This window comes from Neoarius graeffei, chromosome 14, assembly GCF_027579695.1.
Source record: "Neoarius graeffei isolate fNeoGra1 chromosome 14, fNeoGra1.pri, whole genome shotgun sequence".
NCBI lineage: Eukaryota > Metazoa > Chordata > Actinopteri > Siluriformes > Ariidae > Neoarius > Neoarius graeffei.
Genome location: NC_083582.1, coordinates 40,579,211 through 40,649,915, shown reverse-complemented (window position 1 = coordinate 40,649,915; position 70,705 = coordinate 40,579,211). Strand labels below are relative to the sequence as shown.

Here is a 70,705-nt window from a genome sequence, read left to right as displayed (position 1 = left end):
TGACAGTTTGGGTTTTCTTGAAGCAAAGTGGCTTGGCAAAGTGACTAAACCTCACAACTTTGATACAATTGTTTGAACTCATCTCATCTCATTATCTCTAGCCGCTTTATCCTTCTACAGGGTCGTAGGCAAGCTGGAGCCTATCCCAGCTGACTATGGGCGAAAGGCGGGGTACACCCTGGACAAGTCGCCAGGTCATCACAGGGCTGACACATAGAGACAGACAACCATTCACACTCACATTCACACCTACGGTCAATTTAGAGTCACCAGTTAACCTAACCTGCATGTCTTTGGACTGTGGGGGAAACCGGAGCACCTGGAGGAAACCCACGCGGACACGGGGAGAACATGCAGAAAGGCCCTTGCCGGCCCCGGGGCTCGAACCCAGGACCTTCTTGCTGTGAGGTGACAGCGCTAACCACTACACCACCGTGCCGCCCCTTGTTTGAACTGATTTTGGAATTTGCAGTTGTTTAGAAATGGCTTCAAGAGACATTCTGGAGTTGTGTATATCTGCGATCCTCTTTCTCAGATCTGCACTGAGCTCCTTGGACTTTCCCATTTTACTGTGTGTTGGTCAATCCAATGAGTGTTGTAAACAAACCCTTTTTATGAAGGCACAGAGAAGCTACCAGCTGTAGTCAATCATGATCACTAACAGGAAGTTAAGAGACCTCGGCCTTGGCAAGATAAAAGACATTTTGGAAGTTTCAGCACCTCTGAATTAATAATCTAAGTGAGCGTATGTAAATTGTTGACCCTGTAGGTATAATTCTGACCCTGTGTTGATTTCAGAAAACCCAAAGAAAATTAAAACTTGTGCACCAAATTCTAGTGTTTTTTTATTAAAAGATGTATGCTGTACAATCATTCTGCCACAGAAAAAGAAGTTCAGAGAAAGCCCAAATTTTGCCATGACATTCATATCACTGTATGTAAACTTCTGACCGCAACTGTATATAGAAAGAACATGTAATTTATACCAGAGCCCTGTTGAATTTTTCAATCAATAAAATTTTTTTGAAAATTTCAGATGACTTTGCAGTCAGTACCTTTTAAATAACAGCACATTTTAATTGGTTTGCTATTAGCAAACCAATTAAAATGTGCTGTTATTTAAGAGGTACTGACTGCAAAGTCATCTGAAATTTTCAAAAAAATTTTATTGTGCATGACATTTTCCTATGTCTCGCAAGAACAATATCATGTGGACAAGATGTGATTATTTTGATGTCCTGAGGGTCACTTTTCTCCGTTTTGGGACTGAATATCCTCCCTCTTGAGGTAAACAGTACAGCTCTACGGAAACGCCAGACAGCGAGGAGCTTTGACTAATTAGCATAACTATGGAACTGGGTCAGACCAAGAAGGTGACACGCAGTAAACATCATGACTTTGCATCGACCTCGGAGAGTTTTGAGTTGCAGGGATGCAATTTGTGGTTGACATTCGTGAACAGATCCGTGAAACAAAAGACGAATATATTTTTCTCTGTTACTGCTTTTGTGTTATCGTTTCTTTCTCTGGAAGATCAAAACATTAGGTGTAGTACTCCATACTGAGATTCACCAATCCAAGACAAGTGCTGCAAATTTGTCAGATTTCGCTCCCGTTTCATCCTTCAGTCAATTCCAGCAGTCGATCTGTCCCTTCATGAAAATTCTTCTGAACAACCTTTTGATTTCAATCGCTTTTCTGGTGCGCTTTCTAGCTGATTCGCTTTCATATTTTCCTTTTCTTTTCCGCTGGCTTTTAGCTGGTGGGAGAGCCGATTCCGCCATGTTTGCCCATGCTGACTTGATTTGGTTAAAGCAGGTCAAACACACCCCATGGTGGTCACGTGATATTGTTGCTCACTTGCTTCGGCAAGCTCTAGAATTGTAAAATACGGGATGTACAGTGTTTTATCTCGACAAAACATTTACACATAGCATACACAGTGTGTGCAGCAGTGTCTCATCTCATCTCATTATCTCTAGCCGCTTTATCCTTCTACAGGGTCGCAGGCAAGCTGGAGCCTATCCCAGCTGACTACGGGCGAGAGGCGGGGTACACCCTGGACAAGTCGCCAGGTCATCACAGGGCTGACACACAGACAACCATTCACACTCACATTCACACCTACGGTCAATTTAGAGTCACCAGTTAACCTAACCTGCATGTCTTTGGACTGTGGGGGAAACCGGAGCACCCGGAGGAAACCCACGCGGACACGGGGAGAACATGCAAACTCCACACAGAAAGGCCCTCGCCGGCCACGGGGCTCGAACCCGGACCTTCTTGCTGTGAGGCGACAGCGCTAACCACTACACCACCGTGCCGCCCATGCAGTAGTGTAACTCCTCAATTTCAACTCAAATCAACTTCAAATCAATGCAAAACATCTCAAAACTCCAACAGAAATAGTTTTTGCCCAAAATCCAACTTTGTAATCAGTACCTTTAACAAACGTCAACATGGTGACATTTTCTCTAAGGAGATAATTATAAAGCATTTATGGAAGGGGTCTCCAGTGTCAGCACTTCAGAACAGTTAATAAATTTTCTACAGTGCTTTTTGATTTCAATGTAATATGAAAGCAGTTTTTTTTTCTTATTCCAGAGAGGGGGAAAACAAGGCTGGTGAGGGAAAAATATTTTCTAGTTCCTATAACATTAATGATAACAAGGACTAATGACTTCACAGACATTTCACAACATTAAATATACAGTGTCTTGCAAAAGTATTCATCCCCCTTGGTGTTTGTCCTGTTTTGCTGCATTACAAGCTGGAATTAAAATGGATTTTTTTGGGGAGGTGAGCACCATTTGATTTACACAACATGTCTACCACTTTAAAGGTGCAAATTGTTTTTTTTTTTGTGACACAAACAATAATTAAGATGAAAAAACAGAAATCTGGAGTGTGCATAGGTATTCACCTCCCAAAATCAATACTTTGTAGAGCCACCTTTTGCTGCAATTACAGCTGCAAGTCTCTCTGGGTATGTCTCTATTAGCTTAACACATTTAGCCACTGGGATTTTTGCCCATTCCTCAAGGCAAAACTGCTCCAACTCCTACAAGTTAGATGGGTCGTGTTGGTGGACAGCAATCTTCAAGTTATGCCACAGATTCTCAACTGGATTGAGGTCTGGGCTTTGACTAGGCCATTTCAAGACATTTCAATGTTTCCCTTTAAACCATTCCAGTGTAGCTTTAGCAGTATGTTTAGGGTCATTGTCCTGCTGGAACGTGAACCTTCATCCCAGTCTCAAACCTCTGGCCGACTCAAACAGGTTTTCCTCCAGAATTGCCCATTTAGTGCCATCCATCCTTCTTTCAGTCCTGACCAGTTTTCCTGTCCCTGCAAATGAAAAAATATCCCCACAGTATGATGCTGCCACCACCATGCTTCACTGTTGGGATGGTGTTCTCATGGTGATGGGTTTGTGCCACACTTGGCATTTCCCATGATCGCCATAATTTTAAATTTTAATCTCATTTGACCAGAGGATCTTCTTCCATGTGTTTGGGGAGTCTGCTACATGCTCTTGGACAAACTCAAAATGTGTCTTCTTATTTTGTCTTTAAGCAATGACTTTTTTTCTCTGGCCACTCTTCCATAAAGCCCCGCTCTGTGGAGTGTACGGCTTAAAGTGGTCCTATGGACAGATCCTCCCATCTCCGCTGTGGATCTTTGCAGCTCCTTCAGTGTTATCCTTGGTGTCTTTGTTGCATCTCTGATTAATGCCCTCCTTGCCCGGTCTGTGAGTTTTGGTGGGCGGGGCCTTCTCTTGTCAGGTTTGTAGTGGTGCCTTATTCTTTCCATTTTGCTATAATGGATTTAATGGTGCTTCATGGGATATTCAAAGTTTGGGATATTTTTATAACCCAACCCTGATCTATACTTCTTCACAACTTTGTCTCTGACCTGTTTGGAGGCTCCTTGGGTTTCATGTTACTTGCTTAGTAGTGTTGCAGAGTCAGGGTCCTTCCAGAACAGGTCGATTTATACAGACATCATGTGACAGATCACATGACACTTTGATTGCACACAGGTAGATCTTAATCAAATAATTATGTGACTTATGAAGTGAATTGGTTGGACCAGCTCTTATTTAGGGGTTTCATATGAAAGGAGGTGAATACCTATACACACTCCAGATTTTTGTTTTTTCATCTTAATTATTGTTTGTGTCACAATAAAACAACAATTTTCACATTTAAAGTGGTAGGCATGTTGTGTAAATCAAATGGTGCTAACCCTCCAAAAAATCCATTTTACTTCCAGCTTGTGATGCGACAAAACAGGACAAACACCAAGGGGGATGAATACTTTTGCAAGGCACTGTATAATATAAATATGAGATAAAATGCCCAATGAATACAAATATTATAACAAACCACTGGCTTATAAGAGAAATAAAACACTTTGGAACATGCTTTGACAACTCCAAATCAGAAAACTTTGGGACATTGTGTTGAAATTAAAATTACAACAGATTTGTAAATAATCTTAGTCCTGTATTGCACTCAAAACAATACAACAGCACATTATTCGAAGTTTTATCTCATGAATTGTATTGTTTTTCTTAAAATAAACACTTATTTCAATTTTGATTCTTGCAACACTTTTCAAAAAAGTTGGGACAGTAAAGCATTTACTACTTTATAATATCGATATTCCTTCTCACAACACTTAACAGATGTTTAGGGACTGAAGACACCAAGTGATGAAGCATTTCAGGCATTATTTTGTCCCATTCTTCCTGCAAACAGGTCTTAAGGTGTGCAACAGTACGGGGTCGTTGTTGTCATATTTTTCATTTCAAAATTCTCCACACATTCTCTATTGGGGACAGAGTGGACACGCCCTCTTCTTCCACAGCCATGCCTTTGTAATGTGTGCAGAATGTAGTTTTGTATTGTCTTGTTGAATTCTCCCTGGAAAAGATGTCACCTTGAAGGCAGCATACAGTATGTTGCTCCAAAACTTCAGTGTACTTTTCTGCATTAACACTGCCATCACAGAAGTGTAAGTTACCTTTGCCAAGGGCACTGACACAACCCCATACCATGACAGACTCTGGCTTTTGGACTTGTTGCTAGTAACAGTCCGGATGGTCCCTTTTCTCTTTGGTCAGGAGCACATGGTGTCCCTTTCTTACAAAAAAGACTTGGAATACTGATTTGTCTGACCACAATACATGTTTCCACTATGTGATGGTCCATCCAAAATGCCTCCGAGCCCAGAGAAGTCAACAGCGCTTCTGGACACAGTTAACATGAGGCTTCCTTTTTGCACAGTAAAGTTTTAACTGACATTTATGGATGTAACTCTGTATTGCAGCATTTGACAAAGGTTTTCCAAAGTAATCCCAAGCCCATGTGGTTATACGTATCAGCTATAGTCCACTTGCATGTGACGTCACAGCCGATCCAGATTGTAAACAGACGCCATCTTGTCGGTCAAACGCCATATTTCCGCCATCGCAATTTACCGATACTGACTTTCGTTGTTTTTCACCCAAATCTGCAAATATTACTGTGCCACAATGCCGGAGAGTTGTATGGCATATAAATGCCACAACAGGAGAGGTCAGAAATCGGGAAGAAAGTTTCATAGGCTGCCACGGGACCCTGATAGGCGTGCAAAATGGATTGCTGCTATCAGCCGGGCCGATCCAAACAACAACAACAAGGCATGGGTACCGACTGGAAAGAACGATCACTGGCGCTAGTGACCATTTCATCTCACGTTCGCTATGTATTTATTCCAATATATCCATGTGGTATCAGTACTAGTACTCAATACTTAAGTGACTTACCCGTCCAATGAGGATTGTTATTTTCTTGTTTACAAGATGCCACATCTGAGGGTGGCTGACAAATCCTGAATTTCTGTAAAGATAACTGTCCAGAGATTTATAAGCACGCAGTGCTTCACCACTGAACAGCGAGGGAAAGTTAATGAGGTAATTATACACATCTGGGTATTCCACCTCTGGCAGTTCAATATCCACTGACACGGTTGTGAAAACTACGTCCGGTAATCGATAAGGGTCACTAATCTGTAGGTCGTTTATTTTAGACATATATCTAGTTATCTGTTCATTAGAAAAATGAGCCGTGTAGTCCGTCGGTTGAAATTTATCCATTTTGTACACGAGTGCAGCAGTATTCAGCTGTGTTGTTGACCGACAAGATGGCGGTTGTTTACATTCCAGCCGGGATTCGGTCATGTGACTGCAAGAGGTCTATAGATGAATGACGGTTCTTGATGCAGTGCTGTCTGAATGGTCGGAGATCTTGGTGTTCAGCTTAGGCTTGTGCCCTTTCCCTTTATGCACCAAGATTCTTCCAGATTCCTTGATTTTATGCACCATTAAGGGTGAAATATCCAAATCTCTTCACATCTTTCTTCGAGAAACATTGTTTTTAAACAGTTCAATTATTTTCTCATGTCTCTGTTGACAAATTGGAGACCCTCGGCCCATCTTTGCTCCTCAAACAGTCAGCCTTTCCTGGATACTGATTTTGTATCAAATCATCATTACAATCACCTGTTTCAAATCACATCATTATTGAATTGTTTTACCTCATTACTAGCCCTAAACTGTCCGCATCTCAACTTTTCTTTGGAATGTATTACAGGCCCGAAATGCAGGAATGGATGTATATTAATAAGTGAAATGAAGTTGACGAGACAAAACATGAAATATCTTGGGTTCATACTGTCTTGCAATGAAATACAAGTCAAAGTAAATTTTAAAATCACTGCTTTCTTTTTTATTTGTATTTTCCATATCATCCATATCGGTGAGTGGTCTAGTGGTTAGCGTGTCCGCCTCTTGATCGGGAGATCATGAGTTCTGCTCACGGTTGGGTCATACCAAAGACCATCATAAAAATGGTGCCTTCTGGAAAGGCATGCTGCAATACAGATGTGAGTGGGGAGTCAAACTCTCACAGTTACCAGAGGACCAGCCCCCCACTGTAACCCTAGCTATGTAATATAGGCGAGAGGCCGAGGGCTATGAAATGGAGATCGTTGCCGCCAAATGCGCCATGTATGGTGCAGGAAGGACTTTGGCTTTTTTTTTTATATCGTCCCAACTTTTTCTGATTTGGGGTTGTATAGAAAATAGTGAATTTTGGGGTGGTAATGGTAGCTCCACTTCACGTTGAGCATTTATTAGTTTCCTGTAACAGCATTTATGTGTTTTATTCCTTACATAACATACAAAACGTAGAATAAATATTCTTCACAAGTCAAAGATGAAGACGTTTCGTGTGAGTTCTGAGTAAAAATATGATGTTGACAGGTCTTGACACTCGTTTTCATGACTCATCCTTCCATTCTCCAAATCCTGGTCAGTTCTTGAAATCTAACATCATAGCTGCAGGGAAAGTGTTAATCAAGCAAGACGTTATATTAACTTCACACATGGAAAAAACTGTCAGTGAGGATATTGAGCTCCATCACCAAGGGGGTTGAGTAACTATAGGCCTTAATTATGCTGAAGAATGGAAAACATGACTCATGTCTTCTGTCATAAAGAACCAAAAAAGACTTTGATTTGTTAGAAACTTCACAGGTGCCAGACATATGACCAAAATGATGCTCATGTCTTCAGTGATCAATCAGTAAGCTTGCAAAACATCTGGTTTGGTCTCTTACCACTTAAGGGCTCATCCATCTTCTATCCTGCTTCTGTTTTCACATGTTTGTGAGGTACCTATAAATCACAAATGACGCCGTAAATAAATTGTGTTTCATCTTTAATCCTTACATAGTGTTAAATACACAATAAGAAAAAAAGGGGTATGAAAATAAGGCAGAGACTCTGAGGTCAGAACTGATCTTAGCATTTACAGCACAGATTAGCATGATGCATTACAAAGCTTTACTGCTTACTGTTTAAGCATTTTCTTTCCAAAGGGGGTTATCAGACTTGGGATTACTTTAAGTCCACTTTTATACTTTTTTGTTTTTAATTAATTATGTACCACTAAGTGGTTTCCGTGACTGACAGGATTTTATTACCCATTTTATTTGTGATCACTGATCCACACAAATCCAACACCAAAAACAATAAATAAAGCTGGAGCTTCTGCCAAAACAGCAGTTAAGACCTGATAGGAGCTTTATTGTGCGTGGCCTTCAAGGTAGTGCAGCTCGTCAGGTAAAGACTGGCTCTCAGTGAATAGAGCTTTTGTCTGGACAACCACATTTAATGATAAGTAGCACGCATGCACTGGTGAAATTCAGGCTTTCTGCTTTACAAATACTGTACTGTACGCAGGTGAATAAAATGTACATGCAAAAAAAAAATTAGCTGTGTTATACATTTAGTTGCATTTTAAAGCAAAGTGTGCATATACAGGGTGTTTCAAAAAATTTGATCTCATTTCACAGTCTAATAACTTTGCCAATTCTCCTTCAATTGACCTCAAATTTTAACAGCATGTGTGGAAACGGGTCAAAATTTTATGTTTAATGTTTTTGTCGTTTTAGGTATAGAAATGCCATTCACTGGAAAAGAAAAGGCGTTGTGTGTGTTAGAGTACGCCCAAACACAGTCGAACAAGACTGTGCAGCGTGCATTTATGAGAGAATTCTCTAAAAATGCACTGTTACCAGAAAAAAATAAGTGTTACCAAAGACACGCTGCAGTGTGTTTGGCAGGAGCTGGACTACCTACTTGACGTGTGCCGTGTCTCAGGCAGCGCGCATATTGAAAATTTGTGAAATTGTTCATGGAATCCACATATCATTGAATTTCTCATTCAAATTTTGAGAAATAAATCTTATATTACTCAACATTAAGCCTGTTCAGTTTCATTTGCCTTGACTATGTAGTTTCTGGGATATTTACATCTCAAATAATATCAAATTCTTTGAAACACCCTGTATATATATATATATATATATATATATATATATATATATATATATATATATATATATATATATACATACACACACACATACATATATATGTATGTATGTATGTATGTGTGTATATATATATCTCTTTGTACTAAGAGAGATAAGTGAAACCGGAGTCAAATTCCTCGTGTGTTCACATACCTGGCAAATAAAGTTTATTATTATCTCATCTCATCTCATTATCTGTAGCCGCTTTATCCTTCTACAGGGTCGCAGGCAAGCTGGAGCCTATCCCAGCTGACTACGGGCGAAATGCGGGGTACACCCTGGACAAGTCGCCAGGTCATCACAGGGCTGACACATAGACACAGACAACCATTCACACTCACATTCACACCTACGGTCAATTTAGAGTCACCAGTTAACCTAACCTGCATGTCTTTGGACTGTGGGGGAAACCGGAGCACCCGGAGGAAACCCACGCGGACACGGGCAGAACATGCAAACTCCGCACAGAAAGGCCCTCGCCGGCCACGGGGCTCGAACCCAGAACCTTCTTGCTGTGAGGCGACAGTGCTAACCACTACACCACCGTGCCGCCTTTATTATTATTATTATTATTATTATTATTATTATTATATGTATGTATGTATGTGTGTGTGTATATATATATATATATATATATATATATATATATATATATATATATATATATATACACACACACATACATACATACACACATATATATATCTGTATGTGTGTATGTATACACACACACACACACACACACACACACACACACACACACACACAGTACTGTGCACAAGTCTTAGACACATGCAAAGAAATGCTGTAGAACAAAGATCCCTTCAAAAAGAAAGAAATTAAATGTTTCTACATTTAAAAAAAAATACCATATAAAGCAGTAAACAAGAATAAAGGAAACAAAAGTCTATATTTGGTGTGAGACGACCCTTTGTTTAAAAGAAAAAAGAACTCTCAGGTCCAATGAGTGCAGTTTTATAAGGAAATGAGCTGTAGGTTTTACTGAGCATCTTACAGAACCAGCCACAGTTCTTCTGGACACTGACGGTCACACTCGCTTCTTCATTTGGCACCAAAACCCAGCAGCCTTCATTATGTTTTGTTTTGTGTCTGAAAAGTATCTCTTACGTACAGTAAAATGCTGCTTTCTTTACTAACATACAAACACATTTCTGTAACATTTAAATTTTGTGCTGGAAAACAAACGCTTGGAACTCTAAAATGTTTTTGTACTGACTGGATAATGTAGAAGTCATAAAATAAAAATCTATAACAGTCTAAAATGTGTATTTTCAAAGCATGTTTTGCTCAGAAGGAATTGAGCTTTTAGAGCTCAGGGGCTTTTATTTTAACTGTAACTCCCCTTTGGCTCTTGACCCTTTGCTAAGTCAGTGCCTGGACATGTCATCTCTGTATCAGGCAAGCTGGTTTATAGCAGAAACGTTTTACCACTCAGCATTAAGAACGTACGTGGACAGATTTAAAATCAGCCAGTCTGGTTTAGCTCTCTCTTGCTTACTTTTTTAGAAGATATTAATCACCTGAAGCATAACAGTAATAATAGGTTTTTACACTTTAATTGCTAACATTTCACTCATTTCTAGTTGAGTGTAATTATAGGACTGTGTGTTCTGACTGCACTCCTATACAGAGCTCCCTTTGCTATGGGTTGTATGTCAGTGCCGGAATGGAATCTGATTAATGAAAGGTCTGTGAAGGGAAAAAAAACAAAACAAAAAAAACCCCCCAACATTTTGCTTCTAACCATTGTGACAGTGAGAACTTTGGCGTGGTGTGTACGGTATTAAGCATCGTCCTTTATGGAATCAGTTTTGTGCCAAAATGTTCATACAATACTTTTGAAATATCAAACAAAAACGACAAATCAAAATACAAAAAAAAAGTCAATTTTTTTAGACTGGCAAACAAATTATTCGTGTAATCGTGCAAAATATCAGTCTATTACTCTTTAGAAACCTTTTATTTTTGTTCCGCGTCTTTCTCAGTTTTGTTTGACGTAATTTATTTTGGTTGCGATTCCAGCTTTCTCGTTTGCGCTCCCTGACTTTTTGCTTGCAGTTTTGGCACAAACTTCACGTGTGGGTGGGCTGTCCAGGAATGCATTCCCATTGGCTAACTTGTGTTTGACTGACAGCTACGCTCAGCGATTCCCCCGGAGGCTGTTGCGGCCATTTCCTACTCGGATTCTGGCAGACTGTTTGACGAGTGACCGATCCATTGACGGTAAACAAGGATCGAGTGGACATACAACACATTTGTCCCGTACTTACACTTTGTTGAATTAATTCAATATCATAGTCGCCACTGAAGTCCACTCGATCCTTGTTTACCGTCAATGGATCGGCCACTCGTTAAACAGTCCGCCAGAATCCGAGTAGGAAATGGCCTCAACAGCCTCCGGGGAATGGCTGAGCGTAGCTGTCAGTCAAACACAAGTTAGCCAATGGGAATGCATTCCTGGACAGCCCACCCACACGTGAAGTTTGTGCCAAAACTGCAAGCAAAAAGTCAGGGAGCGCAAACGAGAAAGCTGGAATCGCAACCAAAATAAATTACGTCAAGCAAAACTGAGAAAGATCTCATCTCATCTCATCTCATTATCTCTAGCCGCTTTATCCTTCTACAGGGTCGCAGGCAAGCTGGAGCCTATCCCAGCTGACTACGGGCGAAAGGCGGGGTACACCCTGGACAAGTCGCCAGGTCATAACAGGACTGAGAAAGATGCGGAACAAAAATAAAAGGTTTCTGAAGAGTAATAGACTGATATTTTGCACGATTACACGAATAATTTGTTTGCCAGTCTAAAAAAATTGACTTTTTTTTTTGTATTTTGATTTGTCATTTTTGTTTGATATGTCAAAAGTATTGTATGAACATTTTGGCACAAAATTGATTCCATAGTCCTTCGGCACATGCGTTTCATTCCAACATACACAGAATAAAGGCAAACCTTCAGACTCGCATCAGAGAGACGGGAAAAAGTAATGCCAAGAAATTCATCATAAAACCAAACCTACCTGCACTGATGTACAGAACCTTAGAAGAGGGGTTTTCAACCTGTGGGGCGCAAACCCATGGGGGACATGAGGGGGCAAAAGTTGAAAAATTAACGTATACTGCTCAAGCATATACGTTAAAAAGATTTACTGTAGCAAACCTGTCCTTCTCATAGTCATTACAATTCATTATTCATCCACTAGTAGGGATGCAGTGATTTAACAAGTAGTCCTGAATACGCAGCAATCCCAGGAATTTGCATGAAATGCAAAAGCATTTTGGTCATTTCATCTGCTTTCTGAAAAGGTTTTCTTTTAAAAATACACGCCACAAACATAGGGTCTCATTTATCAGCCGTTTAGTCTTTATTTATCACACATGCACTCAAGCACAGACTTAAGCAGAGTGAAATTCGTCCTCTGCATTTAACCTATCTGAAGCAGTGAACACACACACACGAGCAGTGAGCACACACACATACCCAGAGCAGTGGGCAGCTACACTACAGCACCCAGGGAGCAGTTGGGGGTTAGGTACTTTGCTCAAGGGCACTTCAGCCCAACCTCAGGCCACAGCTGCCCCATGTTAACCTAACCACATGTCTTTGGACTGTGGGGGAGACTGGAGCACCAGGAGGAAACCCATGCAGACACGGGGAGAGCATGCGAACTCCACACAGAAAGCCCTCGTCAGCCACTGGGCTCGAACCCAGAACCTAAAGTTGTACGTGTTTCTGTAGGCCAAACAGAGCTAAAAATTCCCACCTGAATTCTTACTAACCAAGTAACTTACACTTAGTGATGCCTACAAAACTCTATAAAAGCCAAACAACAAAATGATAACTAAACCTACTTAGCCTTCCAAGTAGTGTTCGGGAATCAGACACAGTCTCAGCATTTAAGTCTAGGCTGAAAACCTATCTGTTTAGTCAAGCCTTGTGTTAATGGTGTTTATGAGGTAAAGGTGTAGATCTGGAGGGTCCTCAGACAGAGTGTTTTGGTAAACTGGGATGTATGGATGCTGTCAGTCCCCACTCGCTTGCTCACTCGAGTTTATTGACGGTGTAGTGGCTGCTGCTTTATGTCCCGGGGCTCCTTCATGCCTGTGTTACCTTCTGGCTCTCCCCTTTTAGTTATGCTGTCATAGTTAGTTGCCGGAGTCCCTGCTTGCACTCAGTGCAATATGTATACTGTTCCTACTTATTCAGGTGACATTGGGCATACCTAACAACCTATGTTTTCTCCCCCCCCCAAATCTGTCCCTCTGAGTTACATGTCAATCCTGAGATTGAGATGCTGACCTCTTCTTCTCCTCAGACCTGCCTGATCCATCCTGATGCCCTGTGTCTGGCTGGAGTCTCATCGCATCGCTCCTGTGGAGGACGGCCCCATGAGGACAGTTGAAAGTCACACCTGGAGGATGCTCTGGACTCTTACAGTAATGCTTTTATGGCTGAGGACTACAGTTGACTTGCTAACTTTAGGACTGCAGTTGTCATGAACAGTTTTGCACTCAAGTTTCCATCAATGAAGAGTTTATAACATCAACGAAACTGACTTTATGTTAAAACTGTTAATGTTATAGTCATGCTGTCTGTTGTTGCCCAAATGAGGATGGGTTCCCTTTTGAGTCTGGTTCCTCTCGAGGTTTCTTCATGTTGTCTGAGGGAGTTTTTCCTTGCCACCGTCGCCACAGGCTTGCTCATTGGGGATAGATTAGGGATAAAATTAGCTCATGTTTTAAGTCGTTCAAATTCTGTAAAGCTGCTTTGCAACAATGTTTATTGTTAAAAGCGCTATACAAATAAAGGCCCGGTCCCACTGCACTTATGGATGCAAAGAGGATGTAAAACGTAAAAAAATCTTTGCCATCCGTTGGAAAATGCTATGCATCCGTTGTGTACTCATTGCATACGTGCTTCATACGCTCTATCCATCGAGCATCCGTCCACTGTGATTTCATCCGCGCAAAAAGTTTTGAGCTGCACAAAACTTTTAGAACGGATGAACTTTCCGCCGTGTACGATGTAAATCCGCGACATATACGAGCAACAAACGTTCTATGTCCGTTATCATCTGTTAAACGTCTGCTGTATCCTCTCTGCATCCTCTGGGCATCCTCGCAACTCACATCCGCTGCAGCTGAAAACGGAAAGAGGGAGGAAAGATAAGGTACATGAAACGTCTATTCATCGTTAGTAGCACGGAAATAGAAAGGATGTAAGCGTATGCATCTCGTATATAAAGTATTCAAAACGGACAAAGCGTTTATATCTGGGATGTATCTCGTATATTGAGGATGTCTGGAGTATGTCTAGAGTATGTAGAAGGACACCTAGCGCAGTGAACGGTCTGCATCCGATATACATCCGCGCAACATCCCCTTTGTTTCCGTTAGGCGTACGTGATGCAGCCCCTTCACCCGCTATGCATCCGCTCTTTCTGCTATGCGTCCGCTTCTCAGTTATCACCGGTAACCCCTTCGGAGCTGTCATCCACTTCCATCCACTTCCATCCGCTTTCATCCGCTAGGCTTCCTATGAACATGCGTTTAACATCCCCGCTATATACTACCCACGTCCGTTCTTTTCCGTTCTGTTTTCGCAAATTTTGTCCATTTCTGGAGCGGATGAAAACGGATAGAGCCACCCCCGAAATTTTGCTCGTCCGCTGTGTCCTTTTTGCATACGTTTTGTGTCCATCGGCCAGTGGGACCGGGCCTTAAACTTGACTTAAACGATGAAAAAAAACCTCCCATAAATCAGCTCAGGGTGGCACAGTGGTGTAGTGGTCAGCACTGCCGCCTCACAGCAAGAAGGTCCTGGGTTCGAGCCCCGTGGCCGGCGAGGGCCTTTCTGTGTGGTGTTTGCATGTTCTCCCCGTGTCTGCATGGGTTTCCTCCGGGTGCTCCGGTTTCCCCCACAGTCCAAAGACATGCAGGTTAGGTTAACTGGTGACTCTAAATTGACCGTAGGTGTGAATGTGAGTGTGAATGGTTGTTTGTCTCTATGTGTCAGCTCTGCGATGACCTGGTGACTTGTCCAGGGTGTACCCCGCCTTTCACCCATAGTCAGCTGGGATAGGCTCCAGCTTGCCTGCGACTCTGCACAGGATAAGCACTTATGGACAACTGAATGAATAAATCAGTTCGGTCATTGGAGTGCACTGGCTGCCACAGTCCCACACTGACACGCCCTCTTGTTATAGGCTGCTTTTTATTTTGTCCTAACTGAATAGCTAGTCTTACTGGGCATAATTTATTGATTTGTTTTTGGATTCAAGTCATTTATATGAAAGAACCAAGCCTCACTAAATTTCCATTAAATCCATGTGTGGAATGGAAATAATTAACTTGACATCATGATCTGTATATTAATTTGCAGTTACTCATGCCATTTATATGATTTGAAGCCAAGGTTCACATTATAAATATATTTGCACATTGCCTGACGGTTTTTGTAGCATATGAATGTTTTTCCAAAATAATTGGATTTTCATGAGTGCCACATTTGTGCAAATGCTCCTGCAAACAATTTCTGGATTTTGTTCACATATGTTCCCAGTTTGATAAATGAGGCCAGTTATCTTGAGTCAGTGTTCATGGGACCTCCCAAAGACCGATTACAGCCACACCCCTGAATTATTCCATTTCGGTTTGGCCTGATTGCTGTGGACAGAAATGCATTTGAAATTGTTGGCCAGTAAAATACAAAGCAGTGTGATTAAAGTGTGCATTACATTTGCGTCTGATATGATGCGAGTTTTGTGCAATTTGGGAGAAGTGATGTCAGGTCTAGCAACGTACCTGTCATAGTTACTTATCTGCTTACGTCGGCTCCCGCTTTACCCAAACCATAAACACTGAAGTGACATCTTCCCTGCTCACTCGACCCTGGTCACTGAACATGAGCAAAACTGCATTTAGTTACAAATTTGAATATAGTTTCAGTGTATTAGTCTATCTTTGGTGTCTGTTAATTCTCACACTTTATTAAATCTTGAAAAAGACAAGATGTGATATGCGTGCCGTTTCTGCATGGTCTGGTGTCATGCTCTGCTGAGAACTTCGCTCTTTTTCAGCTAGCTTGAAGGGAGCTAGTTTAGCCATGGAGTTCACACAAACTGCTAACTTACCTGATTTTGCTTCATTCACTGAGCACTGTGGTGATATAAATATGCACAAGTTACACTCACATGCAAGACACCATACAAGATTCATTACTTATGCAAGAACAAAAAAGTGCAGTGCGGTGCATGCAGTGCAATTCTGTCATCCCTACACACTTTTCTTGCGCTTCACGAATCGTTTACATTTCCAGTTTGACGCAGATGTCGATCAGGATCTGATCAGGCAAAAGAAACAGTGTCTTGCAAAAGTATTCATCCCCTTTGGCGTTTGTCCTGTTTTGTTGTGTTACAAGCTGAAATTAAAATGGATTTTGAGGGTTTACACCATTTGATTTACACAACATGCCTACCACTTTAAAGGTGCAAATTGTTGTTTTATTGTGACACAAACAATAAGATGAAAAAACAGAAATCTCAAGTGTGCATAAGTATTCACCCCTAAATAAGAGCTGGCCCAACCAATTCACTTCATAAGTCACACAATTAGTTGATTAAAATCCACCTCTGTGCAATCAAAGAGTCACATGATCTGTCACATGATGTCTGTATAAATCAACCTGTTCTGGAAGGACCCTGACTCTGCAACACTACTAAGCAAGCAACATGAAAACCAAGCAGCCTCCAAACAGGTCAAAGACAAAGCTGTGGAGAAGTATAGATCAGGATTGGGTTATAAAAAATATCACAAACTTTGAATATCCCATGGAGCACCATTAAATCCATTATAGCAAAATGGAAAGAATATGGCCCCACTACAAACCTGACAAGAGAAGGCTGCCCACCAAAACTCACAGACCGGGCAAGGAGGGCATTAATCAGAGATGCAACAAAGACACCAAAGATAACACTGAAGGAGCTGCAAAGATCCACAGTGGAGATGGGAGTATCTGTCCATAGGACCACTTTAAGCCATACACTCCACAGAGCGGGGCTTTATGGAAGAGTGGCCAGAGAAAAGTAATTGCTTAAAGAAAAAAAAGAAAGAAAAAAAACACATTTGGAGTTTGCCCAACAGCATGTTGCAGGCTCGCCAAACACATGGAAGTAGATTCTCTGGTCAAATGAGACTAAACTTGATCTTTTGGGCCACCATGGCATGTGTGTGGGGCAAATACAACACTTCCCATCACCCTGAGAACACCATTCCTACAGTGAAGCATGGTGGTGGCAGCATCATGCTGTGGGGATATTTTTCATCTGCAGGGACAGGAAAGCTGGTCAGGACTGAAGGCAAGATGGATGGCACTAAATACAGGGCAATTCTGGAGAAAAACCTGTTTGAGTCAGCCAGAGGTTTCAGACTGGGACGAAGGTTCACGGTGCAGCAGGACAATGACCCTAAGCACACTGCTAAAGCTACACTTGAGTGGTTTAAAGGGAAACATTTAAATGTCTTGGAATGGCCTAATCAAAGCCCAGACCTCAATCCAATTGAGAATCTGTGGCATAATTTGAAGATTGCTATACATCAACATCTAACTTGAAGGAGTTCGAACAGTTGGAACAGTTTTGCCTTGAGGAATGGGCAAAAATTCCAGTGGCTAGAAGCTAATAGTGACAAGAGACTTGCAGCTGTAACTGCAGCAAAAGGTGGCTCTACAAAGTATTGAATTTTGGGGGGAATGAATACCTATGCACACTTGAGATTTCTGTTTTTTTCCATCTTAATTATTGTTTGTGTCATAATAAAACAATTTTCACCTTTAAAGTGGTAGGCAGGTTGTGTAAATCAAATGGTGCTAACCCTCCAAAAATCCATTTTAATTCCAGCTTGTAATACGACAAAACAGGACAACCACCAAGGGGATGAATACTTTTGCAAGACACCGTATGTACGACTTCTTGTAGTTTATAATCATATAATTCAATCATAGTTAATTGTAGAGATGTACCTTATAATATATTTTGTATCAAAGATGAATTGTGTTGCCAGAGCTTACAAATGTCTTGCACGTGTGTGTTTTGACGAAAAACAAGTCGACATAAAACTAACACAAAAATTAAAACAATTTGCTTTTCACTGTGGTATGTTACACTGGCCGGCCAAAAACAAAGTCGCCGTTTGGATTTAAATAAGGAAATACTTAAGAGCGTTTGATTGGATAATTACTGCAATGATTAATGTGTTTCAGCTGGCAACAATTCTTTTAACCCTAACTGATGTAGCTTCTCATTTCTTTAACAACCATGTTGGAAGATGTATCCTGTGGTCATGGAAAAGATGTTAGTGTTTTTCAGAAGGCTCAAATTATTGGCCTGCATCAAGCAAAGAAAACAACTCGGCAGATCGCTGAAATGACTGGAATTGGGTTAAGAACTGTCCAACGCATTAAAACCTGGAGGGATAGTGGAGAACCATCAACCTCGTGGAAGAAATGTGGTTGGAAAAAATAATCCAAACTGACTGTGACCGGAGATCACTCAAACACTTGAAGTTGAATTGTTGGAGGAGGGAAAAAAAAGAACAACTCTCAGCTATGTTTAATAGTGAAAGTAGGAGCATTTCCACACTCACAGGATTGGGACTAAACAGCTGTGTGGTCATTAAAAAAAAAAAAAAACACGCCTTGTTGGTGAGGATAATCTGAAGAAAAGGCTTCAAAGGTCATGTGGTTTGAGGAGTCCAGATTGACCCTATTCCTGAGTGATGGGTGTGTCAGGGGAAGAAGGGAAGCTCATGAAGCGATGCATTCATCATGCATAGTGTCCACTGTACAAGCCCTTGGAGGCAGTGTTATGATCTGGGGTTGCTTCAGTTGGTCAGGTCGAGACTCAGCAACGTTATGGGGCAATAAAATGAAGTCAGCTGACGACCTGAATGTACTGAATGACCAGGTTACCACACCATCAATGGATTTTTTCCTTCCCTGATGGCACAGAAATAAAATTAGGGCTCCAATCGTGAACAAGTGGTTCAGGGAGCATGAGGGATCATTTTCACGCATTAACACACTCAGGTCGCCGACCCCCCACAAGGGACTTTTAGGACTGTTAGTAAACACACATCTAAAGCTCCGCGGGTTTTTGTGCTAGAAACATTCAAGTAACACCATATATATCTCATCACATCAGTGGCGGCTGCTGGTTTTTAAAACAGGGGAAGCCCATTTTACGCATTCATCGTAAAACATATAGGCCGGATATCAAAGCATAGAAAGGTGTGCCCCATTAGCATAGTGAACTAGACAACCCTACCTAGTGGCAGAAAGTATTTTTGCCTGTACATTTCATGTTATAGTCTGGCTTGCCAGGCTAGTGCCTCATATCCTTAATCAAAAATATCAAACATCCAAAAATCACTGGCTATTCAACGAAGAGCCTTGAACATCATACCCTGATATGCAACACAGAGTCTTTAACACAACACCCAGCTGTGCAACACATCCTTGAACATCTTCTGCAACACAGTCTGGAAATTCATAACCAGGTAGGCTATGTAACACACAGAACCTTGAATATTATACCCAGGTATAACCTATAACACAGAGCCCACCATTCTCTTAACATTACTGAACAATATACACACTTCAGATTCATGAACATGAACACTATTTATACACACATTCTGCCCTCCGCTCCTTTTCCAGAAAATGGTCTGTGACCCTGTCATACCAGCTGGTTGTGCTTTCCAGAGACTTCACCAATTTCTGTTAGCAGCTAGCACTGCAGATCCCAATAAGGCTCAAGCTGGCCTACAACCAGATTGAACTACAAATGAAATAAACGAGTGAATTCACGAATGATCAAACTGATAGAATGGATGAAAGTTAACGGAGCACAACGAGTAATATTTACATTTACTTACAAAGTAATGTACAGAGACATCAATGAGAAGAACCGTTTATATGAAAAGAAATTCGGACAGCACTTTGGCACATGACTGCACTTTCTCGACATCCGCTAGGGACTGACTGATCATACTTCCGTGTTCCTCGCCGAAGTACCGCCCTCCTCATGTCTTTCAAACACTACCTCCAATAATCCTTTATCAGCCCAGCTTCTTGTCCCTCCCACTGTCTCGTTTAGTCCCAGGGAAGCCCGGCTTCCCTGGAAGTGACGATTTTGTTGATTTCAACCAATCACAACTAGCCGAAATTGGCTGTTCAGAGCCGTCTCGTAGACTGCAACGGACACCCGGCTGCCAGTCAGTGTTGCCAGATACTGCTGATGTTTTCCTTCCCAAAATATGTTCAAAACCCGCCAAAATGCACTTAAAACCGCCCAATCTGGCAACACTGCTGCCAGTCCATAGAGCCCATATAGAAATAAGAAAGGTTACAGCCTGGCAGCAAAGGTGATTCTCGTAGCGAACTGCAAGTTCGTCAGACATCACTCAAATAAGTTACAGGATAGTTATGAACATAAATACAATCTTGGGCATATATTATGTTCTGCAAGTTATTTTTTTAATGAGAATTCAATGTCGTAGACGCCGCAGTTTGGGGAGAGAATTTTAGGGGAAGCTCGGCTTCCCTTGTTGTCTCTGAGAAATCGCCCCTGCATCATATATATATTTCATCATCTCTAGCTGCTTTATCCTGTTCTACAGGGTTGCAGGCAAGCTGGAGCCTATCCCAGCTAACTATGGGCGAAAGGCGGGGTACACCCTGGACAAGTCGCCAGGTCATCACAGGGCTGACACATAGACACAGACACCCATTCACACTCACATTCACACCTACGGTCAATTTAGAGTCACCAGTTAACCTAACCTGCATGTCTTTGGACTGTGGGGGACACCGGAGCACCCGGAGGAAACCCACGCGGACACGGGGAGAACATGCAAACTCCACACAGAAAGGCCCTCACCAGCCATGAGGCTTGCACCCGGACCTTCTTGATGTGAGGCAACAGTGCTGACCACTACACCACCATGCCGCCCTATATATAAAACAAACTTTATCTTTAGCACTTTGTAAAGAGAATAAAAACAAATCTTACAAATTTCAGTACTTCAGCCAGCTGCAGCCTCTTAACGACACACCAATCAGCTATTCACGTTAAGCGCATGCAACATCAGTGTCGTCATTCGCTCATTGTGTAGCAAGGGGAGGTGAGAACACGCCCCATTTCACCGGTATAAACAAGTGCATATGTTCACTTGTTTCCATACCAACTGAGAAACTTTGAGGTCCCAAAGGCTCATCTGAAGAAAGTTGACAAGGCTCACAGGCCAGTTTGTGGGATTGAGCTGAACACAATAGAATAGGGAATAGAGCCGGTGATGGTCGCAGAGCCTGTGTGTACTGCAGGTTGCAGGGAAGGAAAACAAAAACCCTGTGGAAGTGTAAAATGTGTGATGTTTTCCTTTGCCTTCAGCCTGACAGGAACTGTTATGATGCTTGGCATCCAGATGAGGACGGCAATGAGGACTGCGATGAGGACTGACAGCAGAGAGCCACAATCCAGGGATGATCATTAGCTATTGAACGTTTTATTGAGTATCTTACAGTTGAAGAGGGCATATTTATTATAAGATTTAGAAGAAGCCAGAATATTTAATCTGTGACAGCTTTGGCTTTTAGGGCTTCTTTTCTTTGCAGTAACTTTCCAAGCAGAAAGGTGTGGGGGCAGGGAGGTACAGGGGCCAGGGCCAGGGTCTTTGACAAATGGACTATTGACAGTGACAGGGGGGATTACAGGCGAATTACACCTACCTCATCAATATTCATTTGAAAGGGCAACTGGCTTTGGAGAAAACATAGGTAGTCTGAAGTTTCTACAATTAGTATTGAAACTACAGCGGTGCTTGAAAGTTTGTAAACCCTTTAGAATTTCCTATATTTCTGCATAAATATGACCTAAAACATCATCAGATTTTCACACAAGTCCTAAAAGTAGATAAAGAAAACCCAGTTAAACAAATGAGACAAAATATTATGCTTGGTCATTTATTTATTGAGGAAAATGATCCAATATTACATATCTGTGAGTGGCAAAAGTATGTGAACCTTTGCTTTCAGTATCTGGTGTGACCCCCTTGTGCAGCAATAACTGGAGCTAAACGTTTCCGGTAACTGTTGATCAGTCCTGCACACCGTCTTGGAGGAATTTTAGCCCATTCCTCCGTACAGAACAGCTTAACTCTAGGATGTTGGTGGGTTTCCTCACATGAACTGCTCGCTTCAGGTCCTTCCACAACATTTCGATTGGATTAAGGTCAGGACTTTGACTTGGCCATTCCAAAACATTAACTTTATTCTTCTTTAACCATTCTTTGGTAGAACGACTTGTGTGCTTAGGGTCATTGTCTTGCTGCATGGCCCACCTTCTCTTGAGATTCAGTTCATGGACAGATGTCCTGACATTTTCCTTTAGAATTCGCTGGTATAATTCAGAATTCATTGTTCCATCAATGATGGCAAGCCATCCTGGCCCTGATGCAGCAAAACAGGCCCAAACCATGATACTACCACCACCATGTTTCACAGATGGGATGAGGTTTTTATGCTGGAATGCAGTGTTTTCCTTTCTCCAGACATAATGCTTCTCATTTAAACCAAAAAGTTCTATTTTGGTCTCATCCATCCACAAAACATTTTTCCAATAGCCTTCTGGCTTGTCCACGTGATCTTTAGCAAACTGCAGACAAGCAGCAATGTTCTTTTTGGAGAGCAGTGGCTTTCTCCTTGCAACCCTGCCATGCACACCATTGTTGTTCAGTGTTCTCCTGATGGTGGACTCATGAACATTAGCATTAGCCAATGTGAGAGAGGCCTTCAGTTGCTTAGAAGTTACCCTGGTGTCCTTTGTGACCTTGCCGACTATTACATACCTTGCTCTTGGAGTGATCTTTGTTGGTCAACCACTCCTGGGGAGGGTAACAATGGTCTTGAATTTCCTCCATTTGTACACAATCTGTCTGACTGTGGATTGGTGGAGTCCAAACTCTTTAGAGATGGTTTCGTAACCTTTTCCAGCCTGATGAGCATCAACAATGCTTTTTCTGAGGTCCTCAGAAATCTCCTTTGTTCGTGCCATGATACACTTCCACAAACATGTGTTGTGAAGATCAGACTTTGATAGACCCCTGTTCTTTAAATAAAACAGGGTGCCCACTCACACCTGATTGTCATCCTATTGATTGAAAACACCTGACTCGAATTTCACCTTCAAATTAACTGCTAATCCTAGAGGTTCACATACTTTTGCCACTCACAGATATGTAATATTGGATCATTTTCCTCAATAAATAAATGACCAAGTATAATATTTTTGTCTCATTTAAGTGGGTTCTCTTTATCTACTTTTAGGACTTGTGTGAAAATCTGATGATGTTTTAGGCCATATTTACGCAGAAATATAGAAAATTCTAAAGGGTTCACAAACTTTCAAGCACCACTGTACATAATATTTCTGAATGCTGTTCTTACTTTTATGTCGCCAACACCTATGTTTACAAGGTTCAGACTTCAAAAGTCTTGTGCAGATATATTTATAGTGTGTTTTTTTTTTTTTTTACAAGGTTTGAAGACTTTTTTGTAAGGTTGTTTTTGCACTTAATTTAAATAAAAACACATTTCATTACATTCACTTTACTCTCATATTATTATTGCTCAGGGTGTCCAGAATATAACCATGTGTGTCACTTTTGCACGGATGTTTTTAGTTAGATGAAATACTTAAAAATGTCAAGGTTTATCAGGCTGCCACAGAGTGTCCGACGGGCCCAGGACGAGTCCTGACCTTAACCCCACTGAGAATCTTTGGGACGTGCTGGAGAAGACTTCACGCAGTGTTTCGACTCTCCCGTCCTCAGCACAAGATCTCGCCTAAAAATTAGTGCAACTCCGGACAGAAATAAACATTATGACGTTGCATAAAGTCATTGAAACAATGGCATAGTGAATGCATGCTGTAATGTAGTCCAACAAAATATCATTGTGTGATTATTGATTGTTTTTGGCAGGGCAGTGTATACATGGTGAAATACATTTAAATAAACTGATAAATGTGTGACATGTCATGGTTAAAACAGAACAGCATGCATCAAGTTGGCCAATATTTGGTTATTTGGTTTGATCAGACAAAACTTCAAAACATACCATGTCCCAAATTGTTCAGAATACTTACAAAACACTTAAAAATGTCTGAAGTGTTGAAGTAATCTGCAGTATTAGGATTGCAAAGACCTACTATGCTTAATAATCCCTTTACATGCTTATTCTATGCTGGATGGATGGAGCTTTTGTGCAGACATATTTTATATGCAATAAATTAATCAAATCATAAAATGGGATTCAGGAAGCAAATGTTCAAGTCGTGGTTTAGTATAGGGATGTGTATGGGCAAAGTATTAAGTTTTTAAAGGGCTTTATAAATTGCTAGGTAGTAATTTTTGATTTGTAGGTTGATTTCTTCTGAAGTATGTCAGAGACATTTAGATTTACTTCCTCGCCATGGAGCCACTACACCTTCATATATCACTGAACATGTGTTATTTCTTGTCAGCATGAATGCATCAAAGCTCAAGGGCAAACCAGAGACCGTGGCATACATTAGCACTAACACATTGGAAGTGTGTTCTGTCTTCAGGGCAGAATGTGAGTGCCAACATCCATCCATCCATCCATCCATCCATCCATCCATCCACTATCTGTAGCCGCTTATCCTGTCCTACAGGGTCACAGGCAAGCTGGAGCCTATCCCAGCTGACTATGGGCGAGAGGCGGGATACACCCTGGACAAGTTGCCAGGTCATCGCAGGGAGTACCAACATAAAAAAAAAAAAAAAGGAATAAGGAATGAGCCAACAGTGACAAAGAAACATTTATTTCACTCTATAATAGGTTTAAATCTTTATTGGATTTATTCATACAGTTTCACACACATCAAGGAAGAGGGAGAACCCTGCGATTTTTATAGATTCCTTAAACAAACTGCAACTGTGCCACCTAGTGGTAATGAGAAGGACAGCATGGGGGGGAGAGAGAGAGCAACCCTTCTATTTATCTGTAATGAATTTGACAACACAAATACGAATTACTTTAAGCTAATAATGCAAATAAAAGTTTAACATTTACATTGTATTTTATACTATAACCTAGTTCCAAAGCAGACAAACTCTGGCTAATATTTGGCCAAGATGGAAAAAAAACAGACAAAGGATAACAAAGTTAAGACTGTTCATTAATTTGGGGACAAATAGAAAAAAAAAAAGTTTTTCACCTGCCATAAGCTCCATGTTTAATAGGATCAGTCTCACATGGTCAAGGGCTGAGCCAAATTCACTGTGCGCCTTACGCTAATCCTAAAGCATACAGTACTGTGTAGGCCATAGCAGGTGTTCCTCTCGCTCTAATCTAATGAAACCTAAAGTGATTTACAAGCCCTCCCTCCCTCTCTCACACACACACACGATCTGCAGTTTGCAGCCTGAAATGAACAGGCATCAGCACGCAAACTGCTCTACTCCCCTCGATATACAACAATGTTATTGTCCGTCTCGTGCACCTTGATCTCATAGAGGAGGTTCGATGGAAGAAGCTTGATCATGTTGTCCCAGATACACACTGCCAGGTTTTCAGTTGTGCTGCATAAGAAGACAGGTGGGGTGTAAGGAACACTGTACGTACACCTTCACTCTCACTCATTCATGCAATTATCCAATCAGCCAACGTGAACCCGAGGCTAGACTGGGCACAGACTAACCAAAACTGGATACAGGGCTCGAAATTAACGCAAGTCCGACTGTCTGGGACAACCGAAAGCCGCATCTTCCTGTCTGATAGGGCAAGTTGAATATTTGTTGAAAAATCACTATTTTTACCTCGCCGGGGACGGCGTCGACCAGGGGGCAAGGTATTGTTTTCGGTGGGGTTTCTTTGTGAGCAACATTACGGGAAAACAGCTGGACCAATCTTCATGAAACTTTCAGGATAGATGGGCATTGGTCTCAAATAGAACCTCCAACATTTTGAGGGTCATCCGGTCAAGGCCACCAAAAAGGTCAAAATAGTTTCTCACAATATCTTCCTTCATATTCATCATATTTACTTCAAACCAATTCCAAAATGTTCATCTTTCAATTCTGCTTCCATTGATATGCGACATGATGGGGTATCTCTCAGTTTTCTTTCAAACTTTCATTTGTTTGTTTGTGTGTCTGTCTGTTAATCTAGCATCGAGACCAGGGGTATTCAATTAAAAGTCACTGAGGTCCAGTTATTAAATTTTGTCCAAGCAGAAGATCCGAACCGAAGTCCAGCTTGTGTCTTATAGCCTTCCCCTATGTCCACATTTTCATATGGTTTCAACAATATTTATTGTTCATTTCCAATGCAAGAAATGAACTGAATGCACAACTATCTCTTTTACCATAAATAAAAGTAGTCCCAGGAAAATAAATTCAAGGCCTTTATTTCAGATTAAAGAAAACAGAAACCTCAGAATAAAATAAATTTAAAAAAAAGTGCAAACAGAGTGGAATAACTCCTTTTTCTCTTAAATTAAAGCGGTCCCAACCTGAAGAATTGAAGGCCTACAATTCAAGTAAAAAAGTCAACTCAGAAAACATTAACTAAAAAGTGCAAACAGAGCACTGACTTAACATTTTCTCTTCTTTGTTTTTAAAATAAGGAGGTCCCAGCCTAAAAAAATGAGGGCCTACTTTTCAAGAAAAAAAAAAAAAGTCCACATCTTCAGAAAACAAGTGGCTTTTTTGGGGGGGGGGGAATGCAAACAGAACATTTTTCTTTCAACTTTTTTAATTCTTCTTTTACTCTTCATAATGAGAAAAACGGGCATGTGGCTGACCTGCCAGTAATTTAAACCTTGGTTGGAATGGAGTTAGTGCCATTCTCATGCAGATATGTAGGTGTTCATTGTTGAGCCTAGAACGGTACTTGGTTTTGACAATGTTCATAGTGGAAAAAGCTGACTCACAGCTGTAAGTCGATCCAAACATAGTCAAGGTGTGCAGTGCTCCTTTGATTAGACCAGGGAACACACTCCAATGTGTTTATGTTGTCCCAAAATCCACACTACTTTTAAGGAACATTCGTTTGCACGTTGCTGGGCTGTGTGATGAGTCGGGTAGACCTGTCATACTGTGCTTGCAGTTGGGTTATTTTCCGTGCCCTCAGCTCGGACTTCAGGGGATAACTTTGCTCAAAAGAGCTGTGCTTTGTTTCGTAGTGGTGCTTCACGTTGCCGCTTTTAATTAATGCCATGTTTTCGGAGCATATGAGGCACACTGGTTTTGAACTGCTCGCCGAAAGAATGAACATATATTTCTCCGTCCATTCATCTTTAAAACAACGATTTTTCTTGTCTACTTTCTGCCGCCTTTTGGAGCAAGCCATGCTGTCTCGGTCGGTTGTCTCTGAACTTAACTCTCTTTCTCTCTGCTTGTTGCTGTGCTGTGGTGCGCTGGGTAAACTAACCATTTTATTGGCTCAACTGAGTGAAGCTATTGTCGTGTTAACTGGAGTAGCAGTGCCCGCTGTCAATAGCCACGACCGTCCAAAATAATGCTTCACGAAAATTACTTAATCTCGTGAATTTACCATTGGTCACGGGTCCGGACAGAACCATCATTGGGTCCGGATCCGAACCGAGGTCCGCCATTTGGTGATGCCTGATCTAGACTGTTACACCAATTGACTTCAAATTTTCAGGGTAGGTGGGCAATGGCCCGTAGATTACCTGATTAAGTTTTGGGGGTAAATCAGGTCAAGGTGAAGGTCACCAGAAAGGTCAACCTTTTGGTCAAAATAACATTTTCCATTATAACTCAAAAAACGGTTGCCGATAGACCAAGGTTTACGACAACCCCGAATCCAAAAAAGTTGGGACAAAGTACAAATTGTAAATAAAAACGGAATGCAATAATTTACAAATCTCAATAACTGATATTGTATTCACAATAGAACATAGACAACATATCAAATGTCGAAAGTGAGACATTTTGAAATTTCATGCCAAATATTGGCTCATTTGAAATTTCATGACAGCAACACATCTCAAAAAAGTTGGGACAGGGGCAATAAGAGGCTGGAAAAGTTAAAGGTACAAAAAAGGAACAGCTGGAGGACCAAATTGCAACTCATTAGGTCAATTGGCAATAGGTCATTAACATGACTGGGTATAAAAAGAGCATCTTGGAGTGGCAGCGGCTCTCAGAAGTAAAGATGGGAAGAGGATCACCAATCCCCCTAATTCTGCGCCAACAAATAGTGGAGCAATATCAGAAAGGAGTTCAACAGTGTAAAATTGCAAAGAGTTTGAACATATCATCATCTACAGTGCATAATATCATCAAAAGATTCAGAGAATCTGGAAGAATCTCTGTGCGTAAGGGTCAAGGCTGGAAAACCATACTGGGTGCCCGTGATCTTTGGGCCCTTAGACGGCACTGCATCACATACAGGCATGCTTCTGTATTGGAAATCACAAAATGGGCTCAGGAATATTTCCAGAGAACATTATCTGTGAACGCAATTCACCGTGCCATCCGCCGTTGCCAGCTAAAACTCTATAGTTCAAAGAAGAAGCCGTATCTAAACATGATCCAGAAGCGCAGACGTCTTCTCTGGGCCAAGGCTCATTTAAAATGGACTGTGGCAAAGTGGAAAACTGTTCTGTGGTCAGACGAATCAAAATTTGAAGTTCTTTATGGAAATCAGGGACGCCGTGTCATTCGGACTAAAGAGAAGGACGACCCAAGTTATCAGCGCTCAGTTCAGAAGCCTGCATCTCTGATGGTACGGGGTTGCATTAGTGCGTGTGGCATGGGCAGCTTACACATCTGGAAAGACACCATCAATGCTGAAAGGTATATCCAGGTTCTAGAGCAACATATGCTCCCATCCAGACGACGTCTCTTTCAGGGAAGACCTTGCGTTTTCCAACATGACAATGCCAAACCACATACTGCATCAATTACAGCATCATGGCTGCGTAGAAGAAGGGTCCGGGTACTGAACTGGCCAGCCTGCAGTCCAGATCTTTCACCCATAGAAAACATTTGGCGCATCATAAAACGGAAGATACGACAAAAAAGACCTAAGACAGTTGAGCAACTAGAATCCTACATTAGACAAGAATGGGTTAACATTCCTATCCCTAAACTTGAGCAACTTGTCTCCTCAGTCCCCAGACGTTTACAGACTGTTGTAAAGAGAAAAGGGGATGTCTCACAGTGGTAAACATGGCCTTGTCCCAACTTTTTCGAGAGGTGTTGTCATTAAATTTAAAATCACCTAATTTCTCTTTTTAAATGATACATTTTCTCAGTTTAAACATTTGATGTGTCATCTATGTTCTATTCTGAATAAAATATGGAATTTTGAAACTTGCACATCATTGCATTCCGTTTTTATTTACAATTTGTACTTTGTCCCAACTTTTTTGGAATCGGGGTTGCCTTATGAGCATATAGGGACTCCCATATGGCACCATGATCTTTGACCTTGAAAGGTCAAACTCAAGATCACGAATTTTCAGAGGGCTTTAACTTGAAAACGGTTGATGGTAGACAGATGTTTACCATTATCAACTTCTAGAAAGTGCCATATGGGCTTTCATTTGGCACCATGACCTTGAATTACTTTGAAATGTCAAACTCAAGGTCATGGATTTTCATAGGACTATAACCTGACAGCTGATGATTGAGAAATATTACCATCATCAGCATATGGGTATAAAATAAGTGCTGTTGGGAGAGGTTTGTTTTGTCTGGCAACATTTGTTATAATAATTATTCAAACTTTACATCAATAAACTTCCAACAAAACTAGTTCAATCCCCTCAGTCATCCGGCCGTGTTACTGTTTGTGAAATTCTGGGGAAGCCGAGTATAGCAGGTGCATATGTAAAAATAACCACGTCGTAATCTCTGATTACAGATTATTAGACTTTGAATTAATTGAAATTGGAGAAATGGCGATCGAATACCTAAAAAAAAAAAAGTAATAATTATATTTTTATACATCACATCATTCAGACATTCATTTTATTTTTCTTTTGTATGGTTCACATTAACCATCACAAACGTCAAAATATTTTGTGGGAATTTTACAACAGTGCCGAACTCACTTGGTTTTCATTCACAATGTGATTGTCACCCTTATGTCCAACTTGTTTTCTTTTGGTTTCATTTCTTAAGATTTGTCCTTCAGGTTTTACTCGATTAATCAAGAGTTATCGGTAACTTTATTTCCTCTCGAAACTTTGACTTTGGCTGAGTCTAACTTAAAACTGCAGATCACATAATGGGTTAGAACACCACATGCACCATAATGGGACACTGGATAGTCTTTATTGTTACAGTTAAATTGAGTTTTACTGAAATTATAAGTCATTAAAGCATAACGATCATAACTATACCTGATTTTTGATAAACTTTAACCACTTTCCTTTCACTGAAGTAGTAAATGCATAGTAATAAAAAGGTTATGGTCAGGACAAGTGAAAAATCTTGTTGCTTGTCCGACTGAAGAAGTGGATTAAAAAGTTGATGTTGAAGCCTGAGATAGTTGAAAACAAACATTCATTGGAAAAGAAGGCAATCTTCAATTGTTCCTAGTTGCGGACAGTCTGTGCCCACTGTAACCTCAGATTCCTGTTCTTGGCTGACAGGATTGGACTCTGATGTGTTCTTCTGCTGTTGTAGCTCATTTGCCTCAAGGCTGTGTGTTCGGAGCTGCTTTTCTGCTCACCATGTTGGCCATTTGGGTCTGTCTCAGAAACTGGGTACTGTGGGGGTACCCCACTAAATATACTCACAGTCAATAAACTATACGGTTTTGAATGGTGATGTTGATTTTAATTTGAAATAAAATGATGAAAGAAATAATACAGATAAAACTAAATCTTTGATGTGAATATTCAGAATTTGGCAAAAATTCCGCAAATTTGTGGAAAAATGTACCCCTTTTCCACCAAATCAGTTCCAGGGCTGGTTCGGGGCCAGTGCTGGTGCTGGTTCACAACTCGTTCAACTTGCGAGCCAGCTGAGAACCAGTTTGCTTTTCCATAGCTCGCGGTGCTAAGCGGAGCCACGTCATTACGTCGCTGTATACGTCAGTTACGTCGCTGTATACGTCAGTTACGTCGCTACGTTTACATAAACTTTGGCGCGAATATCAAAGCAAAAACAACACAGAAGAAGCAGCAGCAGCAACAACAATAATAACAATGGATGACTTTGCGTTTGTACAGCTGCTGCTTCTCGTCACTTAAAAATGGCGATCTTTCGCGGTCTTGTTATTGTTGTTGGTCTTAACAACTCCGCCCCCCTGCTGACATAAGCGGTTCTTTCCTCTGGCCCAGCAGAGAGTTGGTGCTAGCCTGGAACCGTTTTTTCTGGCCCCAGAGCCAGTTCTTTGTCAGTAGAAACAGAAAACCCGGTTCCAAACTAAGCACTGGCCCCGAACCAGCCCTGGAACTGCTTTGGTGGAAAAGGGGCAATGGCGGCTTGATCTGGGACATGATAAATGGTTGACTACATGGCATTCCCTTAAAAAGGTTGTCGTCCACTGAAAAGTCTACAGTTATCACTAATTGTATTTTAAGTTGTAACTTTATACACCTAAGGATTGGTGCGCTCACAGAATAATCATAACCGTAATAAAACATCATGCAAAATATTTGATCACCATCGTAACTCCATTTTCCGTAGACCTAAAACCAATATAATCGTGTGTTTTGATCTAAACGGAAAGCCTCAGGGTCAAGGTCACTACCTCACCAAAAGTAGTAACTTAAAATCACTACGCCATATAAACATTTAATTATAAATCTGTAATTGTTTTTTAAAACAAAAGCTGAAAGTTCGGTATAGAATATGTTTCTTACAGAATATGTTACGATGGTAGCTGGTCTTGTATGAATTTCTGAGCTATAAAATGAGTTGTGGTCTATTTTTTACCGTAGCATGTTATTTGTGTGCGGGGAAGGACACACATTAACAATCTGCACGTGTAGAATGGAATTTTCCACTCCAACAGTTAGAAGTTGATCGCGCTTCCATTTGCGGTCTCTCTGTTACGCGGGTGATCTGTTCGGACGTTATCACTGAAAAGGGGAGTTTTGACAGCTTTATTTTGTTTTAGTCTTGCAGTATAAGGCAATAGAATGTTTCTTTCTTTTTCATCTTACTTTCATATTTCGTAGTGTTTGCGTATTTTTGGCCAACATTTTGCAACCATGGTCAATTTAGATCGAACTTTTGATAGAATCTACGGCCAGTCATTTTGCCCCGCCCCCGCCTCGCGCTCCGTCCGGTGCGGTAGTGATGTCCCGTTGCTCGCGCGCCGCAGCAGAGACCCGCGCGACCTTCAGCCAGTACAGTCGCTGTTCTTTTACCAGCGCCGTTATTCTCATCTTTCCGGTGCGTTCTTGATTTTTCCATTGTGTCCTATTTCGCCATATCAAATACCCAAAATGTATCGTATTATTCATATTTAAGTGAATAATCAATTCAGTCATCATAACTTGGCATTTTTAACCCAAGCAATCAAAAAGAGGAAATTTATTCAATATTTTCACTCCTCTGTGAAGGAGGGGCTTTAATTCTTCATGATGGAGTTATTTTATATGGAAATCAATTTTACAAAAGCATTTGAATTGTAATCAAAAAATTTTCCACAGTGGAAGCCAGATAAAGCAAGATGCTATCTTTATTCTTATTAAACATGACAAAAGAAACATTGAGTGTTAGGTAAATGCAAAAAAAAAAAAAAAAAGGTAAAATTAGAAAAAAAATTTTTGACCATAATGTCCCAAATGAGAGACCAGTTTCTGAGACGGACCCATTTGAGTTACCTTGGCCATTCATGGTCAAAGTCTCTGAAATCACATTTCTACCTCATTCTGATGTTTGATATGAAGATTACCTGAAACTCTTGACCTGTATCTGCAGGATATTATGCACTGCATTGCAACCACATGATGGGATAACTGCATGAACACATGTTTCTCATACAGTAGACTGTTAGCGTTTATACAGCAGTGTATTATTCCTACCTGATGGTGTTAGCAAAGTATGGTACATCCAGATCCAGGTTTTTGTGGTCAAGTGGCTTCATGATTCCTTCCTGAAAATGGTCATCAAAATATCAGGTTTTATTCATTCATTCATGCTTCATCTTCTCATGCACCGACACATTTTTTCTTTTAACGACAGTGCTGTTGAATACTTGATTCTGATTGGTCAGAAGGTTCAGATTCCTTTCTAACACAGAAGTTCTGCCAGCACGTCTGGCTACAAGGTAAATCATAAGAACCTCTTATATTCACTGCTTCTAACAGTTCACCGTTTCTATAGTAACAACTTACACAGGGACTTGTGTGCTGGACATGTTATATAAATGGAACTGAAACACGGATAATCGTTGACGTGAGGTTTTCTGTGAGGAAACGTTTATTTAACACTGATGCAAGGCGTCTCCTGTGTAAACGCGATGTAACAATCAGGGCTAAAGTTATCCTGTTAAGGTTTTGAATACAGGAGAGTCTTCAGGATGGAGGGATTAATATTATCTTGTTGATTTTGAAAGAGATGGGGAAGGAAAAAAAATAGATTAGTATAGGAACAACTGTGGGCGGCACGGTGGTGTAGTGGTTAGCGCTGTTGCCTCACAGCAAGAAGGTCCGGGTTCGAGCCCCGTGGCCGGCGACGGCCTTTCTGTGTGGAGTTTGCATGTTCTCCTCGTGTCCGCGTGGGTTTCCTCCGGGTGCTCCGGTTTCCCCCACAGTCCAAAGACATGCAGGTTAGGTTAACTGGTGACTCTAAATTGAGCGTAGGTGTGAATGTAAGTGTGAATGGTTGTCTGTGTCTATGTGTCAGCCCTGTGATGACCTGGCGACTTGTCCAGGGTGTACCCCGCCTTTCGCCCGTAGTCAGCTGGGATAGGCTCCAGCTTGCCTGCGACCCTGTAGAAGGATAAAGCGGCTAGAGATAATGAGATGAGATGAGCATTTTGCACGCCGATTCCTCTCGATCATGTGCAGGTGAGCCTCATTAACAGCGTGTGTGCGAGAGTCCGCTCAGCGCGCACGCCCGAGAGTCCTTCAGGAGATGAACTCGAATCAATAAACATCAAAAGACCAAACAGAACATGATGTGTTCTAGGACACAGCCCATGGGAAGCTCATACCTCTATATACTGTTTAAGATCAGTGAGGTTCATCACCATCCCTGTGTTTGGGTCAATCTGCATAAAGAGAAAAATCACAAACATGCATTACTTGTATTTTTAGCAACGTTCTACTTCTACAGTGAATCATATGCATGCGCCTTCAACAATAACGCATAAGCCCCTTGTGCATGATGTCACGCATCACGTGAATTTCACCTGGGGTCAGACAAACACTGTCCTTAATGTAAGCAAGGCTTAATCTGTCTTCAATATGGTTTATTTTTGCACTGGTTTTGGTTGTTCAAATGGAGAAATAGATGAACGGTATTACCGTCCAAGGACGCGTTATCCTAATGGGCCTCATGGGCAGCTGCCCAGGGCCTCGGCCACTAGGGGGCCTCGGAGGTAGCGAGATCGGAAAATATGAAACGATATTTTCAGAAGTTTTGATCATATTGATAACATTTTTGATGCATTTCGCCACCCGTAAAGAAGCCCACCTTGTCTCATCGCATAAATCACCCGTCATTGTCAATATGATCACTGTCCACCATGTCTTCACATGCTACGCCAGCTTGAGTTCAATGATTTAATTAATGACTTCGCTTTCCAGAAAAGTAGGAAAGTGCCCTTGTAAGTTGACCCATGGCTGTCAAACTGAATGCGCAAAGCTGTGTGCCACTGCTGTTTGGGACATTACGTGTGTGAAAGGATGAAATGTTTCACATAGCCTAACATTTTGAGATTTATTTCTGAGAAGCAAGATATTTTTCTTTCTTTGTTATCGCTCTTTGTTTTCACAAGTTAAAAGTCGCCTGGATTCCAAAATGAAAACGAACGGTTCTATACCAAATGAATGTTCTTGTTCTGAATACTACAGAAACTGTTGTAGGCCTAGGTTATGTTCTTGACATGTTGTTCATGAGGGGTGTTCACACGGCAACTTTTACTCTGGTGTAGCACCGGGGCTGCCCCGGTAGAGCGTTCACACGGTACAAAGTTATACCGGTGTCGCCCCTGAAAGCTGCTTAAACCGGTGCAAATCTAACCCTGCTCGGGAGGTGGTTTAAGAAATTTACTCCGGAGTAAATGCTAGTTTGCGGGGCAGCACCGATATAAAATGGGACGTCTGAACGCTACCGGGGTATACTCGCTATGCGTGAGGAGAGTTGATTACATACGGGCATTGCATAATTTGCATCCTGGTATTTTGCGCTTCCAAAATGGCGAATATCAACAACAACAGAACTGTGTGTCTTCCAGTGTTGCCAGATTGGGCGGTTTTAAGTGCATTTTGGCGGATTTGAACATATTTTGGTCTGGAAAACGTCAGCAGTATCTGGCAACACTGGTGTCTTCATCCATGTTGTTTTCCCGGCGCTTGGTGATGCCATGACAACCGAGAAAAGGAAGTACATTTTCATGCATGCGCATATTTCATTTCCGCATTATCGTATAGCACGGTCGCAAAAACTGCCGTGTGACCGCATGTGGGGCTGCACCGGTGCTAACATGCTTCTCTCTAGTAAGCAGGTTTGTGACGTGTGAACGCTCCACAAAATTTACACCGATGTAAGATATATCGCAACAAAATACATCGGTGCAGCATCGATGCAAATATGTGCCGTGTGAACACCCCTACTGACTCACTCATTCAAAGGCTTCTTGAGGCTAAACTTTAGTTAACCAGACTTGTTAACCGTGATGTCTGATGGATTTTTTCACCATGCAATTGCCTATTTCACCATTGCTTTTTCTCGATTAAATAGGTGTTGATGGATATAAAGTTTTATCGTTCAATAGTATTTCTAATTGTGCCACTGTCATTATTTAAGTTTCTGTGTCTAGTTAGACAGGCACGTCTGAGGGGGTGAATTTGCTGAGTGCAGCTGACAACAGGCGGGGGTGGGGCCTCGGGGGTGTGTCTGCCCAGGGCCTCGGCAAGGGTTAACGCGGCCCTGTTACCGTCTCCCCGCTATCAAGAAAAATGTTAACAGGGAGAAGCAAATGCTTCAAGAACAACAAAGAAATGAGTGGTTAAAGTGCTGATGACACGAACATGACTCTATGCAACTTCTTAAATAAACTATACAACATGGCAAACATGTTAGATTTCTGTTATAATTACGTGAAAAGAAGCTGTTGTTACGCAAATATCCAACTTTTAATTGCACACAGCGCAAGAAAACTGGGTCCGTGGCTCGCGGCCATGTTGTGACGTCAGCGGAAGAACACGCTGCGGTTCACTGGCTGTTCTATTCTGGTTCTACTCAATGGAAATGGCGCATGAAAACGCCCGTGAACTCTCTAGTGCTAGCTCTTCCTCTTCTGGGAGTCTAGAATTGTGTTGATCTCTTCCGAATAGAATCTATGATAGCCTACCCTCTTTACCCTTTGCCTCTCGTTGCTAGGCGGCAGTTACATGAAAGCCGCAAGCTTTCACAAGCAAATACATGACTGATATCACGCCGACTTTATGATTACATTTATGATTATCATGTAGAATCTATAGCTCTACGTACCTTTATCTTATGTCATTTCACAACACATGTTCTGACAGGAGGACTGTCTTTGGATCCGGCATAGCTACTAGTAGACCCTCTCCGGAATACTGGCAGTGTTGCCAGATTGGGAGGTTTCCCGCCCAGTTGGGCGGTTTCAAGTGCATTTTGGTGGGTTTTGAACATATTTTGGGCTGGAAAACGTCAGCAGTATCTGTTGCCAGATACTGCTGACGTTTTCCAGCCCAAAATATGTTCAAAACCCACCAAAATGCACTTGAAACCGCCCAACTGGGCGGGAAACCTCCCAATCTGGCAACACTGTGTAGGCACTGCTGATGGTAGTAACACACGTTTGTGCTGAACTGCACACCCGAGATTCTTTTAAGCTGGGAAGGGTGTCAAAACAATCCAAATCGAAGTGTTCAGAGCACAGGACGGATGTTGGTGAGGGCTCCCACTTGTCACGAGTGCGCCTGACTTGCTTCACCCACTTCGCATGCAGCTCAGGATCTCTGGGAAACTTGAATAAAAACTTACCCCATCCTTGTGGGTTTTGGAGCAAAAGCCGGCAACACAACGCGAAGGCATAATAACTATATATATATATATATATATATATATCTCATCTCATTATCTCTAGCCGCTTTATCCTTCTACAGGGTCGCAGGCAAGCTGGAGCCTATCCCAGCTGACTACGGGCGAAAGGCGGGGTACACCCTGGACAAGTCGCCAGGTCATCACAGGGCTGACACATAGACACAGACAACCATTCACACTCACATTCACACCTACGGTCAATTTAGAGTCACCAGTTAACCTAACCTGCATGTCTTTGGACTGTGGGGGAAACCGGAGCACCCGGAGGAAACCCACGCGGACACGGGGAGAACATGCAAACTCCGCACAGAAAAGCCCTCGCCGGCCCCGGGGCTCAAACCCAGGACCTTCTTGCTGTGAGGCGACAGCGCTAACCACTACACCACCGTGCCGCCCAACTATATATATATAATAATGTATAATAATGTCTAATAAAAATACTAATAATGATAAACTGAACAGCCCTGTGATGACCTGGAGACTTGTCCAGGGTGTACCCCGCCTTTCGCCCGTAGTCAGCTGGGATAGGCTCCAGCTTGCCTGCGACCCTGTAGAAGGATAAAGCGGCTACAGATAATGAGATGAGATGAGATAAACTGAACACCTGTCGCATCAACAACAAACTGGTAAGTTAGGAGGAAGGTTCTTTCGCTGACGTCATATAGCTCCTCCTCCTCCTTCATCTCCTGGGTGCTGCAGCCCCGTCAAATTTGCCCAAATAGCCGCGTTTATCATCATAACTTGTAAAATAGGCGCCTTCGTGAATTAATATATGGATCATCGGGAATTACTTTTTATGTTATAAAACATCGCCAAAGATGTCAAAAACGTGTCATCAGCACTTTAAAGAGAATAGGACAAGAGGAGCTAAGCCTGAAAACTCCAGAGAAATTCGATTGTATTTAAAATAATAATAATAATAATAATAATAATAAAATTCATGCATTTATCAGTTCGAGACTGGACTATTGTAATGCCCTGTATGTTGGCCTCAGCCAGTCTTCAATTTTACGTCTTCAACTTGTACAGAACACTGCGGCCCGATTTTTAACAAGCACGTCTAGACGTGAGCACATTACTTCTGTGTTGTCGTCACTCCACTGGCTTCCAGTCCGTTTTAGAATTGATTTTAAACTTCTGTTGTTTGTTTTTAATGCCATCAATGGCCTGGCTCCCTCTTACTTGTCTGAGATTTTAACTATTCGTGATCATGGTAGGGCCCTGCGTTCTTCGGGTCAGCTTCTGTTAGAAGTCCCAAGGTCGAGATATAAACAGTGGGGTGTTCGTTCTTTTGCTGTCGCTGCTCCCAGACTGTGGAACAATCTGCCCCCCGACATTCGCACCACTATTGATCCCAGCCTTTTTAAATCAAAGTTGAAGACCTACTTTTTTAGATTGGCATACAATCCTGACTAGGGGAGTCTTGTTTTTGAGGGGTGCTTCGTTTCGTACGTTTTATTTCATGTACTTCTGAAAGGCTTTTGGTAATCTGCAGCACGGTGGCACCTTCCGCAGTCAAAACCTGTGTTTTTATGTGTTTTGGTGTTCTGTTTTATGGCTTTGATGTAAAGCACTTTGGGTACCTTTTGGTTATTGTAAAGGGCTATATAAATAAAATTTGATTGATAATAATAAATAAGTCAGAAGTGAGGATGGAAGAGTTTGCTTAAGAATCTCGTTTTATTTTTTTCTGCTCGCATTCGAGTTAGCGTCTTCATGAAAAAGTGTTCAGACAAAATCAAATGATTTTTCTTACAGATGTAATCCAACGAGGAGCGACATGTGCGATATATCCTGAAAGAACAGAAAAGATTAAGAGCAGAGAGAGCTGGAGTTTTGCTTCTGTCATTAAAGGAACCCAGTCCTGTGCAAAATGTCACCATGGAGGCCAAGTGCAGTAATGAACCTACAGTTCAAGAGAGTTCGACACAAACACACTGAACTTTACAACAGCTGCACGCATGGGAAACGGAAATAAATTGATTAAAGCAGGAAAAACTATTTTGGATAAAACTGTTAGTCTGTCACACAGGTTGTAAGTGTGTAACTCAGCTGTGCCTTTTGAATTGAGAATAAATGAAGAGGGAACTGAACATTAACAGTTTATTGAAATTATTATTGCAAGGGTGATTAATAGTTACAGTGGGGCAAAAAAGTATTTAGTCAGTCACCAATTGTGCAAGTTCTCCCACTTAAAAAGATGAGAGAGGCCTGTAATTTTCATCATAGGTATACCTCAACTATGAGAGACAAAATGAGAAAAAAAAATCCAGAAAATCACATTGTCTGATTTTTAAATAATTTATTTGCAAATTATGGTGGAAAATAAGTATTTGGTCAATAACAAAAGTTCATCTCAATACTTTGTTATATACCCTTTGTTAGCAATGACAGAGGTCAAACGTTTTCTGTAAGTCTTCACAAGGTTTTCACACACTGTTGCTGGTATTTTGGCTCATTCCTCCATGCAGATCTCCTCTAGAGCAGTGATGTTTTGGGGCTGTCACTTGGCAACACAGACTTTCAACTCCCTCCAAAGATTTTTTATGGGGTTGAGATCTGGAAACTGGCTAGGCTACTCCAGGACCTTGAAATGCTTCTTATGAAGCCACTCCTTCGTTGCCCGGGCGGTGTGTTTGGGATCATTGTCATGCTGAAAGACCCAGCTACGTTTCATCTTCAATGCCCTTGCTGAAGGAAGGAGGTTTTCACTCAAAATCTCACGATACATGGCCCCATTCATTCTTTCCTTTACACGGATCAGTCGTCCTGGTCCCTTTGCAGAAAAACAGCCCCAAAGCATGATGTTTCCACCCCCATGCTTCACAGTAGGTATGGTGTTCTTTGGATGCAACTCAGCATTCTTTCTCCTCCAAACACGACAAATTGAGTTTTTACCAAAAAGTTCTATTTTGGTTTCATCTGACCATATGACATTCTCCCAATCCTCTTCTGGATCATCCAAATGCTCTCTAGCAAACTTCAGACGGGCCTGGACATGTACTGGCTTAAGCAGGGGGACACGTCTGGCACTGCAGGATTTGAGTCCCTGGCGGCGTAGTGTGTTACTGATGGTAGCCTTTGTTACTTTGGTCCCAGCTCTCTGCAGGTCATTCACTAGGTCCCCCCGTGTGGTTCTGGGATTTTTGCTCACCGTTCTTGTGATCATTTTGACCCCACGGGGTGAGATCTTGCGTGGAGCCCCAGATCGAGGGAGATTATCAGTGGTCTTGTATGTCTTCCATTTTCTAATAATTGCTCCCACAGTTGATTTCTTCACACCAAGCTGCTTACCTATTGCAGATTCAGTCTTCCCAGCCTGGTGCAGGTCTACAATTTTGTTTCTGGTGTCCTTTGACAGCTCTTTGGTCTTGGCCATAGTGGAGTTTGGAGTGTGACTGTTTGAGGTTGTGGACAGGTGTCTTTTATACTGATAACGAGTTCAAACAGGTGCCATTAATACAGGTAACGAGTGGAGGACAGAGGAGCCTCTTAAAGAAGTTGTTACAGGTCTGTGAGAGCCAGAAATCTTGCTTGTTTGTAGGTGACCAAATACTTATTTTACCGAGGAATTTACCAATTAATTCATTAAAAATCCTACAATGTGATTTCCTGGATTCTTTCCCCCATTCTGTCTCTCATAGTTGAAGTATACCTATGATGAAAATTACAGGCCTCTCTCATCTTTTTAAGTGGGAGAACTTGCACAATTGGTGGCTGACTAAATACTTTTTTGCCCCACTGTACTGTATGACTAGAGCTGCAACTGGAATGTGCCGATTCTGTTTGCATTTGTACTTATTGTTCCATCCACTATTAGATAAATTTTTTTTAAAAATCTTACAATATTGTTTGAAAGTCTGGAGCAAGATTGTGCAAATAATGACACTTCAGATATTGTTTTAACAATAATAACCATCACTGTATAAATCGCTGTGTAACTCGACGTCCGTGGAGTTTCTGAGATGCGGAGAGGCAGGAATAGTTTACCATCCAGGTCAGAATTCTTTGAGAGTAAATGCTTTGGCTTTTGCAACATTCTGTTTCCAAAAGCTGATGTTGGGGAAAATTCTTTACACAAAGAAGGTTTTCTTGCTTTTGTAGTTTTTTTTTTTTTAAACTGTTCTTCCATGTCAGGACTTCTCATCTCATTATCTCTAGCCACTTTATCCTGTTCTGCAGGGTCGCAGGCAAGCTGGAGCCTATCCCAGCTGACTACGGGCGAAAGGCGGGGTACACCCTGGACAAGCCGCCAGGTCATCACAGGGCTGACACATAGACACAGACAACCATTCACACTCACATTCACACCTACGGTCAATTTAGAGTCACCAGTTAACCTAACCTGCATGTCTTTGGACTGTGGGGGAAACCGGAGCGCCCGGAGGAAACCCACGCGGACACGGGGAGAACATGCAAACTCCGCACAGAAAGGCCCTCGCTGGCCACGGGGCTCGAACCCGGACCTTCTTGCTGTGAGGCGACAGCGCTAACCACTACACCACCGTGCCGCCCCGTGTCAGGACTTTTCAGGGGAAAAAAGAAGGTATACTCCAACCTGTAGCTAACGCTAGGCCACAAGTCTACACCATCACTCCAGGTCATTTCAAGGAATTTTGTACAGATCAGAACTGCAAATAAACTAATTTGCGCCTAGATCTATCCTTTGCTTCTTTCTGACTAAGATTATCTACGTAATCTGGTAGTAGAGCCTTTTTTAGCTATAGTTTTCTTCAGACAACAGCAATGGATGTTGGATATCTTTGCTTAGCTTCAGGACGTGAACAGCGTGTAAACAAAAGGTTGCTTGTCCCCCAGGTCTAGGGTAGCAACGGTTGCTAACATAAATGTGACATCAGTTCAAGGGGTCTATACACAATGTATAGGAACATAATTCATCAAATATGTTCAGGGGTTTTCTGCATTGCTACATCAACTACAAGTGCAATATTGCCTACCTTTCCTCGTACTGTAACTTCAACTGAAAAAGAAAAAAAAAAAGAAAAAAAAAACCCAGCAAAATATATTTAAGCAGATCCATGGAATCTGAAATGAAGAAAAACTTTGGATTCAAATGTAGGCTGCTGTGTGAATGAGAACATCTGTGACTAACCTCTGTAGTTGTGCCCATGGCCATTGGGATTGTTGCATTTTCCAAATATTCTCTTGTTCTCTTCATCACTCAGTGATTTACTAAACGCAAAGAGAATAAAATACAAATGTTAAGTGCAAACAGAAATCTAGATTATTCAGAGCACTGATGCCTATTCAGTAGCTTTCTTATTAGATTTGGTGACTTTTTGGACCTCTTTAGTGAGTGTATTCTGAAAAAGAAGCTTGTTATAAATCTAGCAGCTTTTTGAGCATATGTTAGTAACTGTCCTGCACTCAGTAGGGGCCTTTCACGTGATGTCATTGCAACTGTGGATTTGTTTATGCAGCCAAGTTGCCGGGCGAGATTTGTGTTGGACAACGACTGGCACAAGTGTATGTGAGTGATTGTAAGTCCAATTCAGTACATCTACAGATAAACGTACAGAAGTTCCATCTACAACCCCAATTCCAAAAAAGTTGGGACAAAGTACAAATTGTAAATAAAAACAGAATGCAATGATGTGGAAGTTTCAAAATTCCATATTTTATTCAGAATAGAACATAGATGACACATCAAATGTTTAAACTGAGAAAATGTATCATTTAAAATGAAAAATTAGGTGATTTTAAATTTCATGACAACAACACATCTCAAAAAAGTTGGGACAAGGCCATGTTTACCACTGTGAGACATCCCCTTTTCTCTTTACAACAGTCTGTAAACGTCTGGGGACTGAGGAGACAAGTTGCTCAAGTTTAGGGATAGGAATGTTAACCCATTCTTGTCTAATGTAGGATTCTAGTTGCTCAACTGTCTTAGGTCTTTTTTGTCGTATCTTCCGTTTTATGATGCGCCAAATGTTTTCTATGGGTGAAAGATCTGGACTGCAGGCTGGCCAGTTCAGTACCCGGACCCTTCTTCTATGCAGCCATGATGCTGTAATTGATGCAGTATGTGGTTTGGCATTGTCATGTTGGAAAATGCAAGGTCTTCCCTGAAAGAGACGTCGTCTGGATGGGAGCATATGTTGCTCTAGAACCTGGATATACCTTTCAGCATTGATGGTGTCTTTCCAGATGTGCAAGCTGCCCACGCCACACGCACTAATGCAACCCCATACCATCAGAGATGCAGGCTTCTGAACTGAGCGCTGATAACAACTTGGGTCGTCCTTCTCCTCTTTAGTCCGAATGACACGGTGTCCCTGATTTCCATAAAGAACTTCAAATTTTGATTCGTCTGACCACAGAACAGTTTTCCACTTTGCCACAGTCCATTTTAAATGAGCCTTGGCCCAGAGAAGACGTCTGCGCTTCTGGATCATGTTTAGATACGGCTTCTTCTTTGAACTATAGAGTTTTAGCTGGCAACGGCGGATGGCACGGTGAATTGCGTTCACAGATAATGTTCTCTGGAAATATTCCTGAGCCCATTTTGTGATTTCCAATACAGAAGCATGCCTGTATGTGATGCAGTGCCGTCTAAGGGCCCGAAGATCACGGGCACCCAGTATGGTTTTCCAGCCTTGACCATTACGCACAGAGATTCTTCCAGATTCTCTGAATCTTTTGATGATATTATGCACTGTAGATGATGATATGTTCAAACTCTTTGCAATTTTACACTGTCGAACTCCTTTCTGATATTGCTCCACTATTTGTTGGCGCAGAATTAGGGGGATTGGTGATCCTCTTCCCATCTTTACTTCTGAGAGCCACTGCCACTCCAAGATGCTCTTTTTATACCCAGTCATGTTAATGACCTATTGCCAATTGACCTAATGAGTTGCAATTTGGTCCTCCAGCTGTTCCTTTTTTGTACCTTTAACTTTTCCAGCCTCTTATTGCCCCTGTCCCAACTTTTTTGAGATGTGTTGCTGTCATGAAATTTCAAATGAGCCAATATTTGGCATGAAATTTCAAAGTGTCTCACTTTCGACATTTGATATGTTGTCTATGTTCTATTGTGAATACAATATCAGTTTTTGAGATTTGTAAATTATTGCATTCCGTTTTTATTTACAATTTGTACTTTGTCCCAACTTTTTTGGAATCTGGGTTTTATATAAAGTGATTCCACACTTATGGGTACTGAAATGGGGACATGAACTTATTTTTAAAAATTCACCTAAAACCATTTCTTTTTTTACCATCAGGTCACAAAACATGTAATCTTTAATGAATGATATGTTAAAAGATAACTTTAATTTTCTGAGATGTAATAAAAACATATTTATATGCCAAAGTCAAGCCTATGAGTTCCAAAATGATGTCTGTTACATTACTTCTGTTACGACTGTCCATCTCGCGTCTGTTACAAATTAATTACAATCTAGCTATATACCATGTTAATCTTATTGAAAGAATGTGTATGTTTATTCTACTACACATGTTTATTAATTATATTTGCTAAAACATCACCTTCCTATGTTTCAAAAAGTAATTCTACATTGTTAAAATTGAGAATCTATATGTCCACAACACTTCTGTTACGTTCTGACTTTGGCATATAAATATGTTTTTATTACATCTCAGAAAATTAAAGTTATCTTTTAACATATCATTCATTAAAGATTACATGTTTTGTGACCTGATGGTAAAAAAATAAATGGTTTTAGGTGAATTTTTAAAAATAAGTTCATGTCCCCATTTCAGTACCCATAAGCGTGGAATCACTCATATATATATATATATATATATATATATATATATATATATATATATATATGAGAATGATTCACCACATTTCGTGTCAATTAAATCTTATTAATAGTAACAGATCTAGATAAATCCAGTGACTATAGACCAAACTTCAATATGCCTAAAGTCAATGTCAATAATGACTATTATAAATTGCCAGTGGTAGACCCTCTGATGATAATGTTCTTCTAATAATAACCTCTTTGGTGGAGGTAAATATGTTTTCGGTAGCGTTGGTTGGTTTGTTTGTTTGTCTGTTAGCAACATTACGGAAAAAGTAACGAACGGATTGCTCTGAAATTTTTTCCAGGTGTGTGACTGGGCACAAGTAACAATCCATTAAATTTTGGCGGTGATCTGGATCACCTTCTGGATCCTGGATTTTTTTTAAAGGATTCTTGGCGGAGGTCTGCACTCTCCGAGTGCTTTTTCTAGTCCAAGTTAGTAAAAGTCAGACAAGTTCATTAGAATCTAACGTCTGGTCTGGTGATCTAACTTTGTCAGATATAGGGTCGTCTTGCTGCCGTCCAAAATAGTCCACCATTCGTCCCTGGCGACCCCAACTTTATCTTGGTGATTTTCTGATATTTTTTCTTCGTAGTTTGGCTTTCGCCATTCCCACCAACAGAACTTCGTTTTATTATCTCATTCAAGAGAACTTAAAGACGAGCAGGCGAGAAATGCAGACGAAATGCAGACGCAAAAAAACAAACAAAATGGTTGAGTGTCGCGGGTTTTCTCGTTCTCTCACGCGTATCGTTAATAGCACCATCTGTATGCTTTATGGGTAACTGCTAAGACATTGGGTGGCTCAAGTGTGTACCCCGCGGCGTACTGAATTCCACTCGATTCATATGCGCGCCTGATCTGCGCGCGGAAGCCTCCGGAATTTACTCCAATCCCTCCGTTACGCCGATTGGTGTACCAACCAGGGAATCGACATATACCGCGGGGTACACACTCGAGTCCACCCATACAATGCTAGACACACGAAAAGCAGAAAGTCAACTATTAAGTTGTCAACATAAACGTATCAAGTTATATATATTTTTTAAACTAATCATGTGTAGTAAGGGCGGGCGGGAGATTTTTATGTTGTCAGCGGGAGGTTGGGAGGATTTTCTAAATGTTCCCTAAAGCGGGAGAGTTGGAGCCTCTGTAACAGGAGACTGTTGATGTGCAGTGATTCTGGTGACACCACAGTTAATAAGAGTGAAGTTACTGAATATTTTCAGAAAATCTCTTTTCAGTCTTGCACTTTTTACACGGCCCCGTGCTAATTATTCTCTCAGCCGACTGGACACAGAGACCAGTGTTATTAGTCCAGCTCGGAGAATGACTCGTTTGGATTAGAATGAGGTTGTAGCTCATGGTCTACCTTGGTACAGTAGGAAAGAAGCGTTTATTGTGCTGTAACAACGTTTCGCTTAAGAGTTATTGATCCGGGAAATTTAAGTCTGTGAATATGTTTCCAACTTTACCGCAGTTCAACCCAAGCATGAAATAGAACTCCATTAAATCATGGAAATAAGCCATATCACCCAGTTTATTCCCACACACACACTCGCCTCATTCACACAAGTTTAAATTTAATCAAACGAAACATTTCACATAATAATGTGAAAAATATTGGGGGGGGGGTCTCTCCCTGTGCGGCAGCAGTACGTGTCCAGAGTTGCACGAGCGTGCTTGCTCAGATATGATGTACGTTGCATGTGAAGGTTCTACTGCGTGCGCAGGAACGAGGCAACAAAATAACGCCACGCTGATCCACCCGGTGGTGTAGTGGTTAGCGCTGTCGCCTCACAGCAAGAAGGTCCTGGGTTCGAGCCCCGTGGCCGGCGAGGGCCTTTCTGTGCGGAGTTTGCATGTTCTCCCCGTGTCCGCGTGGGTTTCCCCCACAGTCCAAAGACATGCAGGTTAGGTTAGCTGGTGACTCTAAATTGACCGTAGGTGTGGATGTGAGTGTGAATGGTTGTCTGTGTCTATGTGTCAGCCCTGTGATGACCTGGCGACTTGTCCAGGGTGTACCCCGCCTTTCGCCCGTAGTCAGCTGGGATAGGCTCCAGCTTGCCTGCGACCCTGTAGAACAGGATAAAGCGGCTACAGATAATGAGCGTTGTACTGTGTGTTCCAGCCACTGAGCGCTATATAAAATGTGGAGAGCTCAGAGCCTATTCCCCGCTGTAGAGATGAGTGAAGCCATCTGGCCGCAATCTTACCACTCACATCGCGCGTATTTGGCTTGTGTTAAACCGTGGTATCCGATCAAATTTGCCCCAAGAAAAGTACATCTCCTGACCAGCCCCCCCTTTTCATTACCTCCTCAACTTTACCCCTATTCCTTATACATCTGTAAAGCGCTCACCTTCACCGTTATTGTTTGTCTTCCTTTTCCAGTCCAGTCTCTTTTTTTTTTTTTTAGAACGGCTCTTATTACTATAATTATTTTTACAGAGATCATTTCAGTTTTTCTCTTTGTGGCAGTGGGGGCGTGGCCGAGCATCGGTCTGTGAATGGAGGGCGGAGTCAGGGAAGGTGAGTGGTCATGTCACTGCACCTGTTATCAGTTAATGTGTGTTTGTGTGTCTCCTTCAGTGACTGCGCCCGATAAAAGGAGAGCGAGAAGGGGAGGACGGTGCCGAGGGCTTGACGATGGCCTGTGTGTGCGCGTGCGCATGAGAGAGTGAGAGGTTTTGAGCCCTGTGCTGAAAAGCAAAAATAAAAAAACACGCTTTAAACGCAAACAACCGCCTGCCGTGCTTCTGTGCTCCACCCACATCAGGGTCTCGCTACAGTGGTGCTGAAACCTGGGAAGAGTGCAGAAGGGAACAGCCCCATGGAGACCTCGCCGTTCAGGGACCTGATCCATGCCCTCGCCACAGCCCAGCAGAACCAGCACCAAGCGCTGGTCGCCCTCCGAAAGGAGCAAGAACAACGGTTTGAAGCCTTGGTGCTGGCCCAACAGGAGGACAGCCAGGCGTTCCGGCACCTGCTCGCGTTGGCGGGGCCCACGACCACCACCGGAGCGGACCCTCCCCACCTCACCCTAACGAAGATGGGTCCGCATGACGACCCAGAAGCCTTCCTCGCCCTCTTCTTGGGTTTCAGCACCACTGTAGCGAGACCCTGATGTGGGTGGAGCATGGCAGGTGGTTATTTTTGCTTTTCAGCATAGGGCTCAAAACCTCTCACTCTCTCTCTCACACACACACACACACACACACACACACACACACACACACACACACACACACACACACCATCATCGAGCCCTCGGCGCCGTCCTCCCCTTCTCACTCTCCTTTTATCGGGCACAGTCACTGAAGGAGACGCACAAACACACGTTAATTGATAACAGGTGTAGTGACACGACCACTCACTTTCCCTGACTCCGCCCTCCATTCACAGACCGCCGCTCGGCCACGCCCCCGCTGCCACACTCATACAGCGTCTCTTGCTCTTTCATACATTTCTTCTTCCTCTCTCACTATTTTTTTATTATATCAACACAGAGGCTGTACAGTACTTTTTTTCTGTTTAGGACAGTTGTTGAAACAGGATTTTTTTTTATGTTATTTGCCATTATTCACTTCACTCTCACAGTCATGTTTTAACAGTATTTATTGGTCATATTGGTCGCAAGCTGCACGAATGTTGTGACAGTCAGTGCGTTTACATGCACATCCAAATCGAGCTACTGTCGGTAATCGAGCTAAGGGTCCCAGCAGGGGTGCCAGAGAAATCCAACCCTACATGCACACAAGGAAATCGAGCTATTGTGTGAGGTACATTGTGCACCCGAGCCACAGGTGGCGCTACACGCCCCATCGTGTTGGGACACTTCCGGTTGTCGTCATGAAGAAGAGCTATTCAAGAGTATAAACAAAGTTATCAGCAGTGTTGCCAGATACTGCTGACGTTTTCCAGCCCAAAACATGTTCAAATCCGCCAAAATGCACTTAAAACCACCCAATCTGGCAACACTGGCAGTTCCGTGTTCACAAGTTCCGTGCTCAAGCTGTTAGGCTTGCTCTAACAGACTGTATGGCTACAAACTGTCCTGCGCAGACCACTGTTTTGTAAGACAACTTATTTTGCACAATTGTATATTTTTCTAAAGTCCATTTTTTGCTTACAAAAAAAATTTTTTTTTTTTTGCTTACAATTTAACTTATGTCTTAAAACACAAAAAAGTTAAACTGTTTTGTTTTTATTGACATTCTTCAGATGTTGGACACACACACACACACATATATATATATATATATATATATATATATATATATATATATATATATACATACACATACATACACACACACACACACACACACACACACAAATACAATGACTTGTTTATGTACACAATTCACAGCTATGCAACAGCTGTACAGATGTATTTGGTGATACAGTAAGTGAGCTAAATTTTAACAGTGCAAACAATGCCACAAAAAGAAAAGATTCATGCCGTTGTCATGATTCGTTGTCATGCCGACCGAGGCTGTTGTGTTTCCCGCTTGTGGTCTCGTCACTCGTCACTTCCGGAAGGGGCAGTGCTGAAGTAAGTAGCTGGACTACATAGCTCGATAGGGTATACATGCACTAAGTAGCTCGGCAAAAATCGCATAATCTAGGTCGTGTAGCTCGATTACGAGAAATCAAGTTCGGTTCGATTTCAGCCTAGCTAAGTGTTTCCATGGCATTTAGAACTTCGATTTTAGTCGAGCCACGGCAGAAATTCGATTTTCTCTATGTGCATGTAAACGCACTCAGTGAAGGATGCAGGTCATTTCGTCCAATAGTTAAGACCTTTCATCCAAAGCCTTTTTCGTATGCACTGGCAATTATTCTATATTTCAGGTATTTGTTTATGCGAAAAAAAGGAGGAATTCTTAGTGGAATATGACCGAAGCAAAACATACACTACCGTTCAAAAGTTTGGGGTCACCCAGACAATTTTGTGTTTTCCATGAAAAGTCACACTTTTATTTACCACCATAAGTTGTAAAATGAATAGAAAATATAGTCAAGACATTTTTCTGGCCATTTTGAGCATTTAATCGACCCCACAAATGTGATGCTCCAGAAACTCAATCTGCTCAAAGGAAGGTCAGTTTTATAGCTTCTCTAAAGAGCTCAACTGTTTTCAGCTGTGCTAACATGATTGTACAAGGGTTTTCTAATCATCCATTAGCCTTCTGAGGCAATGAGCAAACACATTGTACCATTAGAACACTGGAGTGAGAGTTGCTGGAAATGGGCCTCTATACACCTATGGAGATATTGCACCAAAAACCACACATTTGCAGCTAGAATAGTCATTTACCACATTAGCAATGGATAGAGTGGATTTCTGATTAGTTTAAAGTGATCTTCATTGAAAAGAACAGTGCGTTTCTTTTGAACTTTTGAACGGTAGCGTATTTGCAGCGTGTAGTTTAACCGCCTGCCACTCGCCAAATGCGAGTTGTGAAATCTAATGGCGAGTAAAGATCGCCCCAGACTCGCCTCCCTCAGTGAGTGTGGTCAAAACGACGGGCTCCTACCTAGTATTCATGTAAAATCCAATCCTTCCTTGCGCATGTTGGGGGGCCGCCATTGCAAAACGAAACTGGAAACAATGGAAATCAGCAAGTATCAACTTTGGGTGCATTTGGCTGGGGCCGCTTGTGGGAAGAGATCATTTTTATTAGACCAAATTACATAGAAAATCTATACTCGCACTTGCCAGATAGCCTTTTCTGGAGCCCCAACTATTATGTGGGTGTCAGTACTGTGTTCTTTGGCGTGTGCACCTGAAGGACTCTCAGGCGCGCTCTGGAGTCTCGCACGCACGCTGTTAATGAGGCTCACTTGCACATGATCAAGACGCATTGGCGTGCCTATATAAACACTGAGAAAATGCGAAGTATTACGTCACGTCAGTGCACATTACTGAGCCTTATTCCAGGGATCAAAATGGGCGGTCGCCCACTCGCCAATGCGAGTTGGAAAGGGTACGGGCGACTAGTGACAACATGTACTCGACCGAGTGGGCGACTGGCTCGCCACGCTCTATATATATATTATATGCTGTTCTGCATAGGCCTGAACCCCCTCAGTCAGATCATCACGAAGAGCGGCTACGGGTACCGATTCCGTAGTGGGGCAACAATCAGCCACCTGCTCTACATGGATGACATCAAGCTGTATGCCAGGAATGAGCGAGAAATAGACTCGCTGATCCACACCACCCGGATCTACAGCGATGACATAGGGATGTCATTCGGATTGGACAAGTGTGGCCGGATGGTCTCAAAGAGAGGCAAGATGATCCGGACTGAAGGGATTGACCTACCAGAGGGCAACATAGGTGATATCCAAGACAGCTACAAGTACCTTGGCATCCCACAGGCTAATGGAAACCATGAAGAGGCCACAAGGAAGTCAACCACAGCCAAATACCTCCAGAGAGTAAGGCAGGTCCTGAAAAGTCAGCTGAATGGTAAGAACAAGGTCCGAGCCATCAACATGTATGCACTACCAGTCATCAGATACCCCGCTGGTATCATAAACTGGCCAAAGGAGGAGATAGAAGCCACAGATATCAAGACTAGAAAGCTCCTCACCATGCATGGAGGGTTCCACCCCAAGTCCAGCACCCTGAGACTATACACTAAGCGGAAAGAGGGAGGCCGAGGGCTAGTGAGCGTCAAGACCACGGTCCAGGATGAAACATCGAAAATCCGAGAATACATCAGAAAGATGGCCCCAAAGGATGAACTGCTAAGTGAATGTCTCAGGCAGCAGAACCCTGATGAGAGTGCAGAGGAGGAGGAGGAACAGACAACCTGGAGAGACAAACCCCTACATGGCATGTACCACCATCAGATAGAGGAAGTGGCTGATATCAAGAAATCCTACCAGTGGCTGGATAATGCAGGACTGACAGACAGCACAGAGGCACTAATCAAGGCAGCACAAGAACAGGCCATGAGCACAAGAGCCATAGAGGCCAGGATCTACCAGAGTAGATCAGACCCAAGATGCAGACTGTGCAAAGAAGCCCCTGAAACAGTCCAGCACATAGTAGCAGGGTGTAAGATGCTAGCTGGATCAGCGTACATGGAGAGGCACAACCAAGTGGCTGGGATAGTATACAGGAACATCTGCAACCAGTATGGAATAGAAATACCCAAGTCCCAATGGGCCATACCACAGAAGGTGGCTGAGAACAACAGGGCCAAGATTCTGTGGGACTTCAGCTTCCAGACTGACAAACAGATCCTGGCTAACCAACCGGACATAGTGGTGGTGGACAAAGAGCAGAAGAGGGTGGTGGTGATAGATGTGGCGATCCCAGCTGACGCCAACATCAGGAAGAAGGAACATGAGAAACTTGAGAAGTATCAAGGGTTGAAAGAGCAGCTGGAACGGATGTGGAAGGTCAAGGGTTGCGTGGTCCCCGTGGTAGTGGGGGCACTTGGGGCAGTAACCCCCAAACTGGGAGAGTGGCTCCAGCAAATCCCAGGAACAACATCTGAAGCCTCAGTCCAGAAGAGCGCAGTCCTAGGAACATCGAAGATACTGCGCAGAACCCTCAAACTCCCAGGCCTCTGGTAGAGGACCCGAGCTTGAGGATGACATGGATACCACCCCCCCCCGCCGGGGATGAGAAGGAGATTTTTTTTTTATAAATAATCAAACTACTCACTGCCTCGATGGTTTCTATCAACGATTCTCGCCCGTTTTAAGCAGAACTTGGTCTATTTTACCGTTTTTTACGATAATTTCAATAGATTTTGTGAGACATTCATCAAGTTGGCATAGACGCGGGCGCTGCCATATTGTTTACGTGCGCAGTATACACCGCTACATGCAGCATGGCTGCGCGAAGTTTCGTTTCTTCCCGTTCATTTTCGTTGCTGCCCGTGAAGACAAATGCAACTTGAACCGCTATTGGTCAGATAGGTTAGACCCCCGCGAAGTTTAAAAGTCCTTGGCTTGACATTTCTGACAGCTATCAAAACAAACGGATATCGCTCAAGAGGTATGTGGCCGGGCAGCACGGTGGTGTAGTGGTTAGTGCTGTCGCCTCACAGCAAGAAGGTCCTGGATTCGAGCCCCGGGGCCGGCGAGGGCCTTTCTGTGTGGAGTTTGCATGTTCTCCCCGTGTCCGCGTGGGTTTCCTCTGGGTGCTCCGGTTTCCCCCACAGTCCAAAGACATGCAGGTTAGGTTAACTGGTGACTCTAAATTGACCGTAGGTGTGAATGTGAGTGTGAATGGTTGTCTGTGTCTATGTGTCAGCCCTGTGATGACCTGGCGACTTGTCCAGGGTGTACCCCGCCTTTCGCCCGTAGTCAGCTGGGATAGGCTCCAGCTTGCCTGCGACCCTGTAGAAGGATAAAGCGGCTAGAGATAATGAGATGAGATGAGGTATGTGGCCCTTATTTCTGTTTCTTTTAAATACTTGGTAACAAAGCCACCATTTTGTTTTTCTCTACTCACAGTATATAAGCTGATATCCTAGTATTAGAGTAGCCAATTAGAGCATGCGATTGCTCAGCCTGCAGGTGATGAGAGGGAGTATGTGGCAGGAGATGTTGAGCCCCAGGAGAGACAGAATGAGGAGGTGGAAGATGAAGATGACGAGGAGGCGCAGCATGATGTGGTGTATGACCCGATAGATGATGATGATCTGGATGAGGGTTTCGAAGATTGTGATGATAATGAGATGACTGAGGAAGTTGTTTATAGACAGTTGAAATTGATCACTCATGTATAATATGGTTGTATTATATGAATAAATATATAAAATCGGCTTGAAATTTGTAATTATAAATACGGACCAGTGCTACTCCATTCGGACCAGTATCTCTGAGCAGGGCCGGCTCTAGGTCTTTGGCTGCCCTAGGCGAGATTGAGTTTTGGCGCCCCCCCAAGAAAAAAAACCCTCTAATAACATCTAAATAACACTTTAATCTAATCACTCTATTCTATTACTATTAAACAATGTACGGTGCATGGACAATAAACAAGAAGTCATTTTTATCTTTTTCATTATTGTTATTATTGTTATCATTATTCACATAAAGTGTCACAAAGTAAAATGACCACACAAATTCAATACATATCTCCATATAATGGGCAAAAACTCTTCCGCACCCTGTTCAAAGTGTAGTGCATGGACAATAAACAAGAAATTATTTTTAGTTTCTTTTTTGCTATTAAAAGTTAAGTCATCTCTGAAGAATTAACAAATTAAATGAATAAAAAATTCTACAATTCTAAATTGTGCAAACTTAAGCACCCTGTTAGGACATCAATGGGCTGTATTTTCAAACAAAAGTGCTATTATGGGTACTTTGTTATTGAAGTCTATTGCTGTTTGCATCTAGTTAGCTAGGCAGACATTGATTCAGGTGTCTAAAATATTAATTTGCCACTATAATGGTTGATATGAGAGATTAGATCAGACTTACCTCTATACTTGGCTCTATTTGTTTCTTCCTGTAGCCTTCGTTTGCGCCCTTGCGCACCCGAGAGTTTGGATTTCTTCATTTAAGCACTTGTAGTCTGGGCTACTTTTTGCAGTGGATAGCCATTCTCATTCCCCGATGAACACCGCTCCCCCCGCCCCCCTTATAACCTATCATTGTGCATTTTTAGTAGGCATAAGGAAATCACCGACCACTACTGCGTAGGCTACACTTGTTTTTCAACCTTTTTGAGCCAGGGCGCACTTTTTTCAATGAAAAAATCTCAAGGCACATCACCAATAGAAAATGTTGACTGAAACTAAAACGCTGTTGCCAATATTTACAATATACAGTCATTCTATAATTTTCCACGGTACACTTGGTGATCTCTCACGGCACACTAGTGTTCCGCGGTACTAGAGTTCGGCAGCACAGTGGTTGAAAACACTGTACACCACTGATGCACTTGGTAACATCTCCATTCAATAACTCCATCCCTCCTTTTTGGTGGGGTTTTGGTCGCCCTTGGCGCCCCTGGGCACACTTTGTGCTCTAGGCAATTGCCTAGGTCGCCTATAGCAATCGCCGGCTATGATTACATGGCCAAAACAGAGAATAGCCGCGGATGCGCACTTGCGCGCCCGAAGACACATTATAGACAGGGCGAACCACTGTTGAGCGCTTATTGTTTCATGATTAACAACCACCACCACCCCGCTTTTTTTGACAAATCGCACCGACTACATGCTTTGCTGTACAATTAAATTAGGCTAAGACATTATAATGCTGACTCGCTTTCAGAATAGTGGAAGTCATAATTTTTCTCCCCCCGTTTCTGCGCCCCTGGATGGACGCAGCGCCCTTAGCATTTGCCTATATTGCCTATGCCACGGGCCGGCTCTGCCTCTGAGAGGCACTGGTCCAAATGGACCAGTGCTCCCAAATTCCCGTTTTGATCCCTGTTATTCTCCCATGTAGTTTTCCGATCCTGTTTCGTGTTCTTAGGTTTTTGTCTTTGCCTGATTTAGCCTGTGTGCGCCTCGGCCGACCTTTTGCTAGTTTCACGTTTACGAGATTACCTGCCGTTTTGGGTTGTTTGCCTGTGTTTTTTCACAATTGTTAATAAACGTTACTTCTGCACTTGCATCCATCTCCTACCGCTCTCCGACAGCGGGATTTGGACGAAACGGCATTGGAAGAAGTGTCCTGATCCCACAGTGAATTATGTGACCAATAAATACTGTTAAGACATGACCGTAAGAGTGAAGTGAAAATGGCAAACATGAGAAAATAATCCTGTTTCAACAACTGTCCTCAAACAGAAAGGAAGCACTGTACAGCCTGTGTTGGTATAATTAAAAAATAATAATAAATAAAGAGATGGATAAAAAGGAAGAAATGTACAAAAGAGAAAGATACACTGTATCAGAGAAAAACTGAAATCTCCATTGAAATAATTATAGAGCGGCAGCTACAATTATCAACACTAATGATCTTTTGGCTGTTGCAAAAGTAGAAAAGACTTTCAGTATGTAAAATTGTGCATGAAGTGTTACTCAAACTTCCACGGGGGGGGGGGGGGGGGGGGGAGTTGATTCCTGATTACTTAGCATATCAGATCATGTGACACCGTTCCACAAGTATTGACACCTTTGTCCGCAGTTAGACACCCAGATGATTATTTTTAAAAAAATACTTTTTTTTATAAAAAAAAAAATAGTCGGTATGTGGTATTAAAACAGTTTTTATTTAAAATTTGTTTTACACAGACTTATACAGTTAGGTCCATAAATATTTGGACAGAGACAACATTTTTCTAATTTTGGTTCTGTACATTACCACAATGAATTTTGAACAAAACAGTTCAGATGCGGGCGGCACGGTGGTGTAGTGGTTAGCGCTGTCGCCTCACAGCAAGAAGGTCCTGGGTTCGAGCCCCGGGGCCGGCGAGGGCCTTTCTGTGTGGAGTTTGCATGTTCTCCCCGTGTCCGCGTGGGTTTCCTCCGGGTGCTCCGGTTTCCCCCACAGTCCAAAGACATGCAGGTTAGGTTAACTGGTGACTCTAAATTGAGCGTAGGTGTGAATGTGAGTGTGAATGGTTGTCTGTGTCTATGTGTCAGCCCTGTGATGACCTGGCGACTTGTCCAGGGTGTACCCCGCCTTTCGCCCGTAGTCAGTTGGGATAGGCTCCAGCTTGCCTGCGACCCTGTAGAAGGATAAAGCGGCTAGAGATGATGAGATGAGTTCAGATGCAGTTGAAGTTCAGACTTTCAGCTTTAATTCAGTGGGTTGAACACAAACCCACTTTTATGTTGTTTTATGATTGCATAAAAATGTGAGGAACTAAAGCATTTTTTAAACACAATCCCTTCATTTCAGGGGCTCAAAAGTACCGTATTTTCCGGACTATAAGTCGCACTTTTTTTCATGGTTCGGCTGGCCATGCGACTTATACTCCGGTGCGACATATATGTGTTTTTTTTTTCACCGCGGAATAACTGGAGCTGATGCCGAGTCTGACGACAGCCACGCAGAAGAAGAGGAAACGGCGCTTCGTCTGCCGCTGGAGTTGGCAGAGTTGTTCAGAAGCGACACCGAGGATGAGGAATTCAATGGATTTGCTGATTTGGAGTGAAATCGTCAGCTTGATAAACTTGATTGACCTGTGTTTTATTATTAATGATAGGCCTATACTTATTTAAATAAGTTATGTAATGATTTTAGGCAGTGCTTAATTTGTGAAGTGGGAGGTCCCGGAACGCAGGAGGTGGGTGGGTCCGGCAACTCAAAAAAAAAAAAAAAAAGGCGGGGGGTGGTAACTTTACGCACACGCGCTTATTGTGTGTGTAAAAAAAAAAAATAATAATAATAATATCAGACATTATGATCTTAGAAAACGCTTTAGTGACGAACAGTTACAGACAGTAATATGTCGTGATATTATGTTATAAAATATTTATTAGGCTATATATTAAATTATATATTAAATTTATCTTCTAAAATAACAGACTGTACTCATATCACAACCGGTTTATTTCACCATTGGAGATCAGATCACACAAGACATGAGTTAAATGACTCATTTAAAACCAGTGCCAGTCAGACTTCGTGGCTCAGGTGGATAAGGCGCCATACCATAAATCTGGGGACCCGGGTTCGATTCCAACCTGCGGTCATTTTCCGAGCCCTCCCTGTTTTTCTCCTGCTCATTAAAAGCAGTGCCAGCAAACATAAGTGCAATCAATTCAAGTAACAGTTAAGAAATAAAGGGTTTACAAAACAAGTTGGAGAATTCATTTTAAAAATTTTAGTAAGCTTTCTTGTTTTTTTGCCATTTTTTCCACAGTGCAAGCTAACGGCTACAAAAAACCCGGTGTTCTATTGAGCGGAAGTATACACCCCATGTCCTCCCCCCCCGCATAGATTTTGTGGATGTCATAGGAGAGAAATCAACAACAGATATCAAAATCAAAACCGAACACTAAACAATTTATTTACTTATTTAATTTATTGTTTGATTTTTTTCCCTTTGTGATGGTCATGGAGGTGATCTGATCCATTTAAATAGCTGCCGGAACACTGAATTAAATGAAAATAGCTGCCGGATCCGACAACGGAGGTTACGGATCTTGTTCCGTCATGTTCCGGCTCAAATTAAGCCCTGATTTTAGGCCTATAGGCTATTGAATAACTTGATGTTACGGTACATATTCAGCCAGTTTTTCTCTGGGCTATTATAAATTATTTTGCATTTTTAAAAATAACTCTCCTTCCAAGATGAACTTTATTCTTCGTCTCTGATGTTATGGTGTTAATGGTCTGAATAACGTTTAATGTTTTTATCTGATATGACGTTAACTGGCAGGCGCACTTTCTGCCTGTTTTTTTCTCTGAGCGGTTGTTGTTGTTTTTTCACTAGACGGTTGTTTTTACTACCGTACCTGTCTTTGGAGATGATATACCTATAGCCTACTTGACCTCTGATTTGATGAAATAAAATTCGACAAAAATGAAGAATGACACTCCTCGATGATGACTACAGCTTTAATAACAAAGATGAAAGAGCCATGGGGCGATAATAAGCCCTACCGGTAAAAATATTCTAAAAGCAAACTGATTAATGCATCAGTAATAGGCTACTAATATTAGTTATAATAATAATAATAATAATAATAATAATAATAATAATAATATAGCCTATTAGTAATAACGATAGTGATAGTATTAAAGATAGTAGTAGATATTTAAAATAATCAGACTAGGCTACTTACAGGGCAAAGGGCGCGTTATCACTGCTCAGCTGTTCGTTTATTAAATAAACAATGCAGTCGCGCAGTAACCACGCGCTGCTTATAAGATAGAATCACAGAGTCTATGGATAGAATAACCCTTCAAAAAAGTGTGACTTATAGTCCGGTGCGACGTATATATGTTTTTTTCGTCTTCATAATGCATTTTTTGGCTGATGCGACTTAAACTCCGGAGCGACGTATAGTCCGGAAAATACGGTAATTGGACAAATTAAATAATTGTAAATAAAATGTTCATTTCTAATACTTGGTTGAAAACCCTTTGTTGGCAATGACTGCCTGAAGTCTTGAACTCATGGACATCACCAGACGCTGGGTTTCCTCCTTTTTAATGCTCTGCCAGGCCTTTACTGCAGCGGTTTTCAGTTGCTGGCTGTTTGTGGGCCTTTCTGTCTGAAGTTTAGTCTTTAACAAGTGAAATGCATGCTCAATGGGGTTGAGATCAGGTGACTAACTTGGCCATTCAAGAATACTCCACTTCTTTGCTTTAATAAACTCCTGGGTTGCTTTGGCTTTATGTTTTGGGTCACTGTCCATCTGTATTATGAAACGCCGACCAATCAGTTTGGCTGCATTTGGCTGGATTTGAGCACACAGTATGTCTCTGAATACCTCAGAATTCATCCAGCTGCTTCTGTCCTGTGTCACATCATCAATAAACACTAGTGACCCAGTGCCACTAGCAGCCATGCATGCCCAAGCCATCACACTGCCTCCGCCGTGTTTTACAGATGATGTGGTATGCTTTGGATCATGAGCTGTACCACGCCTTCGCCATACTTTTTTCTTGCCATCATTCTGGTAGAGGTTGATCTTGGTTTCATCTGTCCAAAGAATGTTCTTCCAGAAGTGTGCTGGCTTTTTTAGCAAAGTCCAATCTAGCATTTTTATTCTTGAGGTTTATGAGTGGCTCGCACCGTGCAGTGAACCCTCTGTATTTACTTTCATGCAGTCTTCTCTTTATGGTAGATTTGGATATTGATACGCCTACCTCCTGGAGAGTGTTGTTCACTTGGTTGGCTGTTGTGAAGGGGTTTCTCTTCACCATGGAAATTATTCTGCGATCATCCACCACTGTTGTCATCTGTGGGCGTCCAGGTCTTTTTGCATTGATGAGTTCACCAGTGCTTTCTTTCTTTCTCAGGATGTACCAAACTGTAGATTTTGCCACTCCTAATATTGTAGCAATTTCTCAGATGGGTTTTTTCTGTTTTTGCAGCTTAAGGATGGCTTGTTTCACCTGCATGGAGAGCTCCTTTGACCGCATGTTTTCTTTACAGCAAAATCTTCCAAATGCAAGCACCACACCTCAAATCAACTCCAGGCCTTTTATCTGCTTAATTGAGAATGACATAACGAAGGAATTGCCCACACCTGCCCATGAAATAGCCTTTGAATCAATTGTCCAATTACTTTTGGTCCCTTTAAAAACAGGGTGGCACATGTTAAGGAGCTGAAACTCCTAAACCCTTCATCCAATTTTAATGTGGATACCCTCAAATGAAAGCTGAAAGTCTGGACTTTATGTCCATGCCCATTATATAACTATAACTTGAATATGTTTCAGTAAACAAGTAAAGAAACAAAATTTGTGTCAGTGTCCAAATATATATGGACCTAACTGTATTTAGCACAAAATGTATATTTTACATAAATATAATCGATGTTGGTGTTTACGTAAATGAGGAAGTAATTCTAATGTATGTAAACAAATGAACTGATAATATTGAACCTGTCAGAAACTCTCTTTGCTCCACTTTCTAAGTATTTCACATAGATCACATTTTGTTAATCACTCATTGTTGTTTGTATTAATTTCTAGTTTTGTATTTTACCAATAAATCTCAACAGGCGATTGACACTGGAACCACATGAAAATCCAGGTCAAAGGTCTCATGTCATTCCTCGAACCCAAACTTTATATTTTTACATCTAAAAAGATAAAATGTCTACTGATATTGTAACATCAATAGACATTTTATAAAGATATACATGTTTTTAAAGTACTTCATCTACTTCAACAATGATACACAAAGATCGATCCATAACAGTTTGTCACTTAATTCCACAGCGTGTCGATAATGGTGGACACCGGTGAAAGTGGTCACTATTAATCGACATCTCACGTGACTTCTCAAACACGCGTTTGGATACAAAACAGCGACCGTCAACTGAAAGAGTAAGAAATAAAGTAGGTTTCGACAAAGAAATCATGAAATATGGGTGAATTTGATCAGTAAAAACATGTCCATGATCTTTCCACCATGCTGACCTGCGATGATAACGTACGGGTTTTCCTCAAATTGCTGATCGTGCTAAAAATAATAAATAAAATAAATAAATAAATAAATAAAATCCATCTCAGGTAACGAGCTGCGTCATCAGACGACGAGATCAAAGGGCGAGGAGGGGGAGGGTCTTCCGGTTGATTAATTAACCAATAATAACTGTTGCAATTGAAACTCACCTTTGTATTATTGGTAAATCTGAAAAGGTGTCGATAATTATGGACTGTCGATAATTGTAGCCGCTGCTCTAGTAGAAAGAGCCATTCCCCCCCCAAAAAAAAGGATCAGACACTGGACTGGAAAAGGAGGGGAAAAAAAAACAGTGAAGGTGAGCGCTATAAAGATGTGTAAGGAGTGGTGGTAAAGAAGAGAAAGTAAAAGGAGGTAATGAAAAGGGCGGCACGGTGGTGTAGTGGTTAGCGCTGTTGCCTCATAATAAGAAGGTTCCAGGTTCGAACCCAGTGGCCAGCGAGGGCCTTTCTGTGTGGAGTTTGCATGTTCTCCCCGTGTCTGCGTGGGTTTCCTCCGGGTGCTCCGGTTTCCCCCACAGTCCAAAGACATGCAGGTTAGGTTAACGTGGGGTGGCCTTGGGCTGAAGTGACCTTGAGCAAGGCACCTGACCCCTGACTGCTCCTCGGGTGCTGGAGTGTGGCTGCCCACTGCTTTGGGTGTGTGTGCACGCACATGTGTTCACTGCTTCAGATGGGTTAAATGCAGAGGATGAATTTCACTGTGCTTGAAGTGTGCATGTGACAAATAAAGGTTTAAAAAAAAAAAAAATGGGGAGAGAGTCAGGAGATACTTTTCCTGGGGCAAATTGACCAGATACAACGGCTTAACACACAAACTACACGCGATGGGAGTGGTAAGATGGCGGCCAGGTGACGTCACTCTGCTGAGCCAATGAGCTATCAGATTTTCTATCGAGCTCCGTGACTTGTGTTTAACAAAGCGTCTGATAAAGAGAGAGAGCTGGTAATGTTCTTGGGCAGCTGTGTGAATTTCAGCTCCCATGACGCACAGGAGTACAGCAACAATGCTACATTTCGCACTTGCGGTTTTAAACAGTAGCGCTAATAAACAGTTTCCAATCTTCACCAGACTAAATGTTTATTCTGCCATGATGATGTAGAATATAACAACTACTGCGCATGTCCCAAATCAGACCCGGTTGTGAGTTACCTGTGCAGTCGGTGGCTGGCGCTGAAACTCTGCACTCGGGTGATGTAACAGAAGCGCTCCGCTCCACCGCTCACATAACCCGCATCTGTCTCCATTATTACACACAAACTCACCCGAAACAGCACTTATGCCAGTGTGGGGCGGGGCTCCGAGGTCCGTTTGCTCAGTTTTCATTGGCCCGCGCGTCTGTGTCGTCATCATCCAGGAAGCTCTGCTTTCATTGGCTGTTGCACAAACCACCTCAGAAAGCTGGAGTGACCTTAAAGTGCATATTCTGGACCAATTTCGGGGTTATATATAAAATGGCATGCCGTTCAGGAAATTAATCTTTGAATATATTGAATGAATCCCCGAATATATTGAATGAAACATTGAATATATGGAATGAATCCCCGAATATATTGAATGAAACTCTGAATATATTGAATGAAACTTTGAATATATGGAATGAAACTTTGTATTCTGCCCCCGCTCCCACAGCTCGGCAGACAGACAACAGGACCCAAGAAAAACTCTGACTCAGAGGAGAGTATTAGAGTATATTGAGAAACGTTGTAAAACTCATCTCATCTCATTCATCTCATCTCATTATCTCTAGCCGCTTTATCCTTCTACAGGGTCGCAGGCAAGCTGGAGCCTATCCCAGCTGACTACGGGCGAAAGGCGGGGTACACCCTGGACAAGTCGCCAGGTCATCACAGGGCTGACACATAGACACAGACAACCATTCACACTCACATTCACACCTACGGTCAATTTAGAGTCACCAGTTAACCTAACCTGCATGTCTTTGGACTGTGGGGGAAACCGGAGCACCCGGAGGAAACCCACGCGGACACGGGGAGAACATGCAAACTCCACACAGAAAGGCCCTCGCCGGCCCCGGGGCTCGAACCCGGACCTTCTTGCTGTGAGGCGACAGCGCTAACCACTACACCACCATGCCGCCCGTTGTAAAACTCGACAAACAAAATTTACAAATTAGTTTTATATACAGAAAATACCGTTATACAAATATGATCCACTAGGGAAATGACTTTGTCACCGTAGCTTCGTTGCACATAAAAGAAGTGAACACTAATAAAACCACAAGCATTCGCTAGAGTGTTAACAATGTCTTTATTGTTTAAAATAGCCGCAACCAAATCCCGAGCCGACTGACTCATTTTTGCTGCAGGACGGCGGCAGTGCCGTCATGACGTCAGCCAAGTTTCATTCCATATATTCAGAGTTTCATTCAATATATTCGGGGATTCATTCAATATATTCAGAGTTTCATTCAATATATTCGGGGATTCATTCAATATATTCAAAGTTTCATTCCATATATTCAAAGTTTCATTCAATATATTCAGGGATTCATTCAATATATTCAAAGTTTCATTCAATATATTCGGGGATTCATTCCATATATTCAATGTTTCATTCAATATTTTATATATATATATATATATATATATATATATATATATATATATATATATATATATATATGAAAGTATGCCCCTTTACACACTCATCCAGAAGAGTCATTTTGCACAAGGCCATCTGTTTACAGCAGAAAAAGCTAAAATAAAATAACAAAACGCGTCTGGAAAAATCCCAAGGGAATCTGGAGCCAGATTCGTGACGTCACCTGCGGAAGCGCCAGCAGGCTGCGCGAGCTTGCACGGTTTCAAGGCCAATTTATGCTGACAACGCAGTCCTCGCAGACGGTGTCGCAGATGGCGTCTGCGTAGCCCCCCCCACCTTCACAGACGCTCTGCGCGCACCTCCCAAAAATTGTGACCACCGCAGAAGCCTCGCAGACAGCGTCGCAGACAAGAGGGCTCTGATTGGTCCACTCTACATCCGCTGTACATGCACTTCCGCTTCCCTTCTTTCCCGGTTTGTTTTGTTTTCACGACCGCCATTTTTAAAAACACGAGCGAAGATGGAGCAGCACGAAGAGCGGTTGATCGAGGAAGTGAGGAAGTACGTACATCTATACGACTCCAGTTCTAGTCATTATAAGTAACCGGAGGATAAACACTCCACTAACCACACCCACCAACTACTCCTAGCGATTTCGCGACTTCGCGCCCCCTTGCGTTGTGGCGGTGAATAACATCGCGCACGCCTATTACTCCCCACTCAACGATAAATTACAACTGTCTGCGAAAAGCTATCTGCGAAAGCCTTGTTGCAAGAGCATGCAGAGGCCTTCAGTGCACAGCCTGTGTAGACCAAGTTTAGCAGCGAGCGGTTTTGCATTGAAATATGGAATTGTCGCCTGAGCGCAATGTTACTTCACCTTTGGATGAAGAATATAACGAGATGTCAGAATTATTTCTTACCCTGGCAACAGTCAACTTGTAAACTGCTGATTTTCTTGGTCTTTTTCTCGGCTCTGCTTTGGTCCTCGGCTTCTGGGTGCCTCGCACGAAGCGCTCCCATTTCTCTCTCATTGTCCGGTCTTTTGGGAAACGATGAGTACTAATCCCATCAAGATTGGTGTTGCTGCACCCTCCTACGATACATCTGTTAACCATTTTAATAATTACGCGATAACGTTGAAGAAATTTGCAGGAAACCACCAGGTCGTTTTCTCATAAACAAACCAGCGCTGACATAGGATTCAGCATAGATTTACATAGAAGACTAGATTCCTCACCGCAGGGCAGCCATCTTACCACAGACAAGGGGTATGAAGACTTATGCAAGCACAGCCCAGCCCAGCACTCACATTATGATTTACAGGAAATCAAAGTACTGACTTTGATGACAAGATGATGTGTGTGTCTGTGTGTGTTTTAATTGTAGATGTTTATATCAGTATGTTTAGTTTTATTTTAACTGCACATTGGAGCCTAGTCAAATGAAATTTCAATCTTCTGTGCTAACATATATTGACTTTGACATGATAATCAGCTTTGAATGTTCTTTTTGTAAATGTAAAGATATCTTTTTATCCTTGGAAGTATAACCACATGTGATTAATTAAATGCTTTTTTTGTCACAAACTACCGTGAGTCGCTGTCACTGTTTTATACTAGTACTTACTCGGGCAGTGCATTTGTTATTATGCTATGATGTGAGTTTACATTTGTTATTATGCTATGATGTGAGTTTACATTTGTTATTATGCTATGATGTGAGTTTACATTTGTTATTATGCTATGATGTGAGTGCATTAGGTTTTCGAGGTGGATGAAGTATTTCTGAAGTTTCAGAAGTGAGTAAGCTGTTTATTTAACTTTAGCTTCCCCTACGGCCCTATCACATGTAAAAATATTTTCACTAAAAATTGGAAATAAATTGTATGGTTATTTGTCCTAAGGCCACAGTTATCCATAAGTATGCAGTGTTAGGCTTCTCACAGCATAGGAATTTCAGCATGCATCCTGTCTTACAGTCTGTAGTATACTGAAATATTTTCGCCAAGCTATGCGTATTTTTTTAAAACATAAAATGATTATTCATCATTAATATCATAAATACATACTTCCGTTTGTTTTTATATAACAAACCAAGCCGTTTGAATATCGATTGAAATTTGAGGAAGTTACGGTCATCTGAAAAGTACATATCGCTACCAACACAATGTAATGGGTAAGCCAGCTGTCTGAGGTAAGATGGCCGCCATGTGCGGACGTTCGACTTCGTTGACGGGCAACGGGGACGAGCCATCTAGTCTTCTATGTAAATCTATGGGATTCAGACGTGACGTCACGAAAATCAACGTTTGCTGGGAAATCCAAATGCCAAGTTTTTTCAGAGGCGGACCAATTCACCTCAAATGGCTTGATTTCAACTGAATTTTTCTGGTATTGTGCAAGGTAAAAAAATTGCACAAACTGTGACAGACATTTGACTAAAGTTTAATATAAAATAGGAGAATTACATTGGTCTCGCTCCTGAATTTACCCGCGATATGCACTTTAACAAGCAGGATGATAACGCTGGGTGCCTTAGCCATTTCTACAGAGTTATTTATTTATTTTTTATTTATTTTTTAAATTTGTTGCATGTTTGGATAGCAAGAATTATATGTTGTATAAATGTGTTCACATTTTAATGACAAAAATAAGTCATATCACTTACAGTCAGGAAAATAAGTAGTCCACAGTGCAGAGATGTGAATGTTTAAGATAAGATAAGATAGCCTTTCATTATCCCACAAGAGGAAATTGACATTGTTACAGCAGCAAAAGAGCAGCAAAATATCGAAAGAAAAAAAAGAAGATAAGGCAGTGAAAGAGTAGTGCAAAAAGTACTAAGTATACAAAAAAGGTATATATAAAAAGAAATAAACTACAAATTTAAAGATAAACTTAACAAATTTGGCCTCTGGGCCGAGGTCAGTATTCAAGGCCGAGGTCACGGTATTTCACCATACGGACCGACCTTAAGCTGGTAAATAATATATTTATTTTTTTCTTTACCAAATTCTAACAGAAAACGAGAGCGCCCGAAAGGGAAAACCGAGCCGAGACGCCATTTTGAATCCTCATTCACGGCTGTAATGCAAATTGCTTCCTCCTCAGTATACAAGTGCACTTCCATGGCAGGAAAAAACCTACATTTTGCCGCCTATGTAGTCCCCTATTTATACAAATAGGAGTCATTCAGGATTCAGCCATGTTTTTGCTCGGCGTTAGCAAGTTACAGGTTTTTAGCTTTCTCCTGAAATGTTTTATTAGGGCCCGAGCCCTATGGGCGAAGGCCCTATTGTTCTTGTAAGAGTTCACTATTATTATTCTTCCGTCTTCTTCTTCTTCTTCCGTCTTCTTCTTCTTCTTTATTTTTCTCCGCTGTTGGGCCATTTTCGGGGCGCTTGCCATGGGCGAAAACGCACGAAATTTGGCACCAGTTCCGAGAATTGCCACCGCTACTCAGAACCAGAAGCCCAAACTTGGCCGGGGCTCAGGGCCTCTATAGCGCCCCCTAAGTCGTTGTGATTTTGGCCTCCCGCATTACGGTGCCTGGGTGCCATGTAGTTTGTAGTAGTGGCATGCCATTTGGTACGCATGTGTATCTCACTAAGCCGGACAAAAATGTAATGCCAATGCATTAGCCACGCCCAACAGGAAGTGAGGTAATTTCACTTTTGTGCGAAATGCATGGCCACGAAGACGGCGCATCTCCTCCTAGACCGTTCATAGGAATGTCACCAAAATTGATACACATCATCTACAGACATGGCTGACAAAAGTTTCTAAATACGTTTCACGTGGGATAAACCGTTCAGAAGTTTTACGTCAATCAATTTTCGATGCAAAATTTTACATGCTTAAAAATTCATAACAAATCTTCTGATTGCTCAAAACTGCTCATGCTTCACACGCAAATCACTCATTGGGCTTCTGACATGTTACCCAATTTCTGTGATATTTCGCCACTGGGGGCGCTATTTTTGGGCAAAAATTCCAATCTTTCCTCAAATTTGGTCAAACTTCACGGCCACGCTCTTACTGCCTCCCATGTCATGTATACCACGTTTTGGGAATTTTCGTCCATGGGGGGCGCTGTTTTTGGCCGACGCAATTGCTCCAAAACGGGTTTTTGGTAAATAATTCCATAATGCTTTTCCTTCACACCACTACCTTGTGATAGTACGTTGCTGTTGTAGACACTTATTTTTCCAACTCATCATCGCTCATGTACAGCATAGCGCCACCTCCTGACATGGGAAAAACCAAAAAATTTATTCTTCAAAAATCTATATCTCATCTTCTATTTACTCATTTGTCATCAAACTTCATACGCTAACTCTTCATAGCTCACGTGACATATACGCCAAATTTTGTGCACTTTCGCCACTGGGGGCGCTATTTTTGGGCAAAAAATACAATCTTTCCTCAAATCTGGTCAAACTTCACGGCCACCCTCTTCCTACCTCCCATGTCATGTATACCACATTTTGGGAATTTTCGTCCATGGGGGGGCGCTGTTTTTGGCCGACGCAATTGCTCCAAAACGGGTTTTTGGTAAATAATTCCATAATGCTTTTCCTTCACACCACTACCTTGTGAAAGTACGTTGCTGTTGTAGACACTTATTTTTCCAACTCATTATCGCTCATGTACAGCATAGCGCCACCTACTGACATGGGAAAAACCAAAAACTTTATTCTTCAAAAATCTATCTCTCATCTTCTATTTACTCACCTGTCATCAAACTTCATACGCAAACTCTTCATAGCTCACCTGACATATACGCCAAATTTTGTGCACTTTCGCCCCTGGGGGTGCTGGTTATGGCAAAAATGATATTGCAGCTTCTGATTTGTCAAACTTGGCAAGCGAACTCTTTACAAGACCCTTATTGGGGCGCTTGCCATGGTCGACAACGCACGAAATTTGGCTCCTTTTTCTTAGACTGCCACCGCTACTGAGAACCAGAAGCCCAGATCCAGGCGGGCCTCAGGGCCTCTATAGCGCCCCCCGAGCACCATTCAGTGCGAGACCCTATTGTTGCCATGTGTCCATTTCTGTGGTTTGTCGCCATTGTGGGAGTAATGTCTCTTGCCGAAGAAGCTGTGGAAGGTATTTCGTGGGGACGCATGCCCCCGCCCCCCTTGGCCGCTGGCGCGAGGGCCCGTCGAGGCCGCTTGCGGCTTTAATTTTATTTCTTCTTCCTCAGGGTAGTAAAACTCGCTTTCGCTGTGAACACTGTCGTTATCACTATCCATGATGCTATTCTCCTGAGAAATGCTCACACAAATTTATAAGATTTTTGATAATCTTATAAATAAATCTTATAAAAAAAGATAAATGTTGACAAAAAATGCTACTATGTTTGTTGTTGTTGTGAACGAGCGAGTCGCCAGAGGTCCGTAACTGGGGTCCCTAACTGGGGTCCGTACCGTAGGATACGGACCCGCTCGCCAGCCAATCAGAGCGCAGGATTTGATGGAAACCTGGACCGCGAAAAAAATACAGTTAACATAACTGTATTACACAGGTGGTATTACACGTGTAAGTATTACACAGGTAGTATTGCACAAGTAAATATATACTATTTACCAGCTGGGAGGTCCGTATCATAAACCGTGACCGAGGTCTTGAAAATACTGACCGAGGCCTCTGGGCCGAGGTCAATATTCAAAGCCGAGGTCACGGTATTTCACGATACAGACCAACCTTAAGCTGGTAAATACTATATTTATTTTTTTCTTTACCAAATTATAACAGAAAATGAGAGCGCCCGAAAGGGAAACCATATTTAGAACAAACCTGCTACAAGCTCGTTTTCGGCTTTTTCCTGAAATGTTTTCTTTTATTTCTTCTTCCTCAGGGTAGTAAAACTCGCTTTCGCTGTGAACACTGTCGTTATCGCTATCCATGATGTAAAATTAATGTTATTATACTGAGAAATGCGGAAATAAATGTTGACAAAAAATTGCTACCGTGTTTGTTGTTGTTGTTGTGAACGAGCGAGTCGCCAAAGGTCCGTAACCGGGGTCCGGATCATAGGATTCCGGACCGCTCATGAGCCAATCAGAGCGCATGATTTGATGGAACCCAGACCACGAAAAAAATAAGTAGCTATATTGCACAGGAGCCGTTTTAACAGTGTGTAACTAGCAGACATTACTACATCAAATGGTAATTTTAATGTTATCCTTCCATTCATGGTTATTTTTAATGTTATCCTTATACTCAAACTGCTCTGACTCCATGTCTCATCTCATCTCATTATCTGTAGCCGCTTTATCCTGTTCTACAGGGTCGCAGGCAAGCTGGAGCCTATCCCAGCTGACTACGGGCGAAAGGCGGGGTACACCCTGGACAAGTCGCCAGGTCATCACAGGGCTGACACATAGACACAGACAACCATTCACACTCACATTCACACCTACGGTCAATTTAGAGTCACCAGTTAACCTAACCTGCATGTCTTTGGACTGTGGGGGAAACCGGAGCACCCGGAGGAAACCCACGCGGACACGGGGAGAACATGCAAACTCCACACAGAAAGGCCCTCGCCGGCCCCAGGGCTCGAACCCAGGACCTTCTTGCTGTGAGGCGACAGCACTAACCACTACACCACCGTGCCGCCCCTGACGCCATGTAGAGCATTTAATTGTAATTCATTCTATTATTAAACAGTACAAGACAGCCTGAGTGACTCACCTTTCAGCTTCCAAAAATGAGAAATTCTACAATATCTTAGTGCTTTTTAAAGTTTGCTTTAATTTTTGGGAATGTAAATGACAGCATTCATTCATTCATTCATTCATTTTTCTATACCACATCCATGGCAGGTGAACTGGAGCCAGTCCCAAGATGCAAGGTACACCCTGGACAGGTCACCGATCTATCATGGCATTAACACAGAAAGACAGACAGCCATTCACACCTTTGGGCAATTTAAAGTAGCCAGTTGACCAAATCCGCATGTTTTTGGACTGTGTGAGTGTTAGGTTTTGAT

At 42.0% G+C, this 70,705-nt stretch overlaps 1 protein-coding gene across 1 annotated transcript; it reads right to left on the bottom strand.

Annotated features, from left to right (window-relative positions):
• Positions 1-24,826: 24,826 nt before the first annotated feature.
• Positions 24,827-62,416, bottom strand: pts (6-pyruvoyltetrahydropterin synthase). Its single transcript, XM_060938925.1, has 6 exons — positions 62,291-62,416; positions 42,368-42,447; positions 42,213-42,235; positions 34,172-34,228; positions 33,039-33,109; positions 24,827-25,602 (listed from the first exon to the last, which is right to left on the bottom strand). Exons 1-6 carry the CDS (start codon positions 62,383-62,385, stop codon positions 25,479-25,481), a joined length of 450 nt encoding a protein of 149 aa, XP_060794908.1. The 5' UTR covers positions 62,386-62,416; the 3' UTR covers positions 24,827-25,478.
• Positions 62,417-70,705: the final 8,289 nt, after the last annotated feature.

Bases quoted from the DNA above. Each gene is read 5' to 3' on its own strand.
- pts (XM_060938925.1), bottom strand. From the start codon at position 62,385: ATGGAGACAGATGCGGGTTATGTGAGCGGTGGAGCGGAGCGCTTCTGT. The intron at 42,448-62,290 runs GTAACTCACAAC...CTTTGCGTTTAG, and splicing joins GCCAGCCACCGACTGCACAG to TAAATCACTGAGTGATGAAG. The intron at 42,236-42,367 runs GTTAGTCACAGA...TTTCTTTTTCAG, and splicing joins CCATGGGCACAACTACAGAG to TTGAAGTTACAGTACGAGGA.